The 51,689-nt window shown below is 44.6% G+C and overlaps 1 protein-coding gene across 3 annotated transcripts; it reads left to right on the top strand.

The window, feature by feature from the left end:
* The first annotated feature begins 2,807 nt into the window (after positions 1 to 2,807).
* LOC139159757 (class I histocompatibility antigen, F10 alpha chain-like) lies at positions 2,808 to 48,507 on the top strand. 3 transcript variants are annotated; one of them, XM_070737130.1, is made up of 12 exons: positions 2,828 to 3,003; positions 3,553 to 3,611; positions 5,685 to 5,880; positions 10,777 to 10,971; positions 12,591 to 12,872; positions 16,815 to 16,937; positions 30,045 to 30,150; positions 33,696 to 33,949; positions 40,234 to 40,434; positions 43,035 to 43,316; positions 45,005 to 45,094; positions 47,141 to 48,507. In XM_070737130.1, the coding sequence occupies exons 1-12, from the start codon at positions 2,898 to 2,900 to the stop codon at positions 47,188 to 47,190; spliced, it is 1,944 nt and encodes a 647-aa protein (XP_070593231.1). In that variant the 5' UTR covers positions 2,828 to 2,897; the 3' UTR covers positions 47,191 to 48,507. The 3 variants fall into 3 exon arrangements, with proteins under 3 accessions (XP_070593233.1, XP_070593231.1, XP_070593232.1); XM_070737132.1 differs by lacking the exon at positions 3,553 to 3,611 and having other exon boundaries at positions 2,808 to 3,003; positions 5,605 to 5,880; XM_070737131.1 differs by lacking the exons at positions 3,553 to 3,611; positions 5,685 to 5,880.
* The last annotated feature ends 3,182 nt before the right edge of the window (positions 48,508 to 51,689 follow it).

The following is a 51,689-nucleotide window of genomic DNA, read 5'->3' as shown; positions in this document are numbered from 1 at the left end:
GGTATCAGCCATAACTGTGCAGAAACCATTTTCCTTTCAAGTAATACAACAGGAAACAATCACGTGAATAATAGAGCTGAATCCTAGAGTGGCAATGTGACACAAGAAACAACTACATGATAGATAGAGGTGCACAGAAGGTAGGCATAACACCTGTAACACGCACCCCCTCCCGCTTCTCCTTCAGTTCATGATCATCTGAAACTCCGCTTGGGTCCTTCCTTATCTCTTCTTCATAAATCCAAGAGCAAAGCGACCAAATAATCAGCTTGGTGGCAAAAGTAGCTGTTCATCAGCAGCAGAAAAAGAATCCCTGACAGTTCAACACGCCATCTTCCGGGAGGAGTCCCTTCCTGTCTCCTTGTGATGGAGAGTCCACTCATGCTGCAAAGAGGAGGGGGGAAAAACAGGCAGGGGCAGTCTGAGAGGGAACCAAGACGAGGAATCCGTCCAGGCTGAGGGATCAGCAAAGATCAGCCCAGCGAAGGAACTGAAGCAGCAGATTCAAGAGAGGGATCAGGTGGGGTGGGATTTCCCTAAATACAAGATGGAGGGTGTTCTGTCGGGCTCTCTGGTAAACTCCTCCCAAAAATTCACAGGTACAAATTTCAGACACACACACGTTTGAAAATTCAAAACAATGTTCTTTATAATGAAAATTCACTTAAACTCTTTTGGTATAGTAAAGAGCACTCGTCTCCAAACAAACTGGCAATTTGTACAAGTCCCTTATCAGTTCTGCGATACTTAGCTTGCAGCTGTGAGGCAATTCACAGTCCTTCTTCTTTCACAAAGTGAAACACACTTTGCTCTGGTTTAGTTTCAAAGTGGGGAAAAATCAGCACACAAAGGCCAAACCCACAGGCTGCTCTTTATAGCAGCCTCACTAATTACCACAGCCCCACCCAACCACAGGTGGCCTCATTTTCTTTGATAACAATCTCTCAGTTGTTGTTGCCTATGCATCGCTCTCCTCATGCGTGGCTGTATCATTAACTCTTGTTCTGAATCCAAGGAGGAGCTAGATAATTGATCTCCTTCTGAGCTGTCTGCCACACTCTCCTCCTCCCTGTCACTCATGTCTTCTTGGTCAGAGGAGCCTTCATCAGCAGATTCCACCGGGGGCAAAACAGGCCTGCAGCATGTGAATGTCTCCCCCATATCCACAGTCCTTGGGGCAGGAGCTGGGCCAGAGCTAACTACAACAGACTCTATTTCCCCCTCTCCTCCCAAGGCGTGTCATCTGCCACACTCCCCAAGGAAGCAATTTCAAGGGTTTTAGAAATCACTCCCTCCAGCCACTGTAGGTCACCCTGGAGATGACCTTGATATTGCCCATTGGAATGTGCTTTGTTTTGACTGAAGTGCAAGTTGCTCGATGCAGCTGCGAGGTTCGATTCCCCATCTCCCTGCCTATGGCAACTGGAGAGCAGATCAGGAATGCTTTGCGAGTTGAGAGGGGGTACACTTCCTCCACTCGTCTGAGGGGATAGGCCCTTAATGGTGAACCTTTTTTTGCTACGGTGCCGAAAGAGCATGTTCCCGTGCTATTTCCCACTCGTGAGTGCCCACACCCATAATTCAATGCAAAAAAAGCTTGTCCCTCCAGAGGCTTTCTGGAGGCTGGAAACAGTCTGTTTCCCAACTTTTGATGGGCCCAGTGGGCTCATGTTTCACCCTCCCCAGGCTCCAAAGGCTTCCCTGGAGCCAGGGGGAGGGTAAAAACACTGTCCCCCATCTCCCCCATAGGTTCTCTGGAAGTCAGAAATGCCCTCCCAAAGCCCCTGTGTGAGCCAAAAATCAGCTGGCCGGCACACACTTTCTGACAGTAAAAGCGATCAACCAGTGGAAAGTGGGAGCTTCATCATTGGAGGCTTTCAAGAAGAGACTGGACTGCCAATTGTCTAAAATGCTTGAGTGGGACTGGGGGGGGGGGTTTGGACTAGATGACCTACAAGGTCCCTTCCAACTCTAGTAATCTGTTAAACATCTGTAAATTCTGTATGGACTAAATGTGACCATCATAATAACAATGATCATAGCCTGAAGAGGGATTTATTGTTTTTAGTCCGATAATAATAATAATAATAATAATAATAATAATAGTGATAGTGATAGTGATAGTGATAGTGATAGTGATAGCGATAGCGATAGCGATAGTGATGATAATAATAATAATAATAATAATAATAATAATAATAATTTATTAGATTTGTATGCCGCCCCTCTCCGAAGACTCGGGGCGGCATACAACCACCAAACCCACCAAATCTTAGTTAATTGGAGGGAAAATGAAGAGCTTTGACGTTTCCAAAAGATTCGGGTCTTTGTTGGGGAATAAAAGCAAAAAGGGGAATTAATGCATTGTTCTGCGTTTGGCATCCCCGACCTTTTTCCGTGGAAAGACCCGCCTTCTCCCTTCAAGGTCCCCCAAATTTCCTTTGAGGGTTTTCATCCAGAGGGAAGATCACTTGGGGGTTTCTGATCGCCACCGGATCCCAGGCTGCGAGAGGCTATGTAGGGTCTGAGAGGGTTAACAACCCCCCCTCATCCCAGATAACTCTTCCGTTCATTTGACAGCCCCTTCCCCGCTTTTCTTCTGCCCCCCTCTCCCCCCGCTTGACAAATAATTCCTGGAATGAGATGTTCTTGAAATGCGTGACTCCGACGATACTTTCGCTTCCTTTTCCCAGCAGTTCTCACAAGTTTTGCTCCGATTGTCTGCCTAGCAATCAGAGGTGTCACGGGAACGCGGGCCTTTTAATTTTTTTCTTACTGGTTGAGCTTGACCAATCGCCGGCTAGCTCTGGATTTGGTGCGGTATTGATCAGCGGGAGCGCCTCTTATGTTTGCGATTTTATAGCAGAGCGCAGCGCGGGCGGACGATTGCGGACAGGATGGCTCTGCATTTTGCGCCCTTCTTGGTCCTGATGATAGAGGTGGTCGATCTGCAGCACATGTGCCTCGGTGAGACCACTTCCTCACCGGTGCCACTTCCAGGAGGTAAGTGATTCAACCCCTTTTTCTGCTGGTGCGAATCCATCAACGCCAGGGAATCTCCGTCTGTCTGTCTTTCTGGCTCGCTGCCTCTTTGTCTGTCTGTCTCCCTCTCTGCTACCACTCTCTCACGCTCCCCATCTCCCCTAGCCCATCTAAGAGCAGGACCAGATGGCCTCTCCAGATGTCAGTCAAAAAAAAGATATTCATAAAATTGAACGGGTCCAAGTACGGGCTACAAAAATGGTGGAAGGTCTTAAGCATAAAACGTATCAGGAAAGACTTCATGAACTCAATCTGTATAGTCTGGACTCTGGAGGACAGAAGGAAAAGGGGGGACATGATCAAAACATTTAAATATGTGAAAGGGGTTAAATAAGGTTCAGGAGGGAATTGTTTTTAATAGGAAAGTGAACACAAGAACAAGGGGACACAATCTGAGGTTAGTTGGGGGAAAGATTAGAAGCAACATGGGGAAATATTATTTTACTGAAAGAGTAGTAGATTTATTTATTTTATTTATTTATTTATTTATTTATTTATTTATTTATTTAGATTTGTATGCCGCCCCTCTCCGCAGACTAGATCCTTGGAACAAACTTCCAACAGACGTGGTTGGTAAATCCACACTAACTGAATTTAAACCTGCCTGGGATAAACATATATCCATCCTAAGATAAAATACAGGAAATATTATAAGGGCAGACTAGATGGCCATGATTTATTTTATTTATTTATTTAATTAATTGGATTTATATGCGGTCTTTTTCTGCTGTCAATCATCTATATTTCTAAGTGTGCCTGAACAATTCTTTCCATCCCACCGTGGAGGTTGTGGGATGGCAAACCAGTCAACTTGTAAACTCCCTGGCTGCCTGTGCACCTCCCACCCTCACCACTAGGGGCATGTCTACCATTAATAAGTTGCCCCCACTTGGACCAAAAAAGGTTAAAAATTCCAAGGCACTTGGGGGTAAACAGCAGGGTGACCGGGTAGGGTTTCCTGCTGCTTTTGCAGATGGATCTCCCCACTTCTCCTCTGTGGGTGACCACACCCTACATGGAGCAGTCCATACTAGGCCTTGCTGAAAGAAGGGGGGCACAATTGGGGGAGGTAGGCAGGTAGGTTTGGGGGTTCCTGTTCCCTCTTAGATCCTGCTTTCTCTTCCCTTTCTCTCTCACCCTGTTGTGGTTGGCTCTGGCCCAGCTCCTGCCCCAAGGAATGTGGAGGTGGATGCAGGGGAAACATCAACATGTCATAGGCCTCTTTTGTTGCCAACAGAGTCAGGTAGTGCAGTTTCCTCAGACGAAGAAGAAGGTGGGAGTGACTTGGAAGAGGGGGGCTTGGCACACAGCCCAGGAAGCCAATCTCCATTATTTTCAGTTGATTCGGATGAGGAAGTCTTGGACGCACGCAGGCGCAGAGTTATGCGTAGTAGAGACCAATTGAGGACATATTACAGGAGATGAGACAGCCCACCTGTGTTTGGGTGTGGCTCCAGTAATTAGAGCTGCTGATACAAATAGCAGCGTGTGGGCTTGGCCGTTGTGGAAGATTATCTGATCACAGTTCTTCAGGATTGTATTTTGCTGTTTCCTTTGTTTGTTGATTTTTCATGCCTTTGACACCAAAGATAGATAGATTTTATTGGCCAAGTGTGATTGGACACACAAGGAATTTGTCTTGATGTATATGCTCTCAGCGTACATAAAATAAAATATACATTTGTCAAGAATCATGTGGTACAACACTTAATGATTGTCATAGGGGTCAAATAAGCAATGAAGAAGCAATATTAATAAAAACCCTAGGATATAAGGAACAAGTTACAGTCATACAGTCAACATGGGAGGAAATGGGTGATAGGAATGATGAGAAAAACTAGTAGAATAGAAGTGCAGATTTAGTAGAAAGACTGACAGTGTTGAGGAAATTATTTGTTTAGTAGAGTGATGGGGTTCAGAAAAAAAACTGTTCTTGTGTCTAGTTGTCTTGGTGTGCAGTGCTCTGTAGCGACGAGTAAATAGTGTGTTTGTTTCACTTCGTGGGAAGAAGGAGGGCTGTGACGTTTCTTCTAGCTAAGTACTTAAGGACTGATTAAGGGACTTGTACAGGCTACAAGGTTGTTTTGGGGAAGAGTGCTCTTTGCAATACAAAAAGGGTGCTTTGTTTCTTTTGAATTTTGTAATAAAGGACATTGTTTTGAACTTTCAAATGTGTGTGTGTCTGAAATTTGTACCCTTGAATTTTCGGGAGGTTTCTACCAGAGAGCCCGGCAGAACACACCCAAAACTTCTCTGCTTTTTGCCTCTCATAGAAACATAGATGTCTGATGGCAGAAAAAGACCTCATGATCCATCTAGTCTGCCCTTATACTATTTTCTGTATTTTGTCTTAGGATGGATATATGTTTATCCCAGGCTCTTCCCACCCTCTCCCTTCTCTTCTTCTTCCATCATCTATTATTTCATTTCCCCTTTTCTCCCCCCCCCCCCGGTCTTTTCTTCTTTCTTCCAAATCTAATAATGGGGATTACTGCGCCCCAAAGCATCAGTGTCCCCCTAGCAGAAGCCCCCTAACTTTTTCCTTCTGAGTCCTTTTTTCAGGCTCCTCCTCAAATTCCCTCAAGCTTATCTTCTTCGCTGTCTTGGACTCCAGTCAGATGCCATTCCAACTTGTTATGCAGGGCTATTTAGACAGTCAGATCATTGCTTCCTATGACAACAGCAGCACAAAGATTCAGCTTCGAGTCTCCTGGATGGAGAAATTGGTGAAGGAGGATCCCGAATACTGGCAGGCTCTGACTCATTTCGTACGTGACATTGATCATCGGCTCAGAAAAGATCTGGGGAATTTATGGAATCCATTGCATACAATCAAAGGTCAGTGATGGGTCAGGTGGATCTTCCTGCTTCATATTCCCTGCCAATAGCAGGAGAGGATAAAGTATGTTTAATTTTTTGGTATACAATATAGATAATAAACACAAAGCTAATACAAGAAGATATGCACCAAGCATAAACACAACTCCCCCCTCTCAGGCAAAGTAAGAAAACGGCGCCCTCTAATGGCAAACCAGCCTAGAATAATATTAACCCTTTAAGTACAAGTTTTACAGTAGCAACTGTAACATTTAAAGTGACAGTACAAGTTTACAGTGGCAAACCCTAACACACATGTACCTTGTACTAACAGTTCCCATCCAAGAAGAAGCATTTCTGTCACTCTCTTATTTGAGGGGTAAATAAACAATCAATCAATCAATCAATCAGAAAAGAGCTGGAAGGGACTTTTGAGGTCTTCTAGTCAAACCCCCTGCTCAAGCAGGAGACTCTATACCAGGGGTGAAATTCAGCTGGTTCTGACAGATTATGTAGAACAAGTAGCGGAAATTTTGTATAGTTCAGAGAACTGGCACAGACAACCTCTGGCTGGCCCCAGAGTCTGGTGGGAATGGAGAATTTGCAATAGCCTTCCCCCAGGAGTGGGGAGAGAATAGGAATTTGTAATAGCCTTCCCCCAGGAATGGGGTGAGAATGGATATTTTGCAATAGCCTTCCTCTGCAGTTGGGTGGGGATTTGCAATAGCCTTCCCCCCAGAAATGGGGAGGGAATGGGGATTTTGCAGTATCCTTCCCACCAAGCCACACCCACAGAACCCTTAGTAAAAAAACAAATGAATTCTACTAAGTATAGATTCTACAAAGAGTGCAGAGAAGAGCAACCAAGATGATCAGGGAACTGGAGGCTAAAACATATAAAGAACGGTTACAAGAATTGGGCTGATTACAAGAAATGGTTGGTCTAGTGAATAGAATAGAATAGAATAGAGTAGAGTAGAGTAGAGTAGAGAAGAGACAGACAGATGGAATTGTCCTTGGGAGGCAAAACCCACAGCCACTCCATCTTATCAGGGTTGAGCTTGAGTCTGTTGACACCCATCCAGACCCTAACAGCCTCCAGGCACTAGCACATCACTTCCACTGCTTCGCTGACTGGACATGGGGTGGAGATGTACAGCTGGGTATCATCAGCAAACTGATGATACCTCACCCCACACCCCTGGATTATTAAACAGCAGGGGGGAGAGGACCGACCCCTGGGGCACCCCAGAAGGGAGTAGCCTAGAGGTCGACCTCTGACCCCCCAATAACACTGACTGCCACCGACCCGAGAGGTAGGAGGAGAACCATTGAAGAACAGTGCCTCCCACTCCCAACCCCTCCAGCCGGCTCAGAAGGATACCATGGTCGATGGTATCGAAAGCCACTGAGAGGTCAAGAAGCACCAGGACAGAGGATAAACCCCTGTCCCGGGCGTGCCAGAGATCATTTATCAACTCAACCAAAGCAGTTTCCATGCTGTAACCGGGCCTTAGTCCTGACTGTTGAGGGCGTAGGCTTCTTCCAAGGACCGCTGGAGCTGGAGCGCCAACACCTTCTCAACAACCTTCCCCATAAAGGGAAGGTTGGAGACTGGATGATATTTGTTGAGAATGGCCGGGTCCAGGGAAGGCTTCTTGAGGAGGGGGTCACACAAGTGCCTCCTTGTAGGAAGCCAGAAAGGACCCCCTCCCCAAAGAAGTGTTGACAATCTCCTGGACCCAGCTCTGTGTCACCTCCCTGCTGGCCGAAACCAGCCAGGAGGGACACGGATCCAGTAAGCAGGTGGCAAAACTCACAATTCCAATGGCCTTGTCCACTTCATCAGTTGTCACCAGATCAAATTCTTCCCAGACAGATGGACAAGTATGGGTCCCAGTCACCTCAACTGACTGGTTGTCAGTCGACTCTGTTATCCAATCAGAGTCAAGGTCCGCCCGGATCTAAGCGACTTTATCAGTGAAAAATGTGTTAAAATCCTCGGCACTACTCTGTAAGGGCTCCCCAACTCCCCCCTGGTTAAGTAGAGAGCGGCTGGATGAGATTCCGCTGATGCAATCAAAGCGGCATGATATGCGCATCTTGCCGCCTTGAGCGCCACTTTTTAAGTCTCAATATGAGCTCTTACAAGTGTTCGATCGGATTCAGACTTACTCTTCCTCCATCGCTTCTCCTTTTTTTTAAATTAATATTTTTATTGATTTTTATAATATAAAACACACACACAACATATTACATAAAACATGTGCTCAGTGATCCCACCACCAGACAATCAATCATACCCCACCACCAGTTGGGGGTATTTCTTGTATAAATCATTTAAACCCAAGAGTGAAATATTTCTTTACATATTATAGAGTGATTCCAACTTGTTTCTTATAGCTTGGTCTCGGATCCTACTCGCCATATATCGTCTTACCTTGTCCCATCGCCCCATCAGCTGTTGCAAATCAGTTTCATTAATCGAATCCATCCTTTTATCCATAATCTCGAATTGAATGTGGTCCACCATACCAATTTTGCATTGTCCATTTTATTGCATCTTTCCACCCCAAGACTATTACCGTCTGAGCGCTTTCTATCGCTACTTGTTTTATTTCTCTGTATTCTCCAATCTCACTACATTTTACTAATACTACCATTTCCTTAGTAATCGTCCATCTTATATTTAATATCCTATTAATATCCTCTTGCACTTTTTGCCAAAAGTTCTGCACCACTGGGCATTCCCAGAGCATATGCATAAACATTCCTTTATCTTGGCACCCATGCCAACAGATACCTTTAATGTTCTGCTAAAAGTGTGCAAGTTGAATGGGAGTGTAATACCACTTATGTAATATTTTCTTTCTCATTTCCCTAACTCTTGTATTCTTGATTTTCCTTATATTCTCTACTGTATTTTTCATCTCTTGCACCTCTACTTGTATCTCATTTTGCCACCATTTAGTCAATCCTTGGATCACATAATAATAATAATAATAATAATAATAATAATAATAATAATAATAATTTATTAGATTTGTATGCCGCCCCTCTCCGAAGACTCGGGGCGGCTCACACAACATCCCCGTCTGACTTCACTAACATCTTATATATATTGCTTGCTTGCGCCTTAGTACCCTCAGTTTTTTCTCCTATTATTTTCTCTAACTCTATCTCCTCCATCGCTTCTCTAGACATCTCTTCTAGCCTTTCAACTCCCAGAGTTCCTCAGTAAACCAAGGAGCTCTCCGGGGTCTAGTGCCGCGGAGAAGTCGCAACAGCGCAATCCAGTCAAGAGCCCCCAGGCTACAGCAAGAGACTCCACCGAACTGTGGACAAGTGCATCTGGAATAACCCCAAGCACCCTCTGAAAACCTTCTGGATCCATCAGGTGTCTGGGGTGGAATCACCTAGTCAGTTCCGCCTCCCTGCGGGGGAGGATTGGAGCCAGGAAGTGAAGCCACAGTAGAAGATGGTCTGACCATGACAAAGGCAACACTTCTAAGCCCCTTGGTCTCAGACCATTACCCAGTTGTTCAGAGAGGAATACCATGTCGGGTGTGTGCCCCCCCTCATGAGTTGGACCCTGTACTACTTGAATCAGGTCCATGGCTGTCATGGTGGCCATGAAGTCCTGTGCTAGCCCAGAGGTTTCACCGTGCAACAGCAGGTTAAAGTCCCCCAAGACAATAAGTCTGGGGAACCCCAGCACCAGCCTGGCTACCTCCTCGAGCAGCACAGGCAGGGCCGTTGACATTCAACTGGGAGGCCGGTACATGACAACAGGCCCACCTGAACCCCTAAGTCCAACTTCACCAGGAGGGACTCACAACCTGCAATCTCTGGAGCAACAAGTCTACGCAGGCAAAGGCCCTCCCTGGCTATAATAGCCACTCCTCCTCCCCTTCCCTGGGGTCGAGGCTGATGCCATACCTGAAACCCGGCTGGGCAAATTTCAGAGAGAGGAACTCCTCTCTCTGGGCCCAGCAAGGTTTCAGTCACACATGCCAGGTTGGCCTCCTCATCCAGGATCAAATCCCGGATGAGGAGAGCTTTATTTGCCACTGACCTGGCATTGATTTGCAGCAGCCTGAGCCCAGGGCCAGAGTTACACTCGTCACCAGTACCCAGGGTTGAGCTCACAGAGCTGGAAGAAGGGATCGCTATTAAGCAGCGATCCCTCCTTCCCCTGGAACGGCTAGCTCCATGGCTCCCACCATATCTGCCTCTCCCCAGCAAGACCGGGATATTCTGACCCTCTGTCACCCCAGACATAGGTGCCCCCTTCCCTCCTGCCTCTCCAATGTCAGGTGTGCCAAGAATTTCATTCATACCGTATCCATTCACCTCATACATACCATAAAAATAGCATAGGAAATAATTAATTAGCTGATAGTTCTTAAAGAAAAAGGAAAAGCCCTACATGGCTTAGGACTATCCTGGAGCCCTTCCTGAACCACCAAGGCTATTCAAATTAGGCTTTGCTCTTTTGGTGGGGCTTCCTTAAGAAACAAATCCCCAATCTCTTGGGGCAAAGACTTACTTTCAAAGAACCTTATTTGGGGGAACGTTGCAAGCAAATATGTTTGCTTCTAAGGAGCTTCTCTTGGGGGTTTGAAATGGGGTTTTGGTGGGGGGGTCCCCTCAACCCACTCTGGCCATTTATCTCTGCACTGACTGAGCCTCCTGAAAGAGGATTTGAGGCTCTGTGAATCCAAGACAAATATGGCCCTGCCATCTTATCCTTTTGCCCAGAAGGAGCCATTGGAGGAGGGAGAAGGGAGAAGGGGGAGGAAATGGGAGTGGGGGATATCTGGAAACCCTCAAAGTGTGAAGGGTGTGTGTGAGAGAGAGTGAATAGGGGTGCTCTCTCCGGAGACTCCTCAAACCAAACATATATCCCCCTTTCAGTTCCTCAGACACTACAGGGCATCGTAACCTGTGAATTCCTGGAATATGGAAATGAAGAAGACTTTTCGATGATGAAGATGGTTTATAATGTGGAAACCATACTTTTCGTATCATTTAATAATAGCGACACAGATACATGTTTTGATTTGCTAAAGAAGTGCCTGGTTTATGGGAATGAGACACTGATGAGAACAGGTGAATATCTGGTCCCGGCTGGACTTTCCTCCTTTCTGATCTGATTTCTTGCATGTAATTGATCCCTTTGGGTCCTTGGTCTGCTGCCTGGATGCCTGGAGGGAATCCTTCCCCTTCCTCTTCAGTAGGTCTCCAGGACACAGGAAGCCATTCAATGGACCAGAAAATGCAGCCTCTGCCTAGCGGGTGATTCTATGGGTCAATGAAGCAGCAGTCCACTTGGGTATATTTGCTGCGAGACAACTCGCTACCAGACAATTCCATGTGGAATATCTAAATGTCATTTACTTATTTACTTATTTACTTATTTATTTGTTTGTTTGTTTGTTTGTTCAATTATTTTATTATTTTATTATTTTATTGTTTTATTGTTTTATTGTTTTATAGTTTTATAGTTTTATCGTTTTATCGTTTTATCGTTTTATCGTTTTATCGTTTTATCGTTTTATCGTTTTATCGTTTTATCGTTTTATCGTTTTATCGTTTTATCGTTTTATCGTTTTATCGTTTTATCGTTTTATCGTTTTATCGTTTTATCGTTTTATCGTTTTATCGTTTTATTTACTTATTTACTTATTTGCTTGTTTGTTTGTTTGTTTGTTCAATTATTTAATTATTTAATTATTTAATTATTTAATTATTTAATTATTTAATTATTTAATTATTTAATTATTTAATTATTTAATTATTTAATTATTTAATTATTTAATTATTTAATTATTTAATTATTTAATTATTTAATTATTTAATTATTTAATTATTTAATTATTTAATTATTTAATTATTTAATTATTTAATTATTTAATTATTTAATTATTTAATTATTTAATTACTTAATTACTTAATTACTTAATTACTTAATCACCTTATCACCTTATCACCTTATCACCTTATCACCTTATCACCTTATCACCTTATCACCTTATCACCTTATCACCTTATCACCTTATCACCTTATCACCTTATCACCTTATCACCTTATCACCTTATCACCTTATCACCTTATCACCTTATCACCTTATCACCTTATCACCTTATCACCTTATCACCTTATCACCTTATCACCTTATCACCTTATCACCTTATCACCTTATCACCTTATCACCTTATCACCTTATCACCTTATCACCTTATCACCTTATCACCTTATCACCTTATCACCTTATCACCTTATCACCTTATCACCTTATCACTTTATCACTTTATCACTTTATCATTTTATCATTTTATTATTTTATTTACTTACTTGCTTGCTTGCTTGCTTGCTTGCTTGCTTGCTTGCTTGCTTGCTTGCTTGCTTTTTTTTTAATGCCGCCCTTCTCCTTAGACTCAGGGCGGCTTACAAAATGTTAGCAATAGCACTATTTAACAGAGCCAGCATATTGCCCTCACAATCTGGCTCCTCATTTTACCCACCTCGGAAAGATGGAATAAATACTATCTGCCACTGTTTCTTGGACATTGTTTCCATTTTTGTCAAGCATTTGAGCATTTCCTAAAAGTCTTGGAGATGCTGCTGTTATAGAGTATTAAAACCCTGAGTTAAAATTGAGTGGTGGGAGATTTTTCTGCCCGTCATTAACTGCTCGGAGTTAATTCCAGTGATGCTGTTTCTACAGAGACCCCAGTGGTGACGATGAACAGCAGGACGGAGGTGGAGGATGGGATGGAGACACATGTCTGCCGGATCCATGGCTTCTACCCCAGGGAGATCGATGCCTCCTGGACGAGGGACGGGGAGGTCTGGCTTCAGGATACCTTCCATGGATCTGTGGCCCCCAATGCAGATGGGACCTTCTACCACTTGCTCAGCATCCAGATCAACCCCAAAGAGAGGGACCGCTATCGATGCCACGTGGAGCACGACAGCCTGCAAGAGCCTCTGGCCTTGGAGCTGAAAGGTGCAATCTTCAGGATGGAAAGGCTCTGGGCTATTTGGGAGGGTGGAGGGTTGAGGGAAAGAAATCTGACCCCAGCTGTATCCAAATGTGAAGGTGAGTTCTCATTTAATAGACTTTCCCATATATGAGGTTGGTGGGCCTGCAGGGAACAGTCTGTCAGAGCTACACTTTCGGAAGATAGCCAGCCCAAGGAGCTAACCAACCCAACCAGCCAGCCACAGACCAATAGATATGGAGTTTTGGTTGGTCTTCAATGAAACACAGCAGCAGTAGGAAGTCTTGGAAAAATATATTTATTTCTTATTTACACTACTCTCTATATTCTATCTTTACTATACATACACCACACTAGTATCTCACTAGTATATCTCTACAACCAGAGGTGGGCTGCTGGCAGGACAGCATGGAATGCAGTTCCACCAGCAAAAATGGAGTTGTGCGTGCATCTCCATCGCCACACGGCGTGCACGTGCCGGGCACACGAGATTCGGCTTCTGTGCATGTGCAGAAGCCAAATCTCACCGCCCCAGCCAGCAGCGACAGCACCTGCTGCTAGGTGGGGCCAGAGAGAGCAGCGCTCGCTTGGCAGGCATGGGGCACCTCTGCTGCTGCTGCTGCTAGGGCCGTTTGGAGAGGAGACTCGAGTCACCTAGCTCAGCGCTGGCTCAAGTAGAAGACGCACCTGCTTCCCCACTGCAGCTAGAGTGGGACCGGGGCTGCTCGAGCAGGCAGAGCCGCCAGCAGGAAAAAGTGCTCCAGGGCAGGCCTGGAGGGTGGGCGGCGGCCACTTCTCTGAGCTGCTTCTTGAGCTGGCTCAGCCAGGAGACACGCCTGCTGCCTCACCGCAGACAGAGTGGGACCGGGGCAGCTCGAGCAGGCAGAGCACCGGGCATGTCTCCTAGCTGAGCCAGCACAAGAAGCAGCTCGGAGAGGTGGCCGCCAGCAGAAAAATGCTCCAGGGGGGGCCTGGAGGAGGGGCATGGTGGGCGGTGGTGTTCTGCCTGCTTGAGCCCCGTGGCTGCCGGCAAAGGCACTCCATTTAGTCCTGTGGGAAGCTGCCAGGAACCCAGCCCCATTGCTGCCAACAAAGGCAAAGGCACCCCATTTAGTCCCAGATTTCGTCCTTCGGGCAGCTCCCTCGCAGGACTAAATGGAACGCCTTTGCCGGCAGCCATGGGGCTGAGTTCCTGTGCGGTGGTGGCAGTGGCGGTCCATCCCACCCGGGACCCCCTGCCAACAACAACTGCATCCGACCAGAGAGGTAGAAAGAGAACCACTATAGAACGGTGCCTCCCACTCTCAACCCCTCCAATCAGTGCAGAAGGATACCATGGTCGATGGTATTGAAAGCCGCTGAGAAGTCAAAGAGCACCAGGATAGAGGAATGACCCCTATTCCAGGCCCTCCAGGGATCATCCATCAGTGTGACCAAAGCAGTTTTGATGCTGTAGACGGGCCTGAAGCCAGACATTTTTTTTTCAAATATAAATTTTATTTTTCTCCAACATAGGATAAAAAACAGTACATAAGTACAAACACTAAAACCATGTTTAAAATAAAACATATAAAAAAATTATTTTTCTATTAATCATTCAATGCATGCGTATCTTTCTTCCATTAAAAAACATTCTATAGAACTTATATAATACAGTATTATCAAATGAGAAAACCTCAAAAAGAGAAAAAACAATATTTTTCCCAACTTGCACTAAAACATTACATTACATCAATATAAACAATATCAAACTCACTATTAGGCCAATCTTAGTTGAAACTTTCATTTCTACATTAAATTAATTAATCCAGTATCAATTTATCCTATAATTGCTAGAGGTTCTATATACAGGTATATCTGAAATTAAAAAATAACCTTTATCATATATCACATAAATTATATTAGAAAATTCTATATGTTTAAATTCTTATTAATAAGTAAATTTGTATCATATTGTGCTACCACCAATTCTTATCTTGCCATCTGGCTGACAATATTTTAATTCAATATTCATATCTCATAGTTCTCCAAAATAACTATTTATATTTATTTATCTTTTAATGTTCCATCCGGTCATAAAACTTCCCCCAAATTTTATAATAATCAGAATCTTGTTTATTTTTCATTTTCAAAGTCAATCTATTCATTTCTGCACAGTCTGGACTTCTGGGGGCCTAGGCTTCCTCTAAGGACCATTGGCGCTGAAGCACCACCACCTTCTCAACAACCTTCCCCAAAGAGGGAAGGTTCGGGACTGGACAATAGTTGTTTAAAATAGCCAGATCCAGAGAAGGCTTCTTGAGGAGGGGATGCACCACTATCTCTTTTAATGGAGGCATGATGTACCCCTCCACCAATGAAGCACTGATAACCGCTTGGATTCAGCTTCATGTCACCTCCCTGCTGGACGAAACCAGCCAGGAGAGACACAGGTCAAAATAACAAATGGCTGGTTTTAAGAAAAAAGTGTACACATTATTTGATGATCAGGGATTTATTGAAACAATGGTCAGCAGGGTGTCTTCACGCCCCAGTAAGAAGCAGGGATGGGATTCAAAATTTTTAGCAAGAGGTTCTCTGCTAGGTTGCTAGATGGTGGGTGTGGTTTAGTCTGGTGGAGAAGGCATTTTTGCCCTCCCTGGGCTCTAGAGCAGTGATTTTCAACCTTTTTTTGACCCGCGGCACATTTTTTACATTTAGAAAATCCTGGGGCACACCGCCAACCAAAATGACACAAAATGACACTCTTACGCAGTACATATTATGCATATAGTTAATAATATAGTTTCTAAATGTATTTATACTCACTTAGTGTGAAACCTGGGCCTGTTTCAATGAACGCAAAAGGGATATCCTGGCCGCAATGGTAGTTTGGGGACCCTTGTTTAATTTCACCTGACTATGTCTCTTTTTTTTTTTAGAAAATATTTTTATTGAATATATACATTAAAAACAGGGTACAGAAAAGCAAAAGGAATATATATAATATACATTCTAACATTTATAATTTATTTATATAGTACATGTAGATGGGGAGGGAGAAAAGAAGAAAGGTAGGGAGTTGGGAAGGGAAAGAGATATAAGGGGAAGAGGGATAGGAAATTGGAGCAAAAGGGGAGTGGTAAGAAGAGAAGGCCAGTGTTAGAGCTGGGGCTTTCATGCTTTACGGCCTGTGGTTTAAGCATAGGTGGTGTAGATTTCCCTAAGGTTTTATCCATATGTTTTTGATGTAATTGTATCAGTGGTTTAAGGGTTTGTTTTCTTTGTCATTTAAAGTTCGCGTCAATTGATGTTTACAAATGTTATGATTTGTGATGTAGGTTGCTAGTTTTTCAAGTTGTTTTTGTTGGATATTTTTCTTGATGAATAATTTTTAAGTGATTTCTTTTTTTTTTACCAGAGGTACCATTTGTCCCATGCTTTGTAGAAATCTGTCTCATCCTTGTTTTGCAGTTCCATTGTGAGCTTGGACATTTCTGCACATTCCATTATTTTAATCAAAAGTGATAGAACGGTTGGGTTTTTTTCTTGTTTCCAGTAGATTATGTCTCATGGCACACTAGTGTGCTGCGGCACACTGGTTGAAAAACACTGCTTTCCTCGAGCCTTCAGGAGGCGAAAATAGCCTCCCCGGGCTTTGCAGGCCCTCTGGATTCTAGATTCTGTTTCCAGGCACATTTCCAACCTTCCCAAACTTCTGGTAGGCTCCTTTTTTGCCCTTCCTGAGGTTCTGCACACACCCTGCACATACCTGCATCCAACATTGGCTGCAAGGGGAGGGGTGAACAGAGCCAGTCAGGAATGGGATTTGAGGGTTCTGCACAGAATCTTAGCTAGAGGTTCTCCTGAACCCCCTGCGAACCCCCAGCAGCCCACCCCTGGTTAGAGAGACATGAAGAGGAGCGCCTTACACATCTTAATTTGAGGAATTTCCATCCCTTTGGCAGAACAAAGTCTCTCCCCTATTTTGGATGATTCGGTTCCAGAATTCAACTTGGGCCTCATCACTGGCTGTGCTGTGGCTGGTCTTGTTGTGACATTTGTGATCATTGGGAGTTTGATATTCTTGAGTAAGTATGTTTTTTTTTGGGGGGGGGTGGCCAGGGTAGGGCAGCAAGTGGAATGGCATGGAACACCATTCCACTGGTGGAAACGGACCTGTGCACACAGCTCCATCATCGCCGGCGTGCACATTTAAAGCCATTTGTATTCCCATACTAGCTGTGCCTCTGGTTGAAGAATTGCTCTTTGGGGAGATATATCAATGTTAAGAATCTTCCCTATTGTAGGATATAAGGAAATTCAAAAATAAAATAGTATATAATAGTAATAGTAATAATAATAATAATAATAATAATAATAATAACAACAACAACAACAATAATTTATTAATTTATTAATTAATAGATAAATTATTATTAATAAAATTATATATTAATAATAATTATTATTACTTAATCAATCAATCAATCAACTAATTAATTAATTAATATGTTCTGGGCAATTAATTGATTGATTGATTGATTGATTGATTGATTGATTAATTGATTGATCAATCAATTAATCAACCCTGATAAGACGGAGTGGCTGTGGGTCCTGCCTCCTGCCTCCCAGGGACAATTCCATCTGTCCGTCCATAACCCTGGGGGGGGATTATTGACCCCCCCAGAGAGAGTCCACAACTTGTGCGTCCTCCTCGATCCACAGCTAACATTGGAATATCATCTTTCAGCTGTGGCAAGGGGGGCGTTTGCCCAGGTTCACCTGGTGCACCAGTTGCAGCCCTATCTGGACCGGGACTCACTGCTCACAGTCACTCATGCCCTCATCACCTCGAGGCTCAACTACTGTAATGCTCTCTACATTGGGCTACCTTTGAAAAGTGTTTGGAAACTTCAGATCGTGCAGAATGCAGCTGCGAGACACTCTACAGTCTGCATTGGTTGCCGATCAATTTCCGGTCACAATTTAAAGTGTTGGTTATGACCTGTAAAGCCCTTCATGGCATCGGACCAGAATATCTCCGGGACCGCCTTCTGCCGCATGAATCCCAGCGACCGGTTAGGTCCCACAGAGTTGGCCTTCTCCAGGTCCCATCGACTAAACAATGTCATTTGGTGGGACCCAGGGGAAGAGCCCTCTCTGTGGCGGCCCTGACCCTCTCGAACCAGCTCCCCCCGGAGATTAGAACTGCCCCCACCCTCCTTGCCTTTTGTAAAGTTCTTAACACCCATCTCTGCCGTCAGGCATGGGGGAACTGAGACATCTCCCCCAGGCCTATACAGTTTATACATGGTATGTTTGTGTGTATGCTTGCTTTTAATAATGGGGTTTTTAGTGTTTTTTTAAATTATTAGATTTGTTCTTATATTGTCTTTGTTATTGTTGTGAGCTGCCCCGAGTCTACGGAGAGGGGTGGCATACAAATCTAATTAATAAAATAATAATAATAATAATAATAATAATAATAATAATAATAATAATAATAGGGACATTCCTTAAAGCTAAGGGAAGAGTAATAAAAAAATGCTTTGCTTGCAAAATATGTTATGGGCAATAATGAGGAGGTGTTGATAAAGAAGTCAGAAATGCTGATTCTTAAGTGTTACAGAATAGATATAGTGATTGGTAACTGTATTCAATAGGAGGGGTATGGTAAGGGTGTTGAGATAGAGACTATAAATGTAATGCTTTTGAAATTCTAAGTGTGGCTTTTGTCTCAAACCTCAATTTAAGGTCAAGTTGAAATATCCAACGTCGCTTTGCAATCTGTCATTTTTCTCTTTAAAAATAAAATCTCTTTGTTTCAACTGATCCAATTGTTGGTTAATTTCCAACACACTATGCCTCTTACTTGGTCCAAACCATTCAGACGTGTTTGTGTTTTTGTTTGTATGTGGTGGAAGTCAGAAAAAGCTGAGTTTCTCTATCTCTTTCCATCCAGCTAAGAGACTGACCACTTTATTTCCCTTCCTTCCTTCCTTCCTTTCTTTTCCAGGAAGATACAGTTCTAGCCGGGGTAGAGTACAAGGATCCACTTCTATATGACCCTACTATGGTGCAAATGTAAACACAACTGAAAGTGGAGCATCAAGAAAAAGGACAAATTTGAGGCTTTTTCTTTAAGGATATTAGAAACATAGAAGTCTGACGGCAGAAAAAGACCTCAAGGTCCATCTAGTCTGCCATACTATTTTCTGTACAGTGATACCTTGTCTTACAAACTTAATTGGTTCCGGGACGAGGTTCTTAAGGTGAAAAGTTTGTAAGACGAAACAATGTTTCCCATAGGAATCAATGGAAAAGCGATTAATGCGTGCAAGCCCAAAATTCACCTCTTTTCCAAGCCGAAGCGCCTGTTTTTGTGCTGCTGGGATTCCCCTGAGATTCCCCTCCATAGGAAACCCCACCTCTGGACTTCTGTGTTTTTGTGATGCTGCGATTTCACTGAGGCTCCCCTCACTGGGAAACCCCACCTCCGGACTTCCGTTGCCAGAGAAGCACCCGTTTTTGCGCTGCTGGGATTCCCCTGCAGCATCACAAAAACACGGAAGCCCGGAGGTGGAGTTTCCCATGGAGGGGAGCCTCAGGAGAATCCCAGCAGCGCAAAAACTGGTGCTTCTCTAGCAACGGAAGTCCGGAGGTGGGGCATCCCAGCGGCGGTGGTGGGTTTGTAAGGTGAAAATAGTTTGTAAGAAGAGGCAAAAAAATCTTAAACCTCGAAAAGTTTGTATGACAAGGCCTTTGTAAGACGAGGTATCACTGTATTTTATCTTAGGATGGATATATGTTTATCCCAGGCATTTTTAAATTCAGTTACTTTGGATTTATCTACCACGTCAACCATATTCACATGGTTGAGGACCTCATGATAAAAAGAAAGGCCTATAAATCTTTGATAAAACTTCCAGAGAAGAAAAAGATTTTATTCCATGAAGATAAGCTGGAAGGAGTGATTTAAACTTAACAAGTTAACTGGAATCAGTATGCTTTTTTCCCCTCTGCTTGATAAGTGCAACCAACAGGTTTAACTCAAAATTTAAAAATGTATTATTTTACCTATATATAATACTTAAGTAATTCTTAAAGTAGGCAAAAGCCACTGAAAATGTATTTGAGAGTATCGGTATTGAGAGAAAGTTAAAGAAAATGATGTACCAGTTTAAATAAAAACTCTGTATGTTAAAAAGGATGTTTATAAAAGAAAAAGAATATTCTTTAAGGATAGTTTGGAGGGAGGGATCTAAACGCAATATTGAAGTTTAAAGCTTGTGTGTTAAGAAGTCAAATAAATTAGAAAGTTTGATTTAAAAAGTGTTCTTTTTTTCCGGTTTAGTACTTTGAAGGAAAAACAGGGTAAAAATGTCCCCCCCCTTTTTTTCCCCAGTAAGCTCAAACAATTTGAAACAATACAATAAATGGTGACAGCTCACAAAGATTAGTAGTTATCTAGATCATCTGCAAAATTGGTAAGTTCCCCTTCTATTCCCTCATCTAAGTAATTTAGGAAAATATTAAAGAGTACTGGGCCTAAGACAGAAGTTTGTAGGATCCGACTACTTAATTCCCTCCATATGGACATAGACCCATCAAGGACTACTTGTTGAATATGTTTTGTCAGCTGGTTATGAATCCATCTGGTGGTGATACTATCTATCCCACTTTTTCTAGCTTACCAAGAAGTAGGTTGGGATCTACTTTGTCGAATGTTTTGCTGAAGTCTAAGTATTGCTAAAGTGACCAGATTGTAGCCTTGGCAAAGACGGGGGGGGGGAGATGCCAGCGTGAGCCCAAACTCGTGAAAGCTTCAACCGGGGCCCTGCTTTAAAGCATCTTCCCCTCAGAGCCACCGAACGTAGCTTCTGCTCTGGCAATCTCACACTGCTTACCAGAGCTTACAAAACTTTTGCCAGACCCATCCTCGAATACAGCTCATCTGTTTGGAACCCATATCGCATCTCAGACATTAACACCCTTGGAAATGTCCAAAGATACTTCACTAGAAGAGCCCTTCACTCCTCCACTCGAAACAGAATACCCTACGAGACTAGACTTTCAATCCTGGGCCTAGAAAGCCTAGAACTAAGACGCCTTAAACATGATCTAAGTATTGCCCACAAGATCATATGCTGCAATGTCCTGCCTGTCGGTGACTACTTCAGCTTCAACCACAACAACATAAGAGCACACAACAGATTTAAACTTAATATTAACCGCTCCAAACTTGACTCTAAAAAATATGACTTCAATAACTGAGTTGTCGAAGCGTGGAACTCATTACCGGACTCCATAGTGTCATCCCCAAACCCCCAACACTTTACCCTTAGATTATCTACGGTTGACCTCTCCAGATTCCTAAGAGGTCAGTAAGGGACGAGTACAAGTGCACTAGAGTGCCTTCCGTCCCCTGTCCTATTGCTCTCCTATATCTTCTATACCTTTTTTCTATTCCTATATCTCTTCTTCTATTCTTTCATTGATATGTTTTATTACTATATCTTCTTTTCTATTATTTCATAGATATATTTTACTATGAGTATCTCCTCTATAACCTTCATCGTGTATTTTATTATATGTATATATATACTTTCTAGATGTGGGTAGATCTATTTTTTAAAACTATCTTTTCCAATATATACCCACTAAAACTCTCATTGTGTATTGGACAAAATAAATAAATAAATAAAATAAATAAATAAACGTTGAAACAAACAAAGAAACCAAGACTCCCCAGGGAAATATTTCAATCCTAACCCCTTTGCATCTGTTGCAACCCCGGGCATTTCGGCTCCTTTCGGCTTGGAAGGTGGGATTCAGAACAGAACTCAGCTACGGTCTTCTGACCGCCAAACCTTACAGCGTCCAAGGGCGACAGGTTGGCAAGGTGGATGTCTCCGGTGACTCACCAGGAAGGGGAGATGGAGGAACAGCACGAGGACCGGCAGGCCGCTTGGCGGGGGGGGGGAGCGCTGAGGGGCTCCTCAGAATGCAAATAAACCACGACCCTTTTAAGACACAGCCGACAACCCTAACCCAGAGAAGCGAGAGAGTGGGGAAGACACCGTCGGCTGAGACTTAAAAGGGGCATGGTTTATTTGCATTCTACGGAGTCTACAGAGACGGGCGGTGTACAAATCTAATAAATAATAATAATAATAATTCCAAGAAGGAAGAGCCCCTCGGCGGTCTCCCCCAGCCAAGCGTCCTGCCAGTCTTTGCGCCTCATTGCTAGAAGCCTATTTATGTCCACAGTATTTAGCTAGTCTACTAGAATGAAATAAGATTGGTTTGGCATGATCTGCTTTAACAAACCCATAATGGCTGCTAGTTATTACTTTACTTTCTAGATGTTGGTAGATCTGTTTTTTTAAAAATTAGCTTTTCCAATATCTTCCCAGGTATTGATTGGTGTGTAGTTTTCTGCATCTGTTTTTGTCAGTGTGACTATTTTGAGACAACCCAGGAGCAAATACAGTATATACAGGTTTGTCTTTAAATAGTAAATTATCTATAAACAATATATACATACACGTCTAGGCAAAGTCAGGCAATCAATCAACAACTACAGTACTTAGCAATTACAGCATGGGGGCACAGAGAGAGAGAGGTATGCCCCAACAGAGCTTCTCTTATACTACACTCTTAAAGTGGTAACAGCGCCAATTGTCTTGGTGACTCATGACCAGCATCATATGATCATAGCAGCTGGTCAGTTCTTAAATCTTTACTCTGACAAGGTTTTTTTCCCCTTTTTTGAAAATGGGAACCTCTTTTCCAGTCCTCTGGTAGTTCGCCAGTGCTCCAGGATTTTTTTTTAAAGATGTGGTACATTGCTTCTGAGATGCCATCTGCCAGCTCTTTTAGAACAGTCCATTGAGGACCTGTATACTGCACGAGTCAAAAAGAGGGCGGGGAAAATATTTACTGACCCCTCACATCCTGGACACAAATTGTTTCAACTCCTACCCTCAAAACGTCGCTACAGAGCACTGCACACCAAGACAACTAGACACAAGAACAGTTTTTTTCCGAACGCCATCACTCTACTAAACAAATAATTCCCTCAACACTGTCAGACTTTCTACTAAATCTGCACTTCTATTCTACTAGTTTTTCTCATCATTCCTATCACCCACTTCCTCCCATGTTGACTGTATGACTGTAACTTGTTGCTTATATCCTAAGATTTTTATTAATATTGCTTCTTCATTGCTTATTTGACCCCTATGACAATCATTAAGTGTTGTACCACATGATTCTTGACAAATGTATATTTTATTTTATGTACGCTGAGAGCATATGCACCAAGACAAATTCCTTGTGTGTCCAATCACACTTGGCCAATAAACATTCTATTCTATTCTACATAAGGTACCAACAATTTATTTATTTATTTATTGTTTGTTTGTTTGTTTTGTCAAGTATGTATTGGTGGTATACAGAGATATAATAATATTTATATACGTGATACTAGTAAAAGAGGAAAATTAGGACAGGGGATGGAAGGCACTTTGGTGCACTTATGCACGCCCCTTACTGACCTCTTAGGAATCGGGAGAGGTCAACAGTAGATAGTCTAAGGGTTAAGGTTTGGGGGTTAGGAGATGATACTACAGAGTCTGGTAGTGAGTTCCATGCATTAACTACTCGGTTACCAAAGTCATATTTCCTGCAGTCAAGTTTAAGAGCAGTTTATTTTAAGTTTGTATCTGTTGTGTGCTCGTGTGTTGTTGTGGTTGAAGCTGACACCCCCTCCCCTCAAGCGAAGGGGAGACATTGACAGGAAGGACATTGTAGCAGATGATTTCTGGGCTATGCTTAGGTCATGTTTAAGGCAACGTACTTCTAAGCTTTCCAAACCTATAATAGTAAGTCTAGTTGTGTAGGGTATTCTGTTGCGAGTGGAGGAGTGGAGGGCTCTTCTAGTAAAGTATCTCTGGACATTTTCTAGAGTATTTATGTCTGAAATGCAGTGTGGGTTCCAGACAGATGAGCTGTAGTCAAGGATTGGTCTGGTGAAAGTTTTGTATGCTCTGATTAGTAGTGTGAGAAAGCCGGAGCAGAAGGTAAGTAGGGTTAGGTTAAACTTTTGAAGCTTTTCTGACAAGTGTTTTCTTTCTTTTTTTGTTGCTTATTTTGACTTTTATTTCTAGTCTGTCTTTCACAATTGTGTTTTTTGTAGGTTGGGCTATAGTTACTTTTTCCATGAAGACTAATGCAAAGAATGAATTAAGCAGCTCTGCTTTCTCTCTGTTGCCTGTTACTTCTTTGCTGTCTTTGCTCTTTAGTGGACTGACTGTTTCCTTGGTTTTTTCCCTTGTTATTTATAATTGGAAGAAACTTTATTATCTTTGACTTTTGTTACAAGTCTTTCTTCATTCTGAGCCTTTGTTTTGCTGACTTTGTCTTTGCAGATTCTGGCTATCTGCTGATACTCTGCCTTAGTTATGGGGCCCTCTTTCCATTTTTTATATTTGATCTTTTTGCCTTTTAATTTGTCAGAAAGATCTTTGTGCAGCCTTGCTGTTTTTTTCTTGGATTTCTTGTCTTTCTTCTTTCTTATTGGTATTGTGCTGGCCTGGGCTTTTATGATCATATTTTTCTGGGTTTCACAAGATTCTTGGGTTGTTTTTCCCTTTAGGGTTTCCATCCAAGGAATAATTCCTAAGTTCTCTCTGAGTTTATTGAAATCAGCTTGTTTAAAAAAATCTCTGTTGTATTTTTAAAATTATTATGTTCTATTGCTTGTGTTTCTGATGTTGAATTCTAGTACGACATGATCAGTCTCACCCAAGGTTAGAAACATAGAAACATAGAAGACTGTCTTCTATGTTTCATGATCCATCTAGTCTGCCCTTATACTATTTTCTGCATTTTATCTTAGGATGGATATATGTTTATCCCAGGCATGTTTAAATTCAGTTACTGTGGATTTATCAACCACGTCTGCTGGAAGTTTGTTCCAAGGATCTACTACTCTTTAAGTAAAATAATATTTTCTCACCTTGCTTCTGATCTTTCCCCCAACTAACCTCAGATTATGTCCCCTTCAGTGTTCCCTCTAATTTTTTTTGGGGGTGAGCGGAAAAGTTTAGTGTCTGAGCGGCAGTCCCTTTGGCACTGGGCGGCATATAAGTATAAATAAATAAATAAATAAATAAATAAAGTAAGTAAGTAAGTAAGTGTGGGCGTGCGCTATCACACATGAGCAAGTTCTTGCATCCATAATTCTATCCTTTCTATGTCTTCCTCCCTCTTTCCTCCCTCCCACTTTCCTTTCTATCTCTCCCTCCCTCTTTTCTTTCTATCTTTCCCTCCCTCTTTCCTTTCTATCTCTCCCTCCCTCTTTCCTTTCTATCTCTCCCTCCCTCTTTCCTCCCTCCCCTTTTCCTTTCTATCTCTCCCTCCCTCTTTCCTCCCTCCCTTTTTCCTTTCTATCACTCCCTCCCTCTTTCCTTTCTATCTTTCTTTCCCCCTGCCTTTCTTCAAGCCCTTCCTTTTCCCTCTCCCTAACTACCCCCTTCTCCCTCCTTTCTATCTCTCCCTCCCCCTTTCTCTCTCCCTTCCTTCATCTTTCATTCCCTCTCTCTCCATCCCTCTTCCTTCCTCCCTCTCTTTTTTGCTCTTTCTCTCTCCCTCCTTCCCTCCCTCTATGTCTTTCCCTCCCCCTTCTTCCCCCCTCTCTTTCTCTCTCTCTTGCTTTCTTTCCCTGTCTTTCTTTCTTACTTTCTCGCTTTCTTTCTCATTCTCTCTCCCCTCCTTTCTCTCTCTCTCTCTTTCTCTCTCGTTCACCACGGCGGCAACAGAGAGAAAAAGAGAGAGAGAGAGAGAGATGGAGAGAGAGTGGAGGGCGCCGTTGTCTTTGCCTCTGCCCGGCGGCTCTGCAGCGAAGAGGAAACAGTCGCGCACCGCCTCCCGGGAGCCCGGCCGACTTTTGGAGCTGTTTTGTTTTCGGCCGGGCGGAGGCGGCGCACGGAGGCGAAGACACGGTGACCGGCCACGCTCCGCCTCCCGGGAGCCCAGCTGAAAACAAAACGGCTCCAAAAATCGGCTGGGCTCCCGGGAGGCGGAGCGTGGCCGGGCACCGTGTCTTCACCTCCATGCGGCTCTGCAGCGAAGAGGAAACAGTCGCGCACCGCCTCCCGGGAGCCCGGCCGACTTTTGGATCCGTTTTGTTTTCAGCTGGGCTCCCGGGAGGCGGAGCGTGGCCGGGCACCGTGTCTTCGCCTCCGTGCGCCGCCTCCACCCGGCCGAAAACAAAACAGCTCCAAAAGTCGGCCGGGCTCCTGGGAGGCGGTGCGCGACTGTTTCCTCTTCGCTGCAGAGCCGCACGGAGGCGAAGACACGGTGCCCGGCCACGCTCCGCCTCCTGGGAGCCCAGCCGATTTTTGGAGCCGTTTTGTTTTCAGCTGGGCTCCCGGGAGGCGGAGCATGGCCGGGCACCGTGTCTTCGCCTCCGTGCGGCTCTGCAGCGAAGAGGAAACAGTCGCGCACTGCCTCCCGGGAGCCCGGCCGACTTTTGGAGCCGTTTTGTTTTTGGCCGGGCGGACTGCAGCGCAAAACAAGAAGAAAAGATCAGCTGTGAGGCGCGCCTCCCCCCCCCACGCCTTTCCGCGGGATCTTTTCTTCTTATTTTGCGGTGCGCTCCATCCGGCTGGAGCTTCCCTTGTGGCGGCCGCGTGTGAGCTTTGGGGCCCGGAGGGAGGAAGGGTGGACGGCGGCAGCGGGAGGACGGTGGCGGCGGCGGCACCGGGCAATAGCGGCGGCCAGAACAGAGGCACCGACGCGGCGTCTGGACGTGTTAGACAGCGTACATGCTGGCGTTGCGTTGGGCATGGGGCTGGAGCCTCCGTCCCGGCCCAGCCAGGAGGCAAGTGCCAGCCAGGCAACGCCAGCATGTACGGCGTGTAGCAACACGTACAAACGCCGCATCGGTGCCTCTGTCCTGGAGTTCGCAGCCGACCACCGTGACGCCGTCTCATGGCTACTGCCCGCCCTGGTGCCGGTGCCGCCACCCTCCCGCTGCCGCCCTCTCCGGGCCCCAAAGCTCACACGTGGCTGCCGCAAGGGAAGCTCGAGCCGGGCGGAGTGCAGCGCAAAACAAGAAGAAAAGGTCAGCTGTGAGGCGCGCCTTCCCCCCCGCCTTTCCGCGGGACCTTTTCTTCTTATTTTGCGGTGCGCTCCGCCAGGCTGGAGCTTCCCTTGCGGCGGGCGCATATGAGCTTTGGGGCCCGGAGGGAGGAAGGATGGCCAGCGGCAGCAGCGGCATTGTGACTAGCTGTGGGGCAGCGGCAAGGTGGTCAGCTGTGAGGCGGCTATTCCCGGTGCCGCTGCTGCCGGCCAGCCACCCTTCCTCCCTCCGGGCCCCAAAGCTCATACGCGGCCCCCGCAAGGGAAACTCCAGCCAGGCGGAGCGCTGCAGCTGCCGGAAAAGTCGGAAGGCGCAAGTAAGAGAGCCCCGCGGAAAGGTAACACGCCCGGTCGTCGGCACCCCCCAGGCTTAGAGGCCTAGAACACACACACACCGAGGCACCCGGTCGGCGGCAACCTCCCCCCTCCACACACACACCGAGGCTTAGAGGCCTAGCGGTGGGCTGCGCCACCTGCCCTCTTACTTTGCTGCGTCACTCTCGGCAGTCGGCGGGTGGCGGCAACCCCACACATGCACACCGACGAGGCACCCGGTCGGCGGCAACCAACCCACCCACCCACACACACCGAGGCTTAGAGGCCTTGCGCCACCAGACCTCTTACTTTGCTGCGTCACTCTCGGCAGTCAGCGGCAACCCCACACACGCACACCGACGAGGCACCCGGTCGGCAGCAAGCAACCCACACACACACACACACACACACACACCGAGGCTTAGAGGCCTAGCGGTGGGCTGCGCCACCAGCCCTGCCTCACCTGTCTCGGCAGTCCGGCGGCAACCCCCACCCCACCGAGGCTTAGAGGCCCGATTTTCTTACCTTACCCGACATCAGCTAAACAACCGTTTGGCTGCCGGAGGGCGGGGAGGAGAAAATCCAGGATTTAAGGGGCGGGGAAGAAAGCGGGCCTGCTGTGATTGGCCACTTTGCACTTTGTTTCCCGCCTTTGCTTAAGGAACTGTTGCTGCCCTATGTTGTAGAGCAGCAACCGTTCTGATTTCAAATTCCAGCACGGAGGTCGGTCTTCCGCGCTAAATTTGAAATTCCCGGGCCGACAAGTAGAAACCTCTGCGCTATAGCGCACTGCGCAGCTTACAGGGAACTATGGTCCCCTTGTTCTTGTGTTTACTTTCCTATTAAAAACACTTCCCTCCTGGACCTTATTAACCCTTTAACCTATTTAAATGTTTTGATCGTGTCCCCCCCTTTCCCTTCTGTCCTCCAGACTATACAGATTGAGTTCATTAAGTCTTTCCTGATACGTTTTATACTTAAGACCTTCCACCATTCTTGTAGCCCATCTTTGGACCCGTTCAATTTTGTTCCTGCAGTTTTAACTCCCTGGACAACTATCTGTCAGAAATGGTTTGGGGCTCTGCTGTTTGAGCAGGCAGTTGGATAAGATGAGCTACAAGGTATCTTCCAATGCTGTTATTCTGTTCTGTTCGGATTAAAAATAAGGCATCCCTTCTACCCGTGTCGAAAAGCACTCCTCAAATTCTCCCATTTTAGGAAACTCAGTGTATTATTTCCCAAATGAAGGATCTCTTTGTGCACTTTGGGGAAATTATCACAGGAATTCCAGTGTCCCAAATGCATGGAGAGTTTTGAAACAGTTCAAATAGCTTTTCCATTAGTGCCTGATACTCAATTGAATGGCCCTCATAGTGCAACTTAACAAGAGGTATCCTCCAGAGAGGTTTGTGTTCCCACCCTCTTTCCCTATCTCCTTTCCTCTTTTTCCCTCCCCACCTCCCCAATAGCCCCTACCTTATTGTTAGAGAAAAGGAAATCACCAGCAATTGGAGGGTCCCCCCTAATGACTTCAGCCTTCTTCATAGATAGAAATACAGATGGATGAAAGGGATTGACTGACTGACTGACTGACTGACTGACTGACTGACTGACTGACTGACTGGTTTGTTTGTTTGCTTTTATTTGTTTTTATTTTTTTATTTGTTTTTATTTATTTATTTATTTATTTACTTACTTACTTACTTACTTATTTATTTATTTATTTATTTATTTATTTATTTATTTATTTATTTATTTATTTATTTATTTATTAGATTTGTATGCCGCCCCTCTCCATAGATGGCAGAGGTGGGTTTTAAGGAATTTACAAAAGGCGAGGAGGGTGGGGGCAGTTCTAATCTCTGGGGGCAGCTGGTTCCAGAGGGTCGGGGCTGCCACAGAGAAGCCTCTTCCCCTAGGTCCTGCCAGAAGGTCCTTCCTCTTCCCCACAAGCATGGCCCTATTCTCACTTTGTACATACTCAGTAGAAGGTTGATCAGAGCAGGAGACCGTTCAAGCCCTGAAAAAAACATTGCCTCTTCCTCCTACTTTACTCATCACAGGAGGTGCAAAAAGCCCATCAATTCTTTATCATTTGGCCATTATAATAACAACAACCATAACCCGAAGAGGAATTTATTATTTTCAGTCCAAGGATTCCCAGAAGAGCCACTAAAACCAACCTCAGTTAATTGCAGGGAAACTGAAGAGCTATGAAGTTTCCTGAAGATTCAGGTCTTTGCTGGGGAATAAAAGCAAAAAGGAAATTAATGCATCGTTCTGCGCTTGGCATCCCTCGACTTTTTCCCAAGGAAAGGCGCTTCCTCGCTTTGACATTTCCCCCAAAGCTCCTTTGAGGGTTTCTGAGCTCCACGCCATCCCAGGCTGCCAGGGGCTGTGTGGGGTCTGAAAGGGACGCCCCACCCCCCGCCTGCGTCCAGAATAGCTCTCCCCCCTTTTAAACCCACGCCGATTTGCCCCTCCCCCCAACGACGAAGAATTCCTGGAACGAGATGTTCTCGGATGCCGACGCGACGAAACTTTTCACTTCCCTTTTCCAGCTTTTCTCAGAAGTTATGATCGGTTGTCTGCCTAGCAACCTGAAACGACATGGGGATGGGGTTTTTTTCCCCTTCTACTACTGGTTGAGCTCGGCCGATCGCCGCCTCGCTCTGGATCATTGCGTTAATTGATCTCCCCGAGCGCCTCATTCTTTGCCTGGGGCTTTTCAGGAGAGCGCAGCGCAGGTGGAGGTTTCCGGACAGAGGATGGCTCGGCGGTCGGCGTCCCTGTGGGTCCTGGTGTTGGAGGTGGTCGCTCTGCAGCACACGTGCCTCGGTGAGTCCCTTGCAAGAGTCCCTTTCAAGATGTGAGAGGCTCAAGCCCTTTATTCTGCTGGTGGGAACCCATCCGTCTGTCCCTCTGTCTGTATGCCTGCTTGACAGCCGGCTTGCCTGTCTGTCTCCCTCCCTCTTTGCTGCCATTCTCTCCCCTACACATCGTCTCCCTAGCCCTTCTAGGTGAAGGACAAGAGGGCCCCTCCTGATGTCACTCAAGTTTACCTGCCAAATTCTTTCTGTTCTACTGTGGAGATTTGGGGTGGCAACTATGTCAACTTGCCAACTCCCTCGCTGCCTGTGCACCTCTCTCCCCCACCACTAGGGGCACTTCTACCATTATTAAGGTGCCCCCACTTGGACAAAACAGGCTAAATGTTCCAAGGCACTTTTCTCCCTAGTGGGGGGGGGGGGTAAATAGCCGGGATTTCCTGCTGCTTCTGGAGATGGGACTCCCCACTTTTTTATTTATTTATTTATCTATCTATCTATCTATCTATCTATCTATCTATCTATCTATCTATCTATCTATGTATTTATGTATGTATTTATGTATTTATGTATGTATATATGTATGTATGTATCTATCTATCTATCTATCTATCTATGTATTTATGTATGTATGTATGTATGTATGTATGTATGTATGTATTTATTTATTTATTTATTTATTTATTTATTTATTTATTTATTTATTTATTTATTTATTTATTTATTAGATTTGTCTGCCGTCCCTCTCCGGAGACTCGGAGCGGCTCACCAAAAAAAAAAAACACAGTACAAATCCAATATTTAAAAAGCAATTTAAAACCCTTAATATAAAAACAGTCATACATCCCAGACAAAAATCATACATGAAGCGGGAACGGGCCCCGCGGGAATCAATTTCCCCATGCCTGATGGCAGAGGTGAGTTTTAAGGAGTTTGCGAAAGGCGAGAAAGGTGGGGGTTGTCCTAATCTCTGGGGGGAGTTGATTCCAGAGAGTCGGGGCCGCCACAGAGAAGGCTCTTCCCCTGGGTCCCGCCAAATGACATCGTTTCGTTGATGAGACCCGGAGAAGGCCCACTCTGTGGGACCTAACCAGTCGCTGGGATTCGTGTGGTAGAAGGCGGTCCCGGAGATATTCTGGTCCGATTCCATGAAGGGCTGTAGTCACCATTGGGGGGGGGGGAGTGGGGGACAGTTAGGTTTTAGGGTTCCTGTTCCCCCTTAGATCCTGCGTTCTCTTCCTCTTCTCTCTCACCCCAAACCTTTTTGCCCTCTAACCTCTCCACAAGCTGCATTTTTTTGCCTTGCATTCCCTCCCACTTTCCACCCTCTGCCGCCTCTTCTTTCATCATCCATTCTTTCATTTCCCTCTTTTTCCTCTCTCTTCCTCCCCAAATGTTGTCTCATCCGCTTTCTTCCAGATCTGACAATGGGGTCTGCTGTGTCCCATAGCATCAGAGTCCCTCCAACACAGTGATGGCAAACTTTTTTTTCCTTGGGTGCCGAAAGAGTATGGGTGCGTGTTATCGCACATTCACGAGTGCCCACACCCATAATTCAATGCCTGGGGAGGGCAAAAACAGCCTGTTTCTCAATTTCTGGTGTTTCACCCTCCCCGGGCTCCAAAGGCCACATCCCCCGCCCCCAGAGGCTCTCTGGAAGCCAAAAATGCCCTCCCAGAGCCTCTGTGTGAGCCAAAAATCAGCTGGCTGCACACACATGTGCCGGTGCCTGGAGGCTGTTGGGGTCTGGATGGGTGTCAACAGACTCAAGCTCAACCCGGATAAGATGGTGTGGCTGTGGGTTCTGCCTCCCAAGGACAATTCCATCTGTCCATCCATAACCCTGGGGGGGGAATTACTGACCCCCTCAGAGAGGGTCCGCAACTTGGGCGTCCTGCTTGACCCGCAGCTCACATTAGAGAAACATCTTTCAGCTGTGGCGAGGGGGGGCGTTTGCCCAGGTTCGCCTGGTGCACCAGTTGCGGCCCTATCTGGACTGGGACTCACTGCTCACAGTCACTCATGCCCTCATCACCTCGAGGTTCGACTACTGTAATGCTCTCTACATGGGGCAACCTTTGAAAAGTGTTCGGAAACTCCAGATCGTGCAGAATGCAGCTGCGAGAGCAATCATGGGCTTCCCCAGGTATGCCCATGTCACACCAACACTCCGCAGTCTGCATTGGTTGCCGATCAATTTCCGGTCACAATTCAAAGTGTTGGTTATGACCTATAAAGCCCTTCATGGCATCTCCAGGAACGCCTTCTGCCGCATGAATCCCAGCGACCGGTTAGGTCCCACAGAGTTGGCCTTCTCCGGGTCGCGTCGACTAAACAATGTCATTTGGTGGGACCCAGAAGAAGATCCTTCTCTGTGGTGGCCCCGACCCTCTAGAACCAGCTCCCCCCAGATATTAGAGTTGCCCCCACCCTCCTTGCCTTTCGCAAGCTCCTTATAACCCATCTCTGTCATCAGGCATGGGGGAATTGAAATTTTCCCCCCTTCCCCCTAGGCTTATAGAATTTATACATGGTATGCTTGTTTGTATGATTGGTCTCTTAAATTGGGGTTTTTTAGATTACTTTTTAATATTAGATTTGTTTACATTGTTTTCTTTATTGTAGTTAGGCGCCCCGAGACTAAAAAAATAAAATAAAATAAAATAAAGTAAAGTAAAGTAAAGTAAAGTAAAGTAAAGTAAAGTAAAGTAAAGTAAAGTAAAGTAAAAGTAAAGTAAAGTAAAGTAAAGTAAAGTAAAATAAAATAAAATAAAATAAAATAAAATAAATAAATAAAATAAAATAAAATAAAATAAAATAAAATAAAAGTCCCCAGTGAAGACGATATCCTCAAAAGGGGCTAAGTGCAACCCAGCCGAGTGTGGGGTCACCCACAAACGCAAATCCTAGAAAGAAATCTTGGACACATTGTCTCTCTCTGGGTGAAGTTACATAGTGTAGAGCCATGCACCCCTTTTTATTTAGGAACATAAGGAAATGGGGTATAATTACATATACATGTCAAATGATACATCCAAACATACAGCTTCAAACGTATCCTTTTGAGTTCTTCCTTTCCCATAGATATCAAGAAACAATCTCCTTGGAACTTCCTAAAAGCAGATGTTTATTCACACCGAATTTCTCTGAAGGTTTCTTCTTTATCTGGCTTAATCTTTCTTAATTGCCCTGCTTGTTTGTGTGCTCCAGGCAATGAAATTTCCCCCCTTTGATCCTGTAATGTCCTGTCCAGAGTTGTGAAAGCTTTGTTTATAGTGAGATGTTTATTCTGAGCCCCGTTTGTTTTCCAGGAATGCAGATTAGTGTCCTGTCCTGGTTTTATAGAATCAGGGTCAGGCAGAGTATATATATTTTTATGCTAGAAATCCAGATTTAATGCAATTCTATCCTAACATAATTTGCTATACTGCAACATAGGACTCCACGTGCCACCTATGGCACCCCTGCCATGGGTTCGCCATCGCTGCTCTAGCAGAAGCCCCCTAACTTTGTCCCTCTGTGGATTTTTTCAGGCTCCTCCTCACATTCCCTCAGGATTATCTACTTCGCTGAATTGGACTCCAGTCAGATGCTATCCCAATTTGTTATTCAGGGCTATGTGGACAGTCAGATCTTTGCTTCCTATGACAGCAACAGCAGGAAGCTTCAGCCTCGAGTCGCCTGGATGGAGAAATTGGGGAAGGAGGAACCCCAATACTGGCAGGCTCTGACTGATGTAGCACTTTTCTATGATGAACAGCTCAGAGAAAGGCTGGAGGATCCATGGAAACCACCTGATGTATTCAAAGGTTAGTGATGGGTCGGGTGGACCTTCCTGCCCCATGTTCCCTGCCAATAGCAGGAGAGGAGAAAGTATATTTATTGTTTTTAAAATGTATTATTTTATCCTTGCCTCATAACCAAAGTTTTATCTGGTTGTTATAATTATTAAAGGCGGATAAATAATCAAAATGCCATATATACAAATACAGGTAGTCCCTGACTTACGCCATCAATCCGTTCCTACGGAGCGTCGTAAGCCGAATTTCCATGTAAGTCGGAATACTGTATTCCGACTTACACAACCGGAGGCGGTGGCAGCGGTGGCGGCTTCAAGGGACCAACAGCTGGTCCTTCTCAGTGCTGCGTTGCCTCCTCCATTCAGCCGAGGAGATCTCCGCGGTGGGTGGCCTCGGAGGTTACAGCAACGCAGTGCCAAGAAGGACTGGCTGTTGGTCCCTTGAAGCCGCCTCTGCTGCCGCCTCCGTTTGGGTCTCCGTGGGGTCTCTGAAGCCGCCGCCACCACCCTCACCCACCGCAGGGATCCCCTCGCCCAAACAGAGGTGGTGGTGGCGGCAGGGCCGCCGATAGACGGGTATTACTGGGAGTGCTGTCCCGGGCCTGGGCAAATTGGAAAATTGGGGGGGCGGGGCCCGGCGCCCACCAAAAACTCCCCAACCCCGAAGAGAGCCGCGCCTTTCGGCCTCTGGAAGTGCTGGGCCGGGGGACGCCTCCACCACGCAGGTTTAGGAGGCGGAGCGGCGCTGGAAGAGCGTTGGCAGCTCCGAGCCTTTCCTGGAGCGCTCCGGATGCCCCTCTCGACGGCCCGGCTGCCAACCCAGGCGGAGGCGCGGTTAGGGAAGGCGCCGCCCTTCCCGAGCAGCGCAATGCCAAGGCGAAAGCGCTGCCCGTCCGACACCTCCGTCCGACCCGTCTGATGCTGTCGCCTCCCTCCCTCCCTGCCTGCCGGCCCCTGCACGCCCCAACCCCCCCCGAACTCCCACGGAAGGCAGTCCCCGTTTCCCCCCCCCCCGCTTGCCAGCTCTCGCTTTGGTGTTTCTCCGGCGGAAGCAAGGCGGTTGAGTTGCTCCGAGGTTCCGCTTCCAAGCAACCGTTTGCCGCCCCCCCCGCAAGCCCCCTGCCCGAAGCTGCAAGCGCGAGATCCTGGGGCGAGGGGGAGGCGGCAGTCCTGCGCTTTGCACTGGGGAGGTGCAGTGGGGAACCGGGGCGGCGCAGCGCAAGGTGGGAACCTTTGGCTAACTTGCCCTCGAAGAGAACCAGCAAATGGCTGCTGGAGTTAATTAGCCTTCTCCGAGTCGGAACTGATTTTTGGGACGATCGATTTTCCCTCTCAGTGACTCCACCATCTCCCAGCTACCTTGGCTGGTGATGCAAGAGACCAAGGAAGCCTCAGTTCAGCAGCCGTTTTTCAAAAATTTCTGGAAAGCTGAAGTCTGAATGGAGCCCTTCCAGTGCCGTGTGGAGCCCTTCTTGATGCTGCCTCCCCCCCCCCCCGCTGCTGGGAAGTTCTGTTTCTAAGGGGCTCCGGGAACCCAGGTGAGGCTTCTCATCTGAAACCTATTTGTGGAAGAAGTTGGGAGAGGTTGGTGAGCAGAGCTCTCCTTGCAGGAGGCAGCCACCCCTCTGTGCTGGGAGGGAAGAAGGAACAATGTTCACCATCTCCCAGGACCACCAAGCCCCCTTCCAACAGCACATGCGAGGCTCCTGGCCTGCCAGCTCTCAGCTTCTCATTTCTGCTTTCTCTCTTTCTCTCTTGCTCTTTCATTCTTTTTTCTTTCTCTTTCTTTCTTTCTTTCTCTTGCTTTCTCTCCTTCCTTCCTTCCCTCCATCCATTTCTTTCATTCCCCCTCTCTATTTTTATTTCTCTTTCATTCTCTTTCTTTCTCTCTTTTTCTTTCTTTCTTGCTCTTTTTCTTTCTCTCTTTTACCTTCCCTTCCTCTATTTCTTCTTTTCTTTCTCCTTCCTACCTTCTTCCCTCCCTCCCTTCCTTCAGTCCTTCGTCTCTTACTCTCCCCTTTCATAAGTTTCCTTGCTTCCTTCCTCTGTTCTGTCCCTTCCCCCTTTCTTTCTTTCTTTCTTTCTTTCTTTCCCTCCCTCCATTTCTTGATTTCCTTCACCTTCAGCCCTTCTTTCCTCCCTCACTCCCTTCTTTCACTCCTTCCTCTCTTACTCTCCCCTTTCACACCTTTCCTTGCTTTCTTTGCACCCTTCCTCTGTTCCTGTCCCTTCCCTCTTTCCTTCCTTCCCACCCTCCGTCCATTCATTCATCCATTCCTCTCTTGATCGCCCCTTTTACCCTTCCTTCCTTCCTTCCACCCTCCCTCCTTCCTTCATAGCTCGCCCTCGCCTTTCTTCCGTTCCTTCCAGATGGGAGTGCCCCCTCAAGACACCCGCCCGACTGCTGGTACCCTGTTTTTTCTCTCCCCTCGTCCTTTCCAGCTCCTCGCTGGCTGGGGAATTCTGGGAGTTAAAGTCCAGATATCTTCAAGTTGCCAAGGTTGGGAAACACTGGCCTATGGGACCGCCTCGCTTGGCGTGAAGCGGGAAATGATCCCTGGGGGATGGAGTGGCTTGGCGACTTAAAATAGTTTTAAAATGGCGGGGGGGCCCCAGACACTTAGGCTGTATGGGGCCCCAAAATTCCTGATGGTGGCCCTGGGTGGCGGCGGCGGCTTTGAGGGAGCTTCGGCTCTGCTGCAGTCCCCGGGTCGTCGTAATGACAAAACAACGTAAGTCGGGGATGACATAACCCGGGGACTACTTGTACATATTTACACACAACTCTGGTTTTAGTTTTTATCACCGCGTTTTTATCACAATGACAAGTGCGCGGCAGCCCAGGGACTTCCTGGGTGTGGATGAGAGGCGGCCTGCTATTGGTTAATCACTAGTGTTCGGGATGAATCCTAGAAGGTAATTGGTCAGTGAGTGTTCCCTATGCCTCCACTCTTCTTGTTGCTGATAGCTGCAGGGATTGTGAGGGGAATGTTTATGTTCGGATGGAGGCAGCTGGTGGTGGGCCAGATAAATGGCCTCCACGGACCATATCTGGCACGCGGGTCATAGTTTGGGGACCCATGTTTAATTTCCCCAGGGCACACCCGACCATGTCTCACGGCACACTAGTGTGCCGCAGCACACTGGTTGAAAAACACTGTGCTAGAGGTTGAAAATAAATCCACCACTGCCGAGCCATTGTATAAACTGCTATACAAAAAGGCACTGTAGGTTTGAGGATGCCACTTTTAAAGCAGTTAAATGACTCCTGTCTGAGGACAGCCTCCTCATACAATTCAGTGACATGCTATCGGTGATGCTGGTTTGCAATCCATCACCATCTGGAGTGGGGGCTGTGCTGAGCCACAGACTGCCGAATGTCTGCAAGGCCCCCATTGCCTATTTCTCCAGGACTCTATCAAGCACCAAAAGAATTTAAAGCTAACTCAACCATGAAGCCCTTGCTGCTGTGGCCGGAGTTAAGCGGTTTCACAAGTACTTATTTGGCCAAGATTTTGAGCTGGTCATGGACTATAAGTCCTTACTAGGGCTCATTGCTGGAGATAGGCCCACTCAAGTCTCTACCCAAGAATTACTTGATGGACAATTTTTCAAGCCACATAAGCATTGCTTCCAGCTGTACGGATTCAGCTCCAGTGATCTCAGAGGTCAATGTCTTAGAAGAACATGAATGATTAAAGATAAATAAGGCGATGGGACCAGATGGCATCCACCCCAGAGTTCTTAAAGAATTCAGATCTATGATTGCTACCCCCTTGACTGATTTGTTTAACCAATCCCCTTTAACAGGATATGTTCCTGATGATTGGAGAATGGCCAGTGTTGTGCCTATTCACAAGAAGGGCAGTAGAGAAGAAGCTGATAACTACAAGCCAGTTAGCTTGACATCAGTTATAGTTAACATGATGGAAACTCTACTCAAAAAGAGGATAAATCAGCACCTATAAAACCAATAACCTATTGGACCCAAACCAGCATGGCTTTACTGAGGGCAAATCATGTCAGACTAATTTCATTGATTTCTTTGACTATGTCACAAAGGTGTTGGATGAAGATGATCCAGTGGATATTGCCTATCTGGACTTCAGCAAAGCATTTGATAGGGTTCCACATAAAGAGCTGATAGATAAGTTAGTGAAGATTGGACTTAATCCCTGGATACATCAGTGGATTTTCAGCTGGCTGAAGCATAGATATCAGAGGGTTGTTGTTAATGGCGAGTATTTTGAGCAGAGCCTGGTTACAAGCAGTGTGCCACAAGGGTCTGTTCTGGGTCCTATTCTTTTTAATATGTTTGTGAGTGATATAGGGGAAGGTTTGGTAGGGAAGGTTTGCCTATTTGCTGATGACTCTAATGTGTGCAACAGGGTTGATATTCTTGGAGGTGTCTGTAATATGGCAAATGATTTAGCTCTACTAGATAAGTGGTCAAAGCAATGGGAACTATAGCTTAATGTTTCCAAATGTAAAATAATGCACTTGGGGAAAAGGAATAGTCAATCTGAGTATTGTTTTGGCAGTTCTGTGTTAGCAAAAACTTCAGAAGGATTTAAGGGCAGTGAACAGTGTGGTCAGGCAGTAGGGAAAGGAAGTAGATTGCTTGGCTGCATAGCTAGAGGTATAAAAAGCAGGAAGAGAGAGATTGTGATCCCTCTGTATAGAGTGCTGGTGAGACCACATTTGGAATACTGTGTTCAGTTCTGGAAACCTCACCTAAAAATAAAATTGATAAAATTGATAAAATTGAATGGGTCCAAAGATGGCTACTAAATTGGTGGAAGGTCTTAAGCATAAAACTTATCAGGAAAGACTTAATGAACTCAATCTGTATAATCTGGAGGACTGAAGGGAAAGGTGGGACATGATCGAAACATTTAAATATGTTAAAGGGTTAAATAAGGTTCAGGAGGGAAGAGTTTTTAATATGAAAGTGAACACAAGAGCAAGGGGTCACAATCTGAGGTTAGTTCGAGGAAATATCAGAAGCAACGTGAGAAAATATTATTTTACTGAAAGAGTAGTAGATGCTTAGTACAAACTTCCAGCAGACATGGTTGGTAAATTCACAGTAACTGAATTTAAACATGCCTGGGATAAAAATATATGAATAGAATAGAATTTTTATTGGCCAAGTGTGATTGGACACACAATGAATTTGTCTTGGTGCATATGCTCTCAGCGTACATAAAATAAAATATACATTTGTCAAGAATCATGTGGTACAACACTTAATGATTGTCATAGGGGTCAAATAAGCAATGAAGAAGCAATATTAATAAAAATCTTAGGATATAAGCAACAAGTTACAGTCATACAGTCAACATGGGAGGAAATGGGTGATAGGAATGATGAGAAAAACTAGTAGAATAGAAGTGCAGATTTAGTAGAAAGTCTGACAGTGTTGAGGGAATTATTTGAATGATGGCGTTCGGAAAAAACTGTTCTTGTGTCTAGTTGTCTTGGTGTGCAGTGCTCTGTAGTGACGTTTTGAGGGTAGGAGTTGAAACAGTTTGTGTCCAGGATGTGAGGGGTCAGTAAATATTTTCCCCGCCCTCTTTTTGACTCGTGCAGTATACAGGTCCTCAATGGAAGGCAGGTTGGCAGCAATTGTTTTTTCTGCAGTTCTGATTATCCTCTGAAGTCTGTGTCGGTCTTGTTGGGTTGCAGCACCAAACCAGACAGTTATAGAGGTGCAGATGACAGACTCAATGATTCCTCTGTAGAACTGTATCAGCAGCTCCTTGGGCAGTTTGTGCTTCCTGAGCTGGCGCAGAAAGAACATTCTTTGTTGTGCTTTTTTGATGATGTTTTTGATGTTAGGTGACCATTTTAGGTCTTGAGATATGATAGAACGTAGAAATTTGAAGGTCTCTACTGTTGATACTGTGTTGTCTAGTATTGTGAGAGGTGGAAGGGTGGAAGTGTTTCTCTTAAAGTCTACCACCATTTCTACGGTTTTGAGTGTGTTCAGTTCTAGATTGTCCTGGTCACACCACAAGGATAGTTGTTCAACTTCCCGTCTGTATGCGGATTCATCATTGTCTCGAATGAGTCCGATCACTGTTGTATCATCATCTGCAAATTTCAGTATCAATCCTAAGATAAAATACAGGAAATAGTATAAGGGCAGACTAGATGGACCATGAGGTCTTTTTCTGCCGTCAATCTTCTATGTTTCTATCTGGAAATCTTCAGATGTGATGGGGGGTATTAGAGTGATTAGGGATGATCTCTCTGCAGATTCCTCAAGCCAAAATCCTGTCCCCCTTTCAGGTCTTCATACGCTACAGGGCTTCAAAGGCTGTGATTTCCTGGAAAATGGGAGCAAAGTAATCTTTTGGATGGAGAAGGCGGCTTTTAATGGGGAAACCAGGCATGACATGAACTCATCTATTAATAGTTACCACAAGGAATATTGTTATGATTTGCCAGAGAAGTTCCTGTCTTATTGGAATGAGACACTGGTGAGAACAGGTGAGTTTCTCCCTTTCTAATCTGATTTCTTGCCTACATTGAACCCCTTTGCATCCCTGGTATGCTGCCTGGATGCCTACTGGAGAGGAAGGGGAATTGTTCCCCTTCCTTTCCAGTAGGTCTCTAGGACACAGGAAGCCATTCAATGGACCAGAAAATGCAGCCACTGCCTGGCAGGTGTCTATATGGATCAGGCTGTCAGGCGAAAGCCATCGATTTGAGTAAGAGACTTTGGCCTGCCACAAGTAGAAAATTACTGTGGGAATTGGGGAGGGGTGGTTGCATGAGAGGGAAAGATACTAGCCACAACAAATTCTTTCCAGTGATTCAAGGTTATCCTTTGTTCAGCACCAGCTGGAAGTACAGGGGAGGATCGTGGATGTTGAGAGAACCAGAGTGGTCCATGTGATTAAATTGAGGGTGTGGGGACGGGGGACGAACCTTAATCTGGGTGGAGAACTATAGGAAAAGGTAGTATCTGGTTGACTACAGTTCATAACCAACATGGCTCTGTCAAATTGGAACTTGGAAGAAAGCCAAGGTTTGGACTGTGATTTATTTCTCGGATGTTATTTGGAACACTGATACAGGCAGCGAGCTTTAAGGAGTGTTCTGTTCACAGCCCACAATGAAGCAACATTCCACTTGAGATTTGATTTGATTTGATTTGTATGCTGTTCCTCTCCGAGGACTCGGAGCGGCTCACAACAAGAAACATACAAATCCAATACAGTGGTATATCGGTTCTCGACCACAATTCGTTCCAGAAGTGTGGTCGAGAACCAATTTGGTCAAGTACTGAATTAATTTATCCCATGGGAAATAATGGAAATGGATTTAATTGGTTCCCAGCCCCTGTTGATTCACTGGGAACCAATTAAATCTATTTTCTTTATTTCCTATGGGATAAAAATCTGAGGAGCTCTATAGTCTAACCTCTCCAAGCTGCAGGAAGGGTGGGGGCGGCTGCAATACGGGCAGCTTTGGGGGGCTCCTTTCCTCAGTGCTTCGTCTTGTGTACCAACTTTCTCCTTCCCGGCGGCAGCAGTGGTGATGGCAGCGGCTTCCCTTCGAGGAGCAGCAGCGGCAGGAACGTCACGTAATGAAGGGAAGCCGGTGGAGCGGCAGCAACTGCTGAGATGGCTCCACCGGCTTCCCTTCATCACGTGACGTTCCCGGCACTGCTGCTCCTCAAAGGGAAGCTGCTGCTGTCACCACCGCTGCCGCCGGGAAGGAGAAAGTTGGTGCACAAGATGAAGCACTGAGGAAAGGAGCCCCCCGAAGCTGCCGGTATTGCAGCCGCCCCCACCCTTCCTGCAGCTTGGAGAGATTAGACTATAGAGACTGGGAGGCTGTTAACATTTTGGATAACAAACAAAAATTTCTGTGGCTGTTTGGTATCCGAATTTTTGTTCAGATACTGAAGCAAATTTTTGCCAAAAATTTTGTTTGGTATCCGAAATGTACGAGAACCAAAGCGTTCGAGAACCGAGGTACCACTGTACTTAAAACAAATTAAAACCCTTAATATAAAAACAATCATACATCTCATACAGACCGTAAATAAAGCGGAAACGGCCCAGGGGAATCAATTTCCCCATGCCTGATGACAGAGGCGGGTTTTGAGGAGTTTGCAAAAGGCGAGGAGGGTGGGGGCAATCCTAATCTCCGGGGGGAGTTGATTCCAGAGGGTCAGGGCTGCCAAAGAGAAGGCTCTTCCCTTGGGTCCTGCCAGACGACATTGTTTTGTTGACGGGACCCGGAGAAGGCCAACTCGCTGGGACTCATGCAGCAGAAGGCGGTGTCGGAGATATTCTGGTCCGATGCCATGAAAGGGCTTTATAGGTCATAACCAACACTTTGAATTGTGACCGGAAACCGATCGGCAACCAATGCAGACTGCGGAGTGTTGGTGTCACATGGGCATACTTGGGGAAGCCCATGATTGCTCTCGTAGCTGCATTCTGCATGATCTGAAGTTTCCAAGCACTCTTCTGAGGTAGCCCCATGTAGAGAGCATTACAGTAGTCGAACCTTGAGGTGATGAGAGCATGAGTGACTGTGAGCAGTGAGTCCCGGTCCAGATAGGGCCGCAACTGGTACTCAAGGGGAACCTGGGCAAACGCCTCCCTCGCCAAAGCCGAAAGATGGTGCTCTAATGTCAGCTGTGGATCGAGGCGGATGCCCAAGTTGCAGACCCTCTCTGAGGGGGTCAGTAATCCCCCCCCTCCCCAGGGTAATGGACGGACAGATGGGATTGTCCTTGGGAGGCAAAACCCACAGACACTCTGTCTTATCAGGGTATACTTGCTGTGAGACAATGTATACTTGCTGCGAGTATACAACAGTATACTTGTTGCAAGACAACTCGCTACCAGACAATTCCAGGTGGGATATCGCTATGTGATAAATACTGTCTGCCACTGTTTCTTGGACATTGTTTCCATTTTTGTCAAGCATTTGAGCATTTCCTAAAACTCTAGAAGATACTGAAGCTATACAGTGTTAAACCGTTGTGTTAAAACTGAGTGGTGGGAGATTTTTCTGCCCATGGGGTCTGGAGGGGCTCAGAGTTAATTCTGGTGATGCCATTTCTGTAGAGCCTCCAGTGGTGACAGTGAGCAGCAGGACAGAGGTGGAGGATGGTATGGAGACGCACATCTGCCGGATCCACGGCTTCTACCCCAGGGAGATTGATGCCTCCTGGATGAGGGATGGGGAGGTCTGGGAGGAGAATACCCTCCATGGGTCTGTGGCCCCCAACGCAGATGGGACTTACCACTACTGGCTCAGTATCCGGATTGATCCCAAAGAGAGGGACCGGTATCGGTGCCACGTGGAGCACAACACCCTGCAGGAGCCTATGGCCATGCACATAAAAGGTGAGAGGCTGCAGGGAGGGAAGGGCTGGGCTCTTTGGGGGGCGGGTGGAGAGTTGTGGGAGAGAAATACCACCCGAACTGTGTCCAGATGTGAATCTGAGTTCTCATTTATTGGAATTTCCCATATATGAGGTTGGAGGGCCTGCAGGGAACAGTCCATAGGCCCTCTCTTAGCTTCTGTCCCTGTAAATAACAATGACGACACGCTGTTTGTAACGTACATCACTTACAGACACTATTTTGAAACACTGCTGCAATTATTATATCTGTCTGAAGAAATGCAAAATTTACACACGCACTCCTGACAATTTAAATAATGTATATCTAAAGTTTTGCATTTCTACCATTACTGTAGGCTGAAAAAAAATGTTGTGCATTACTTTCTGGGCGTCCCTCGTAATTTGAGAAATTTCCATCCCTTTGGCAGAATTAACACAAAGGTGTTGGATGAAGGTGGTGCCGTGGATATTGCCTATCTGGACTTCAGCAAAGCCTTTGATACAGTTCCACATAAAGAGCTGATAGATAAATTAGTGAAGATTGGACTTAATCCCTGGATAGTTCAGTGGATTTCAAGCTGGCTGAAGCATAGACATCAGAGAGTTATTATTAATGGCGAGTATTCTGAGCAGAGAGAGGTTACAAGCGGTGTGCCACAAGGGTCTATTCTGGGTCCTATTCTTTTTAATATTTTTGTGAGTGACATAGGGGAAGGTTTGGTAGGGAAGGTTTGCCTATTTGCCAATGACTCTAAAGTGTGCAATAGGGTTGATATTCCTGGAGGGGTCTGTAATATGGTAAATGATTTAGCTCTACTAGATAAATGGTCAAAGCAATGGAAACTGCAGTTTAATGTTTCCAAATGTAAAATAATGCACTTGGGGAAAAGGAATCCTCAATCTGAGTATTGCATTGGCAGTTCTGTGTTAGCAAAAACTTCAGAAGAGAAGGATTTAGGGTAGTGATTTCTGACAGTCTCAAAATGGGTGAGCAGTGTGATCGAGCAGTAGGAAAAGCAAGTAGGATGCTTGGCTGCATAGCTAGAGGTATAACAAGCAGGAAGAGGGGGATTGTGATCCCCTTATATAGAGCGCTGGTGAGACCACATTTGGAATACTGTGTTCAGTTCTGGAGACCTCACCTACAAAAAGATATTGACAAAATTGAACGGGTCCAAAGACGGGCTACAAGAATGGTGGAAGGTCTTAAGCATAAAACGTATCAGGAAAGACTTAATGAACTCAATCTGTATAGTCTGGAGGACAGAAAAAAAAGGGAGGACATGATCGAAACATTTAAATATGTTAAAGGGTTAAATAAGGTTCAGGAGGGAAGTGTTTTAATAGGAAAGTGAACACAAGAACAAGGGGACACAATCTGAAGTTAGTTGGGGGAAAGATCAAAAGCAACGTGAGGAAATATTATTTCACTGAAAGAGTAGTAGATCCTTGGAACAAACTTCCAGCAGACGTGGTTGGTAAATCCACAGTAACTGAATTTAAACATGCCTGGGATAAACATATATCCATCCTAAGATAAAACACAGGAAATAGTATAAGGGCAGACTAGATGGACCATGAGGTCTTTTTCTGCCGTCAGTCTTCTATGTTTCTATGTTTCTAAGTTTCTCCCCTAATTGGGATGATTGTTCGGGGTTATTAAATTATCTGCTCTTTCTCCCAATTCAGTTTCAGAATCCAACTTGGTCCTCACCATTGGCTGTGTTGTGGCTGGTCTCGTTGTGTTGTGTGTGATTGTTGGGAGTTTGATATTCTTGAGTAAGTATCCTTTTTTGGAGGGGTGACTGAAGGAAGTTGGAGAAATTCTCCTGAGTCTCTCCCCTTGGAGAGCTTTTTCTGGGCTTCATTCTGCTGTGATTTCCTAGCATTGGAAAGCATCTGAGATCTTTGCCTCTTTGGATAAAGTGACCAGATTATAACCTCGGTAAAGCGGGACACCATTGGGGGGGGGAGACAGGCGGAAGGCGGCATGAGCCCAAACTCATGCAGGCTTCAACCGGGCCCTGTTGTAAAGCCCCTTCCCCCCAGAGCCTGGTGACCGAGCGTGTTGCCCCCCATCAGGTAGTAGAAGAGCATAGCCGAGGGGTGGAGGGCACAAAATACCACAAGCAGGTGGCAAGCCTTCTGCAGCGAAGCGCCAGGCAGCTCCATCCTGAACAGCGAACTTTTTTTTACTCAGCCAAGACACGTGGCGACACCTCATGGCTGCGTCTGGGAGCAAGGCATGCCGGAGCGGCACTGAAATCGCAAATGCAGCGCTCGCCTGCTAGCTGCTTGCAGCCTACTCAGTGGGGGAAAAGGAGGAAAGTCATAATGTCAGGCTGAGGCTCCTCCTCCTCCTCGTCTTCCTCAGCTGCTACTGTTGGGGCCACACCTCCCGGGCCGAAAGTTGCGTCCCGTCCCGTCCGACCCCACCAAGCTTGGGAGCCGAGGGGCTGCGTCATCGGCAGCCCCTTTATTTGGATGTGTCTTTGTGTCTTGATTTGTATGTGAGGGACGTGAGGAGGAAAGAGATAATAGAGAGTTGGATGAAATGGCAAGATAAATTGAAAATGACAAACTCTAAATTAGCAATGCTGCATGTGATAAATACAAAGAAAGAAAGTAACCTCACAAAGATAATATGGGAACTAAGGAGGAAAGGTATACAGAGAATGGAACAGTTATATGAAAAGAATGGAAGAATTAATAGAAATGAAATAGAGAGGTGCCTGGGACAACAAAATTGGTTACAAATTAACACAATAAGTACATATTTAAGTAAAAAGGAAAATAAAGAAATATTCATCAGACAAGAAACGAATTTAGAGAAGATATTAAGGGAAAAGAGTAAGAATATAAAAGCACAAACAAGTAATATATAGAGAGAATTATTACAAGCAGAGGAACAAGTAGTAAAAGGATTGACGAGATACTGGCAGGATGAATTAGAAATTGATGAATGGGATATGGAAGGTATAATTGAAAATATTAAAAGAATTAAAAACACAAGAATAAGAGAGATGAGAAGAAAAATATTATATAAATGGTATTATACACCAGTACAATTAGCACACTTTCAAACAACGAGGAAAGGAAATTGCTGGCATGGATGTAAGGAAAAAGGAGTATTTATGCCTATGTTTTGGGAATGTAACAAAGTTCAAACATTTTGGAAGCAGATACAAATGGAAGTGAATAAAATTACGAAGGGTAATTGGAAAATAACCAAGGAAGCAGCATTATTGATAAAAAATAGTGAGGTAAAAGAATATGAAGAAATCAAAACTGCAGCGATAGAAAGCGCCCAGGCAACCATAGTGCTTGGGTGGAAAGACGATAATAAATGGACGATAAGAAATTGGTGCAGGTACATGGTGGACCACATTCACTATGAAATTATGGAAATTAGATTACATAATTATAATGAAGAGAAATTAGCAGCAACAATGAGGCGGTGGGAGAAGGTTAAAAATTATATATTAAGAATATCAGCAAGCGATTGCAAATGTAAGAAATAAAATTCAATCACTTTATAATTAATGAATAATGTAACCCAGAGACGAAGCAAATGAAGGATACTAAATTGAATCTTCCCTGGTGAAGGGAATCTTTATTTTTCTGTTTGGTGATGGTACACTTTTATGTTTTATGTTTTTGTTTTGTTTTCTGTAAAACTTTTAAAAAATCAATAAAAAATATATAATTAAACAAATAAAAGAGGGACATGAGGAGGGATCTAGAATCCGAAAGTGCTGAGTTTCTTCATCTCTTTCCATCCAGCTAAGAAACTGACCATTCCATTTTCCTTTCTTTCTTTTCCAGGAAGTCACGGTTCTGGCCAGGGTACGCTACAGGGAAAAGTTTCTATATGAAGAAGACAATTTTTGCATCTTATAGGAACGCTTGGGGGATGGGTGTTGGAATCATAGACACCGAGACACGATTTCTTGAGCAAAATTTGTCTGAGTTAGGAAGAAATCTCTCTGTGCTGAGAAGCTCCCGTGTTCAAAAGCTCTGCTTTTCTTGGACTTGCGTTTATTTTTTTATAGCAAATTTCAAAGTGGAAAAGATTAATTTAGTAATCTTTAGTAACAATGCTAAATGGTTAATAGTACACAGACAGATGTCAAAGATGTGATTGCTAACTAAACAGAAGAACTTCTTACCCTAGACAGAAAACTTTTAATTAACTTAGATAAACAGAAGCTGAGTAAATAATCCTTTCCTTAAACAGGACAGAGGGCTGAGTAAATAAGTAGTGCTTAATCAATATCAACCAGACAGACATTCCACATTCTTGGCAAATAATTGATAATAAACTATAGATGGGGGAATGAAAAGAAACAGAAGATAGACTTAAGACACAAGATGAAGTTGACAGACTTGAACATAAGGTGCTATCTAACCAAATATAATTCAGTGGTAAAAAAAGTAAGGCTCTATATTTATACAACCCCCCCTCCAAATACAAATGCACTGTATAATATTTGTGGTATCTCAATGAACAGTAGTAACTGTGAGAGGGATCTTGATGTCCTAGTAGCCAATCAAATATGAGCTAACAGTGTGCGGCAGCTGTTGTGCTCATTTAAAGAAATAGTAGAAAATCGTTGATTGGTTAAAACGCGGCTAAGTTTAGGTTGCTGCCAAAAACAAACGGTTGTCAGTAAAAAAGCCCACGCATAAGCAAAGGTATAAATAGGGCAATGGATTAGCCGTTGCCCTTGTTGGGAGTTGCTTTTGAGAGGAATAGTTGGTTGTTATATTCTGGAAATAAACAATGCTTTGAACAAACAGAAGTCTCCGGTGCAGTGATTTTACAGTGGCGACATTTTTTACATTTTCTAGAATTTATTTTTTCTTATATTTATACCTATAATTATATAAATTTTATATACATTGCTTTCCCTCTGGTTTCTTTTTCTCTATCCATTGATAAAACATGTTCCAAACTTCATAAAATTCTGAGTCTTCTTTATCATTTAATTCATATGTCAATTTATCTAATTCTGCACACTCTAATATTTTTTCCAATAATAAGTTCATATCATTTGGTACCTCGTCCTGTTTTCAGTGTTGTGCCAACATTATTCTTGTTGCTGTTAGTATATGTAAAATGATGTATCGATATTTCCTTTCCATTTTCCCATCAAATATGCCTAATAAAAATGTTTCCGGTTTCTTGTTTATTTTGTGTTGTGTGATTTCTTCTTACCATTTATGAATTTTGTTCCAAAATTGTTTTATTGTTGGGCAGGTCCACCACATGAGGTAATAGGTCCCTTCATTTTGATGGCATTACCAGCATTTAGCATTCATATGTTTATACATTCTAGCCAATCTCGCTGGCAGGAGGTGCCACCGGTGTAGATTAATAGCTTAAATATGGTTCGGGCAATTATGTGTTTGTGGGATGACTGTTAACTGATAGGACAAGTTGTACATGAACAATTATTTTACATCAGCATATGAATGATATAGGATCGGAGAAATGGGTCCACATTAAAAGGGGGCATTGGTAAAATTGGCATTTCTTTTTTGCTGCTCTTGACTAAAGTCTCCTTTTCCTTCAAGCTTTAATACTTTTGTTCATTCTTGTTCCTCTTTTTAGTTCCTTTGTACAAAATCAACTATTTGTATAAACTACGAAAGGAAATGTAGGTTTTTCTATTGGGCTTTCTCTTTACTTTCATAAAGAGATCCTTCTTTATTTAAGAATAATAAATTGCATTCATTCATTCATTTGATTGATTGATTAATTTATATGTAGTGGAGGATGGATTGTATTTATTTATTTAATTTGTCAATCAAGTATAGTACTTTATATAAACATAACATAGAAAGTAATGATAATTTGAGAAAGTGTAGACTATAAAAATCAATAAAAAATATATTTAAATTTGTTTGTTTGTTTGTTTGTTTATTTATTTACTTACTTACTTACTTACTTACTTACTTACTTACTTACTTACTTACTTACTTACTTACTTACTTACTTACTTATTTACTTACTTACTTATTAGATTTGTATGCTGCCCCTCTCCATAGACTCGGGGCGGCTAACAACAATAATGAAACAACATGTAACAAATCTAATATTTAAAATATTTAAAATAATTTCTAAAAACCCTTATTTAAAAAACCAAACATACACACAAGCATACCATGCATAAATTTTATAGGCCTAGGGGGAAGGGAATATCTCAGTTCCCCCATGCCTGACGACAAAGGTGGGTTTTAAGGAGCTTACGAAAGGTTCCTTAATTATCTCTTCCAATATCTTCCTGGGAATTGATTGGTCTGTAGTTTTCTGGGTCTGTTTTTGTCAGAGTGCACACAGTCTGACTATTTGGAGACAACCCAGAAGCAAATACAGTATACAGTGGTTTGTCTTTAAATAGTGCTTTATCTATAAACAATATATACATCCAACTCTGTGGGACCTTATCGGCCGCTGGGATTCATGCGGCAGAAGACGGTCTCGGAGGTATTCTGGTCTGATGCATGTAGGGCTTTATAGGTCATTACCAACACTTTGAATTGTGACCGGAAACTGATCAACAGCCAATGCAAGCCACGGAGTGTTGGAAAGGCGTGGGCGAACCTAGGTAAGCCCACAATAGCTCTCACGGACGCATTCTGCACGATCTGAAGTTTACGAACACTTTTCAGAGGTAGCCCCATGTAGAGAGCATTGCAGTAGTCGAACCTCGAGGTGATGAGGGCATGAGCGGCTGTGAGCAATGACTCCCTGTCCAAATAGGGCCGCAACTGGTGCACCAAGCGAACCTGGGCAAACGCCCTCCTCGCCACAGCCGAAAGTTGATGTTCCAATGTCAGCTGTGGATCGAGGAGGACACCCAAGTTGCGGATCCTCTCTGAGGGGGGCAGTAATTTCCCCCCCGGGTAATGGATGGATAGATGGAATTGTCCTTGGGAGGCAAGACCCACAGCCACTCCGTCTTGTCTGGGTTGAGTTTGAGCTTGTTGTCTTTTCCAATCCTCTGGTAGTTTCCCAGTGTTCCAGGATTTTTTTAAAAATGTGGTACATTGGTTCTGAGATGACATCTGCCAGCTCTTTCAGAACTCTGGGATATAATCCATAATGTCCCAATTATTTGTATTTGTCTCAATCAGACAAGTGTTAGTTTTTCTGACCTTGTCTTTGCAGATTCTGGCTATCTTCTGATTATCTTGGTTGTGTGTCCCCCTTTCCATTTTTTATACTTGACCTTTGTGCCTTTCAATTTGTCAGAGAGACTTTGTGCAGCCATGCTGGGGTTTTTTTGGGGGGGGGGGGATTTCTTGTCTTTCTTACTCATTGGTATTGGGCTGGTTTGGCTTTTATGATCATATTTTTCTGAGTTTCCCAAGGTTCTTGGATTGTTTTTCCCTTTAGGATTTTCATCCAAGGAATATTCCCTATGTTCTTTCTGAGTTTATTGAAATCTGCTCTTTTTTTAAAAAATCATTATGTTCTCTTTCTTGTGTTTGTGATGTTGAATTCCAGTAGGACATGATCACTCTCACCCAAGGTTCCTGCAGTTTCAACTTCCTGGACAACTATCTGTCAGAAATGGTCTCGATTAGATGACCTTCCAAAGCTGTTATTCTGTTCAGATTAAAAATAAGGCATCCCTTTTACCTGTGTCAAAAAGCACTCCTCAAATTCTCCCGTTTTAGGAAGCTCAGTGTATTATTTCCCAAATGAAGGATCTCTTTGTGCACTTTGGGGAAATTATCACAGGAACTTCCAGTGTACCAAATGCATGGAGAGTTTTGAAACAGTTCAAATAGCTTTTCCATTAGTGACTGGTACTCTACACTTGACATGAAGTATCCTTTGGAGAGGTTTGTGTTCTCTCCCTCTTTCCCTCCCTCCCTCTTTCCCTCCTCCCCTTTCCCCTATCTCCTTTCCTCTTCCTTCCTCTTCCCCCCAATAACTCTACCCTATTATTAGAGAAAAAGAGATCACCAGCAATTGGAGGGTCCCCCTAATGGCTTCGGTCTTCTTCATTGATGAATAGAATAGAATAGAGTAGAGTAGAGTAGAGTAGAATAGAATAGAATAGAACAGAACAGAACAGAACAGAATTGAATTGAATTGAATTGAATTCTTTATTGGCCAATTGTGATTGGACAAATGGATGAAAGGGAGGCAGAAAGTCCCTCTTCCCTACAAGCATGGCCCTATTCTCACTTTGTACATGCTCAAAGGAAGACTGATCACAGCAGTATTCCATTCAAGCCCTGAAAAAAACCCATTGCCTCTTCCTCCTACTTTACTCATCACAGGAGTTGTAAAAGGCCCGCCATCAATTCTTTATCATTTGGCCATCATAATAACAACGATCATAACCTGAAGAGGAAT

The sequence above is a fragment of the Erythrolamprus reginae genome, chromosome 2, assembly GCF_031021105.1.
Source record: "Erythrolamprus reginae isolate rEryReg1 chromosome 2, rEryReg1.hap1, whole genome shotgun sequence".
Lineage (NCBI taxonomy): Eukaryota > Metazoa > Chordata > Lepidosauria > Squamata > Dipsadidae > Erythrolamprus > Erythrolamprus reginae.
The sequence above is the reverse complement of the archived record's forward strand: the minus strand, read 5'-3'. Positions and strand labels throughout refer to the sequence as shown.

Coding starts and splice junctions, on each gene's coding strand:
- LOC139159757 (XM_070737132.1), top strand. CDS start 2,898: ATGGCTCTGCATTTTGCGCCCTTCTTGGTCCTGATGATAGAGGTGGTC. Junction 10,972..12,590: donor TGAGACACTGATGAGAACAG/GTGAATATCTGG, acceptor CTGTTTCTACAG/AGACCCCAGTGGTGACGATG. Junction 33,950..40,233: donor ACCACCTGATGTATTCAAAG/GTTAGTGATGGG, acceptor TCCCCCTTTCAG/GTCTTCATACGCTACAGGGC.